The sequence below is a fragment of the Haliotis rubra genome, unplaced genomic scaffold, assembly GCF_003918875.1.
Source record: "Haliotis rubra isolate DU_JTF1 unplaced genomic scaffold, ASM391887v1 Scf908, whole genome shotgun sequence".
Lineage (NCBI taxonomy): Eukaryota > Metazoa > Mollusca > Gastropoda > Lepetellida > Haliotidae > Haliotis > Haliotis rubra.
In genome coordinates, this window is record NW_025767644.1 from 320016 (window position 1) to 392104 (window position 72089).

The window sequence follows — 72089 nt, forward strand, 5'->3', positions numbered from 1 at the left end:
ATCTCTATTTAGACGATTCAGTGAGTGAGATGGCCTTCCTGACATGGCCTTCACACATAGTACAAACCTAGGTAGGCAAAGCCATACCTATGTCGTCATGATAAGCGATCCCCTTAAACAACAACACTACCCTTGCAATACCTTTTTGTTTATGATGATGTTTCAATTAAATGAAATGGACGGCCCCTTAAGAGTAACTCATTTGAACATTGTGTAGGTCGAGACTATTTAGCTGTCTCTTCGACAACACCTAATAAAACTATATTTACAATGTATCAATCAATTATATTCTAATCAATCTAATCTTGTAAACAGAAGTGTACTTAATCCTCTTTACCATTAACTTTAGAAAATGTACTCGTCCCTTTTCCACCTATTTGAATAATAGAAGCATATATTCCTGTCACTGGATCCAGAACGATGTCCACATAACAAGAATGCTTGATACCAGTTCCTTCTTCACAGCAGAATCAAGGACCATTCTAATGTCAATAAACTATCTCAACATAACCAGCTTGTAATATTTCCAGATTCTCTCGAATGTCTTCAGGCAATTACAATGCTTCGTGTAAGCATCAAATTTTATCAAAAAACGACTGACTTACATAAAAAGCATGTTACTTGTCAATGTGACATGGTCTTCTGTTGGTTACCCAGCCATGATGGAATCACTGGTAATACAAGGCATGATGCTGATACAATGGTTGAACCACTTCGACATCATCGTCCATTGGTTATCCAACAATGTTGGACATGGGCAGACGAAACAGAGGGTCGAGTGCAACAACCTCGTCCTTGAAAACCCCAAACCCAAAGAAAGTACAAACGATACAAAGAAATAACAGTGTTATTAGTCACTTGTATGTGTTGAAGGAAAACATTAATAATGACTTATCATAGAGGGAAACAAAAAGTGAGTGAGTTTCGATTTTTGTCACATCGTCAGTACTTCAGCCATATCGTGGCTAAAACACGTTATACATTGACACTTAAGATTCTGAAAAACATTGAAGCACGGGGTGCTATGTCAACAGGTACTTTATGGGATTTATCATGCCAGAAATCCGCTTGATTGGAAGCAGATAGTAACACTTAGTGTCATAGGAAATTAACTACAAACAGGAAAAGGGTATAAATGCACATTAAAATATCGTTTATGGTGATGTACCGTTTCTTCTCACATCTTCCTTCACAAGAATCTTTTTTGTTATAAGTTTTACCATTTGTGAAAACAACGTGGTGTTTTTTGGTTGTTTTAACATGCCGTTATTGCCCATAACACATGACAGATATTCGCGCCTTGATATTTGTCTAAACCAGATAAACGCTACCATGGTGTTGGAATCAAGAGTACTCTTTCGCCAAAGCCACTTTTGCCATAAGGCACCCTCGAGCTCCCTCCTTAAAACGGTGTAAGGTGGCTGTTGTAAATGGTACTAAGATTGTTTGGAAACAATGTGTCTCCTTAACATTCCTGCTTGTTTTAATTAACCAGTAAACATAAACGACTTCTCACTTGTAATTTGCAATAAATTAGTAATTATAAGATTCCTACGTTTTTGGTTTTTTGATCTGCGTCTTTACTATTAATTGCAAAAATCATTATATATACGAGGCATATCAGTAAAAGCATCGTTGGTTGATATATTGTCGAAATACTTCATGAGCACTATATGAACCAATGCTGGTGTTTTTAAGTGACTGAAGTGGATTTAAACCCGCTCTGAAAAGTATTCTTACTGTATCACGGTATACCTTTAAGAAACTGAAGTTGGATTTCACTCCTTTACTTACTCAAATGACGACGACCGTGTGTTTATGGCAGTGCTTGGGTCCCTATCATTACTATGAGAGCATTTACGGTCACCGCACAACGGGAGCCATTGGTATGTCTCGTTTGTCTTAGCAATTGACAAAACCCCCTCCTATCACAAAACGGTTAGGTCAAAATGCCTTTCATTTACAATAAGATGTTTATGAACAAAGCATCTCTTGCAGACACCTTGATCTGTTCACGTTCTAACAATTATTTTATGGATTCAGGGACAGCACATCTCATGTCATCTATGATACTTGACGGAATCAAGCAAAGAAACAACTCGTTTGTTGAACCCTGAACAAACAACTTTTGAGACAGAGTGATGTGACGCTCTTTGAAATGCAAGAGCATGGGGAAATCGTATTAATGTTCCTCGAAACATAAGCAAAAGTCGGTCTGCTTGTCGTACAAAGCGACTGGGTGGTCTTGCTTATCCTTTTATTGATATCATATAAATAAATCGTGTCCCGGCGTGTTACAACGGCGGTCTGTCTGGACTGGATAATCCTGTGATTGACATCATGAGCATTGATGTAGGGAGTTTGGAAACGATGGCAAACATCAACCTAGTCATCCCACCAGTAGCCTTTTACGACAAGCACAGTCGCATGTTAAACCAAGTAAAGTTTGCTTAAGGTTACATATGGAAGCAACAACGAAATTTAATAGGATTGCTTTATATCAGTATTAAAATGTCCAACGCTCAGAAACCTTACTTGGCGATGCCCGTTATTCGTCACAATGCAGAGAAGATTCGGTCCTCCTGCCAGTATGTCATCAAAGGGCTGGAATGCCAAACTTTTGCACATGGGTAATCGTGTTCTTAAAGAATCACTATTTCACTCTCCAGACAATCTCTCAGCCTACTTTCATCTGAACCTGCCAATTAGGGGTATCGGATTTTAAATGATCTTTGAAAAGGTTAACAACACACGCACGTAAACTGAGTCAGAAATACTGCACGTGCATGGTTAGTTCTTCCTTAAAGAAAACATAAAATAATGCTTTGATATTCCTTGCAAAGTAAGCGAGCGTAGTCTATGTTCCTACTGCATTGACCTCAACAATAGGCAATTTGAGAAGTATTACCGCGTAATTATTGAGAGACAGAGATGGGCGGCGAGACATATCTTTTCTGAGAAACTGGAAAATGAGGTTGTTTGATGTCTCTTAATGCCTCATTACCATGAGACTCTTGACCTTTCAGCCAATCAGATGACAGATTGTTACCGCTTTCAATTGCCGACATTGATACTTGACACACAGAATACTGGAAGCAAATCTCACATATGGTTGATGTAAAGTTGTGTGAATATTGTTTGACTATTTCACCACACGTTCGTCTTACCGAGTCACTTTCTCAGTTCGATACTTAAAAGCAACGTACGTCATTATTTAGCATTGTCAGAATTTCTAACTGTGATATAGATATGCTTCTGTCACAGACAAAACTCAGTGTCTGTTTTATTGACACCTATGTGTCTGCCTGCCTGTCTGCTAATCACAATATGCAATACACAACTTCGATCACTGACCACATGCAATTTGAACTTGACACATATCAGGCAATACACCATAAACAAAACGCATTGATTTATGGTTCGTGCACCCGAGTTCTGTCTCTGTCACATTATGTAGTTACACAGGCAGGTGTGATACTTGTACACATGACATGTTATGATGTCTGTTGAGTGCAAAATGTTATACACAAAAAATGAGCATGTATTTACAAAACCCAACATCTCTATACACACACAAAGAGCCGTGAGTGTATCGGCAAATGAACCAGCCAATGAAAGGCTTCGTTACACTGAGGTGCACGCCCACCCGCTCTGACTGGGTTAGGTATCCTGGGTGCTTCGTTTCGAGGGTAGTAAACCCAAGTACAAAATATTGCACTTTTGATTTGCGATTGTACGCTTTTAATTTTTTTTATATGCTTTTTCATACTCAGCCATGTATATTATATGTCATGAATAAATGTTAATTGTGTTTTAATAATGTTTACTTTTTTGGTTGCATCTAAGCTTAAATGCTAATTTGTCTATATGGTTGATTAAACTTTACACGATGTAAAGTTGTATGATATGGATTACTTAAATAATTGTTTGGTTTAATCATCCCAGACGCGAATATACTGACTTCGTTCTCTTTCCATGTTATATAGTTGTTTACTTTGCTTGACTTGGTGGTGTAGTTCACTTAGTTTTACTTGATGTAAATTTGTCTTTATGGTTTAGCCAGCTTTATGTAATGTAAAGTTGTAGGTATAGTTTACTTAAGTTTACTTGATGTAAAATTGCATGTGTGGATTACTCAACTATTTTTATGTAAAGTTGTTTGGTTAACATTACTTATTGTCGGTCCAGACGATGAGTGGCTTACCTGGCTAGTGTGGAGTTATACCTGGCTTATGAGTGTAATGTCAAGTAACAAACAACGAAAAACCTAATATTACCTGGTGTAAAGTTGCACTTGTGGCTTACATAACCTTACTTGGCATAAAGTTGCAAATATGGTTTACTTAACTTTACTTTATGCAAAGTTGCACGTATGGTTTATTTAACCAACACAAAGCGACCAATACCTATTCTCAGTAGAGAATTGATCCACGCTGTGTGGGCACGATGACAGGCGATCAACCAAGTCGCCAGTTCCATTTTGTCACCTTTTAAGATCAGCATAGGTAAGACATTTTATTCCGGAATCATCAGAGCCTTCTGTACTGGGGGACAGGCAGATTTAGCCTTGTAGTTCAAACGTTCGCAAGAACCATTCAAGATTTCTTTTTGTGTACGCTTATAGCAAGTGCCATCCTTGACAATCAAGTTTATACTGTATCAAACTTATTATTTTGACATTTATCCTGGACAATTCTCTCCATTGCTTCATTTAATATCGTTCACATGCGACGACTCTGAACAAACTCCAATGATTGATACTGTTATATTCAACAGACGCTTTGGCCATTACTATTAATAGTCATAAAGACAACAGTACCGGAAGTGTCCATGTAAAATCAATGCGCGTGAGTTTCCTGTATCAGTTCGCCGTGGGAATGAAAGAGTGTGGAACTAAAGTAATAGTGTTTATTCCATGAAAAGTGAACGATGAACTGAAGATACATAATATACAATTAGCAACAATCTGCGCTGCCGGTCTACTCCCATTTGTGAGAACTCCCAATTGTGAGACTCCCAGTTATGAGACAGTGGAGTAGGTAATTAACAAAGAAAACACACCATACTCCCCTGTCTAATAGAATGGATTAACCCTAGCTGATTACTGATTTGCTATGTAACTGAAAATCCTGTGGAAGTCTTAATGAAACTTTATAAGATAAATTGGTTGACATACTCAGGTAAATGTCTAAAAATTAAACACTTTGTGTAGGTAACTTCGTGATCATTTGAAAGAGAAATTAATATACCTACTCAGATTTACATCCGTCTCCGAAACTACAAGATATAGTTTCAGAAATAACTCTAAAATACATGTTTACAGTCGAACTGCCTCTTATGCCAAACCCTTTTTACCCGACACTATACCATTTTGAACGGATACCATTTTGAACGGAAACTTTATTTACTCCTTGTGTAAACCAGAAAATAGTTGAATCCGTCCACGATTATATCAAGACACAACGCTTCAAATTTTCTAAGGAAAATACTTAAATTAACTCAACAACCTTCTCATGATTGATTTATATTTCTACAATGGCTTGTTAGACACAGACAACTGTAACTCTCTAATTATGACTACTTAGAGAATAGTTGTATTTGATGTAATCTGTATATATTTATATGTACTTACACTGCTTGGCAACGGTATAAGAAACTATACTGAAACGTCGCATCATAAGAAATAAAGAAGTTGTTATCCATAAAGTATTATACTTTTCTAATAATAAAATATGTTTAAACCAAAATGACTTTCAAACTTCATAACAGTCATTAAAAATGTGTTATCATAATTACATTTTCTTTAGAATAAATAAAATATTTAATGAACTATTTTTTCTGTGTAAATAGAATCTTTGATAATCTTTTTATTAATCTAGTCATCAGTGACTCCTGTGGGTACTCTTCAACAACTGGGCTGATCCCACTTTCATTGTAGGGATGTGGAAACACCACCTACACCTGTGGAAACACAACGGGGAGTTCTCACAAATGGGAGGACACCGCGCTGCCGATTACACTCGACTTCAAAGTCAAGTTTTATGATCTTGCAACAGTAGCCCTACAGATTGGCTGAGTACTCACAAGATCAATCATAGGATCGTCTTTACCAGATTTGATTACAGGGTGTCTGGAATTGCATCCTAGAAGAACAGCTTTCTCCTCCAACGCCACTAGATATCCCTAACCTATGTTAGAAAGTCAACTTTTTCTGGTAGTCTATATAGACATTTACTTTTATTTTGAGACATCAGGACAAACATGTTATACGCTTTAACATTCTCTATCAAATTCTAAAGAGATCTGCTACAGACATTATACAATCGAGTTGTTTCTAATGGCTTTTCTTGGGTCTTTCAGACAATGAACCGACCACTGTCATTTTATCTGAATAGGTTCAGAGTTGCCACATTAACACGATATGGATCAATATCTTCTTTTGCATTTGATACTGCTTCTGTGCGGTAGATGTCTACTTCGTAGCATATTTTATGGCATCATAACTGATTGTCTATGAATGAACGTAAACGGCTACACGATCGGATCACTGGTTCTTATGAAAATCCATGAAAGTGTGCCTGGTATCTGATTGTGTGACACCAAACTTCCAAAATGGTAACTATAAAAGTCTGCATCAATCTCCTGTTTAAAACGTTGCACGTGGGTCGCTGTTTTCTTTTCATACTCTGATGAAGACTCTGTCCTTCGTATGACCCGAACCCAAGCAGAAAACTACTTTTACTTCAACAAAACAGGGTCGTGCAGTTGAAACTTCATACATGTAATTTTAGTTGACAGATATGAAAACAACAATCCAGTTTGATTCGACTGCGGGAATGCCACACCACTGAAAGCTCACAATGAACACGCCAAATAAACTCTTGTATGAAATTTCAAAAGAACAAATGCTGGCCTACTCCAAAGCACTCTAAACCCTTCTGGGCATTTCCAAGATGAACAGTTTCAGTTCAGTTTGGAAGATGATACAACTGCTTTTACTACCAGAATTGTAAGACAGCACAATTATCTAAACATGAAACATCCGTGGCCTTAAGCTCATTTCACTCTGTAACAATGAGCCATCAAACTTATTCTTCACTTGAGCTTTAGAAGATCCCAGCTTTGTTGTTTTACTACACGGGGATGTAACAGCTCCAGAACTGATGCTCACTTATGCCAAGATGGTTTACCTTGTATCTTATATGCTTGTACTTCTGTTCCTGGACACCGTAACGGGCCGTGCGTCACAATGCACCGGGTAATCTCTAAACCATTTAGGAGATAAACGTACTGCGTTTGGAAATTAGATGAATGTTAGACCGAATTGATAGTTAGACCGAACTTTCATTTGAAGCCGAACGCGTAGAGTGAGGTTTTAAATGATTAATTTAGAGACTATCAATTCAGTCTAACATTCATCTAATTTCCAAACACATTATGTTTATCTCCATTCTACCATAACCGACATGATGGAGTATGAGGGGCATAAATTTGGTGTTTTGCCTGACCGTTCATGTGAATGTCCCATTCTAAACGGAAACAAATATACCATTTACCAGGTAGGCAAATGTTTACTAACGTTTTGCTGCAAATTTTGTATAGATAGGGATGTATTTTTACAAGGCTTTCTGATTTATAAGTTACATATTGTTTGTTTATGTTTGGGGCTGTGTATTGTAATTGAGTTTGAATATATATAGCCCAGCTAACATCACGTAACTGGGCCAGTAATGGCCCAGTAAAGTCAGAAAATCAGGCATTCCGGAACTGGGCCTGTAGTATTTTGCACATTGGCGTTGAATTGGACCAGTACAGGCAAAGTGGTACGGCCCAGTACACAGCCGTAACGGTTACAAATTGGCCCTTTACAGTTTGGCCGGCACTGGCCCGGTTACGTCTAATACAGTTTCTACTATTTAAAACAAGCTGATACCAAACCAAACTCTGAAAAAGAAAAGTAAACACAAGTTTATCCATATCAGTTTAATTCATGAAAATACTGAAGACATGATGGATCATTCTTTTATTGATTCAGAGTTCCTTGTCCTTCTGGGTGAGCTTGTTCAACAGAAGTTTCAAATTTCAATTCACCTGATACAGTCTCTTTTTGAAGTATTTTCACATTTTCATGTACTATTCAATCTTTCGATGTTTTGTCCAGTATAATACTATAATCTGGGCCATATGTTGAATTTATGTTTTTGAATAAGGCATGTCAACAGGTTTTCCGTAATCTAACAACATGACATTCCAAGCTGAATGTTTCAAAATGCCTTTGTCCCAGCGAAATTCATACTGCATGTTATTGTTCAAAATTTAACTCAACACTTAACCTTACTTGAAAAGGTAGTCTGTATAAGTGATTCACTACAAATACCGTTACCTTTTAGTGTCACATTAAGTCAATTTACGTTCAGAAATGTGGAAAATGTCACACTCTACCTTTTGACCATATCTCTGCACTGTCTGTACTGGGCCTGTACTGGGCAGGTACAGTATTGCGGTGCAGTATTTACGGTAACCACCCGTATGTGGCCCAGTACAGTTTTGTCTGTAACGGGCCACTAACGGAAAACGGGCATTGGTCCAGTACTGGCTCTATACTGTCGCACATTATGCCAGTACCAACGGTACAGGCCAGAACGATGCCAGTACTAGCCCAGTTACGTGATGTTAGCTGGGAGAAGTAAATCTGATAGTGAGTTTCCCTAATAATTGTGGAGGAAAAATCATATAATTGTATTTTTCGAGTTTGATTAAATGTTTCTAAGCATTTACATCACGTCTGTCGTGTTAATATTAGCCATGTTGGTGGTCAAGCTGAAGTAGTGCGGCAGTGTTGTATACGTTCGCAGTGAAGCGCCGTGAAATCAGACGCATTTCCAAAATTGATACCGTCTGATTTTGTTGATTGACCAATCAAATTCGAGCATTTCACGTAGCCATGGTAAAATCACAATGCACCAGCGTAATCCCCAAACCATTTATCAACACCGTGAAGTTCCCAATGGTTCCACGAGAGAATAATCGCGTGTACAAAATCATGTCAAGAAGAAACAATGAAAGTAATTACTTTTAACTTTTTTACTCTTTTTGCCAGAGCTTCTGTCATCCTTTCAGCCTAATCGCTAGCTGGACTTCGCCGTATATGTCATGTCATGGCTTAGCCCATGGACACAGGGGAAATCCAAGACTTACGAAACAGTCGCTATCCAAGAACCTGAAGGATAACAAATGACATTATGATACATCACAGAAACGCCTGTGTACAGCAGTGTTTATTTGGACCCGTTTATTGCACAATGACTGATGAGCTTATAATCTTTCGAAGATCCTTCTTGAGCGGTATGTTCATCAGATATACTGACATACACCTATCTCTTACATGCTGACGTATCTGTCCATCCATCCATTTCATTCCGACTACTCAGAAACTTGACACTGGAAATAAAATGGGGTACAAACCTTGGACTAGATTAGTTTCAAACGTGCATTTAAATAAGGTCAGGCATGTAGATTTCCTGTATAATAAGGGAACTGCTAGTCTGTTACAAGGTGAGCACCGTTTCAACTGGACAATGTTCTGTTTCGCAAGTAAGTTTTAAGTAGAGAAATTAAGTTTGTTTGTTTTATTTGTTAAGACCCCACTCAGCAATATTCAGGCAATATGACGGAGGTCGGTAGTCTGGACCAGACAATCCAATGATTGATATAATGACATCTGTCTACGCGATTGGGATACGATAAACATGCATGGACCAAGTCAGAGGGCCTGGCCAACCATGACCACCTTGCTACATGGGTTGTTGAAGGCCAGTTCTAAATCGGACCTTTACGGGTCTTTGCAATTAATGTAGTACTAGCAATGCTATCATAACGGTTGTGTTATTTTGGGCAATGCCAGGGGACAAGAAAAGAAAACTGTTCCATTCAAGGAGCAAGACTTGGGATGACAGCTGTCTGGTAGAGAATGGTACACATATATGTCCTATGAGTTAATGATGGTTCACTGGAGGTCTGAGTGGGTTAACAGAAAAAAAATATTAACTAAGAGATTGTTTCTTTACATAACGTTTTATCTTACCAGCCTTTTAAAACAACACATGTATTTCCACAAAGTTAAACCTTATTTTCACCCCCGTTTTTATCTCTTCTTTTGATTATAGTTACGCACTTACAATTCATAACCTTTGCCCGTGAAACTGTGACAGCGACAAGTCACATTCTAATGTCTCCTCTGTATGTGATTCAGGTAGTTCATTTTTGTTCATTGTGTGACGATTCAGCCTGGTTATAAATACGTTCATGGTACACAACAATCATCATCAGTGGAAGTCATCCCATCATCCCCATTACTAGCAGTCACTGTACAATGAAACTTGGTCAAGCCCGCCACAGACAGGTCACACACCTCGTATATCCGATCCCTAATTCAGCCAGCTCTTGTAACAGTTCGGTGCCTGGGAATCTACACATACTTCCAGCCAAGCCTCCACAACTATAGACGCTGAGTGGGCCACATTAACCATACATATTACCATATATCTGCATTACCAGTTAAATGCCAATTTGACGAAAACAATATTACTTCTTCGATAACCAGGATAGCAGCAATCCAATATTTATGACGCTGACACATTCTGGCGGACACCTGTCTGCCCCGGCTCTTTAAACATGACATCGTAGTTGTAGAAACTATATACTAGGACTAGGATTGGATTTCGTAAGAGCAGGCGCCAAGCCGCAACTATATGTACGAATCGTAAAGTAAATGTAAATGAAACCATCAGTTTTACACGTCTTCCAATGGCATCTAGCCTTTGATCTGAGCAACTGCGCCTGGTATTACCTTTACCAATTTTAGAACTGATATAACTCAAATAGTTAACTGCTTTGAAGTGATAATATCCATGAATGTAGTTTCAAATAAATAGAGCAAATATGAGAAAGTTGACCAAAATGTTACAAACAAACTACCAAGAACTACAGTTTCTCATACTTCCTTTGATTTCATTAGTATTAACCCATAAACCTATAAACCTTCTACCTTGTTACCACAACCGACGACGAGGTCAGCCTATAGCTGTGTTATAGATATGACTGTCAACAAGCAATGGCTTTGGTAGTGTTTCAAGGAACCTTTGAATGACACTATATCATTGTCTTAGCGAACGAACAAGTGAGCCTTTTTGTAAAGTGTTTCATTTACATCACTGCATTAAACCAAACCCAGTACAGCGGGCACTGGCATAGCAGGCATGGACATGGTGCCGACAACATAAGAAACAGAATCAGAGCGGATCGGCATTCAACCCACGATTTTAGGTTGTGTACACTCTTACGAGACACAACTTTGCTTATCCAGTTAAAGGCTTGACATGAGCACTGATGCCTATTCACTCTATGAATTGCTTATTTTCATCAGTCTGTGTTTTTGAAGAGAGTAAATTTGATGATGTTTGACTGTAAATAGTCGACCAATGACCAGGAAAACGATATTCATTTGCCAAATCATGACATAGCCTCAATTTCACTGTCTAACAATGACCTATTGAGCTGATACTTCACAGATCCCCAGATTTGTTGTACATGTATCCGTGATGTAAAAGCTCTGACATTAATGCTCACTTAAACCAAGATGGTTTACCTTGTGTCTTATATGCTTGTACTTCTATTATTAACCGCGGGTTCGGGTCGTGTGTCACAATACACCAGCGGAATCCCAAAACCATTTATCAACAACGTAAAGGTCCCGATAGTTGCAAAAAAGAGAAGCTGCATGTACAAAAACCTTTGATGCGGAAACAATGAAGATGAATATGTTCAGTATTTTTAGGCTTTTTGTGACAGATTTTGTCAGCCTCTCAGACTAATGACTATCTGGACTTCGCCATATACGTCATGTCATGGCCGACAGGGCGTGTCATGTTAGAGTCCATGGACAACAGGGAAATCCCAAACTTAGGTCAGAGTGGCTTATGTATAACAAGTGGGATTATGTTATTTGGCCCATTTATTTCAATATGATTGATCCCCTTTAAATCAGAATAAGAATTGAAGCTTTGGGTCGTGTTTTTCACCAAATGTCTGAGTTTTTATATCCCAAAATGTGCTAAGCTCGAACTATCAGGTAAGAGCTTCCACAATTCCATACTTTTGTGTCTCATTACGCGAGGCGTTCGTGGGTGGCCAATGAATAATCAAGTCCATACCATCAACGGAACAGCTAGTTTATTTGCATAAGTAGCCAAGTTGGATGCCATCATCGAACCAGACCACCAGCTCTACTCGCACAACAAGCTCACATTGTCGGTAAGCTGCAATCCGCACGTATTCACATATTTAGAGACAAACATATTCATGATAGTAAATACAAGCATACCTCATAGGAACCGTGTGTTACCGACATGTGAGAGTATTCTACCCTACTGTCGGGAAGAGTAACAAACACATGTAAAAGCAAATCAACTGTTCACTTAAAAAACAGATACAAAATAGGGAACTGCATGGGAAATCAATTTGTGTCAAATTTGGAACATCTTCCATTTGTCTACGTAATTTTACCAAGTTTTACTGGGGTTTTGAAAATTGTAACTCTAATTAATAGACTGGAGCGAAAATTGTACGATGTTCTTTAAAATACAACCACACATGTTAAGACATCAGAGAAACGTTAACGTTGTCCACGCAAAAATTTTCTTCCACTTTCTTCATCACAAATGAACATAACTACAGATGGTCAAAAACCAGACCAATCAGTTTGGTATGCTTCCAGCCAAATGTATCTGGCGTCAGATTCCACACTAAAGCATTGACCAACGTCTGTCTTCCAATAATGACTTCTCCTTGAAACATATATACCACTAATGTTGCACACAATATACATAGTCTCTGTTTCTCTGATCTATTGTACCAGGAGAAGCCAAAAAATGTTCACTCAAAGACTCCGGCGTCATGATTCACTTTCATGATTGCTGCGGTAACAAGTGTGTTTGAAATCGCATGAGTAAAGTCATTGAAAATATTGTTCTGAAAAGAAATGCTGAACAAAAGAAGGCTTCAGAAAGAAACGCAATTCAAGGTGTTTTAGCGTCCTGTGGTAAAGCCCCTGGTTCTTAATTGGGAAACATTTTTATACCTCGCCAATATCTCCCATGGTATACCATATATTGCAGTACTCTAAATTATGGCCTCTTCGTATAAATGCTATTAACGTTGTAATGCCATTAGTATTAATGTAGGAAGTGTAAAAAAACCCTTGCAACGTAAATCTCCAGGCATCTTTTGAACAGTTCACTTGAAGTACACTCTCGCCTAAATCTCTCTTTACATATACCTTACACATACCTTATAAACACACTACACCTGTTCCAGTAGAGTAACAGAGTTAACTGACTATGTACGTCCACTTTCCACATTTGTTCAACTGGACTAGTCTTTTTAGCCATTCGAAATCAACGTCCTGTTTGTAAATAGTATGGCGACTGTCATGCAGCTTTCACGTGACTTCAAGATCTGCAGAACACGTGAAGGGTCCACTGGGCGTCAACAAATATAGTTTCAAATATATAAATGTTATAAAATCAACATGTTAAAGTGTTGCGGTACAATCATCATTATATCGGTTTCTGAGACAGAAAGTGGGACGTGCTTTTTTCAAAACAATTGAGATCGTCTTGCCTTGACGCAAAAGTAAAATGAGATATAGATCATTCTAAGTGATCCAAAGGGAGCCAAAGAACTAACACGTTACAGAGCAAAGGTGTTAAAGCCAATAGTGGCGCAAAGTCCGAAACACGAAATTCCAGCATGTCAGGGGCCGTGAATTTACTGTCTAGTACCTTTGACCTTCGAAACCTTCTTGTCAACACGAACGACCAAAATTAAAGATCCACAGAATGTGCGGCTATTTAGCAGTTTCCACGTGATCCGTGGGACACACCTTTTATCCAACATATGTTACGGCCATAAGATGCAATAAATGCAATAAAGCTAAAGCTACAGCTAGTATATTAGTTTTTATATAGAAAGCAAAACGGATATATGATATAACGTCTTTTGATGTTTAAAACGCATTGTCATCTGTTATTAAAACATTGCGTGTGATGTCCACAGTGCAATCATGCTTGCAAGATATTGATCAGTACATTATCTGGTTTATGCTATACACAATCACAATACGTCACGAAAGTGCCCCTTTTTTCATGGAGTATTTCCTCAAGGAAAGTCTGAAGATTAGACGGTATTATGGGGCAGCTTTCAGAGCATAATAGCTTTAGTCGTCTCTCTTTACACACAACATTAATTATATATTGTTTCAAAGGATCTGAGATTATACGCGCACTTAAACATGCACGCTAAGGTCAGATACATACAGTAGATGTGTGTCCACATCCTTCAAACACCAGAGACGTATCTCTTGTAACTGGATTAACGTCTTCATATATATATACAAAAGAAGCCCCTGGAGGTCGAAATCTCCAGATTTGACCATAACTTCATTGCCAACCGCCATCATGCGGAAGGTGGAATGCTGAGCTAATGGGGCCGTTTGTTATTGAAACATGAAACATTATTAACAATGCTTTATTTAGCAATTTAGCTTCATCACATTTTCCTACTACATACAATTGCAAAAGGGAGTTTTCAACAATCAGATTACAGACCAACTGAAATCACAACCTTATGAAAAATAACTTTCTAAGGAACATAAATGTACATGGATAATACTTATTCCAAAGAAAAGCCCATGTGAAAACCCATTACCAAATTTTAAGAATTGTATTCATTGTATTCATTTCAGCATAATAATATTAGTAATAATAATGTCCATTTATATGTAGCGCCAAACTCCACATAAGGTATGCTCATAACGCTGACAGTGAAGAGCACAGCACACCTCTACCCAAGATATGTGCATTAAAAAATACTGTTTCAATTTCCTCATCAATGTATTTTCAGATTTTCAGAAAAAAACTACAAATAAAACTGGAAGTGGCACTATATTCATGAACAATCTCTGTAGTTTGCTTTGGACTTCTTGCTTAAATGTCATTGAGCCTTCTCGAATCAAGAGGGCATTGCTCTCAGCTATTACCTTAAAGGTATTGAATTTTGATATAATGTGACATCAACCATTGGTTACGTTTATTCCTAACATATATATCTCTTACCCTTCTAGTACAGATGTTGAGCGTTGGGTAACCTAGTGGTTTAAGCGTTCATTTTGAAGATCATGGTTCGATTCCCCACATTGCCACAATGCATAAAGCCAATTCCCGTGTCCCACGCTCTGATATAGCTGGAATATTGGTAAATTGGCGTAATACCATACTCTCTGACTCACTCGCCTTGGCAATATAATTTAGTTTAGTTTTGCATACTAGTGTGTCAATATGAAACTATGAGATTATGAATCTCACTGCAAACATCCTTGCCAGTTAATTATGATTTGTGAATAACAGTGTTTACAATACGCAAGCTTCATTTTAATCTCACAAGAGTTGAGAACCATGTCTCATGTGCAGCTGTGTTTCAATATCCAATGTGCTTAATTGAACGGCTGCACCAATGTTAACACGTACAGGACAAGCAGAAATATTTTAAGATTGCTACTTTAACTATACTCAACCAAATTAAAAGCTCGACACTTCTTAAATCGAATCCCACAATGGAAATATCATGTGCATAAACAGAGGAGACTGAAAGCCAACTTCACATAAAGAACAGAAGACGTTATTAACAAGTGTGACTTCCTAGGACATCAGCGACGGCATACACATCGTCACCTAATGGACAAGAGAATCTGCCTGAACACTCCAGCAAAAACCGTCGTCGCCATTGGTTACCTGTGCAAGTTCTTACACGGCCTAGAGTTAATTCATCTGCTTTTGCACTCGTCTTGCAAGCTGATTCCAAATGTGATCGATCGGGTTCAACTCTATCAAACTGGAAGGTCACATCATGACATCAACACTGGCGAATAATATGAGTGTCAAGTTTCTAATTTTGTTGAGTATATTACTTTTCATTTCAAATCTTAAGTGATGGAATTAACAAACGTGGAAATATTAGTTCAAGGAACATGGACATCAGAAATCAACTTTCTATTGTATCACTGAAGTACCAAACTTTAGATGTGTTTTTTAACTTGTCACTTGTTATGGGTGACCCTTTAAAAACGTAGTTGGGAGGATTTACTCTCGATTAGACCAACATCCAAAGATGAAAGGTTATATTCTGTAAGATCATTAATAAATGCAGTGATGTGGTGTGATCATGAGTTGCTTGAGATAAAATAATTCCTTTTAGATAGCATAATAATCGCAGAAACTACGTTTAGAAAATCAGAAATTGATACTACATGTACATCTCTTATGAAACATCCAGCACGAATGCCTGTCCGAAATGACGGTTGTTTCTCGAAGAGCCAATACGAATGCAAAAGGAACTTAAAGACCAGGGACTGTTTGTGACCTGGAATCCCCTCAAGAATCTTCTGGTAAAGAGTCTTTGGAAACAGCGGCTACAATGTGTTCCAGTTGACTGTGTAATAACGTACGTTCGGGTTCGTAAGGGTAATTTACTTGGTGCCTGGAATATGAGATGCTATTCTGTAACTGGGATGGAAGAATAGAAGTGGGGGAGTAAGTGAGTTCAGGCCCCGATTTCTCGAAACAAACTTAAGTCTTTACTCAAATTACAAACTGATTTTGAGACTTTGACTCAGCTGAGTTTCTAACTCAGTTGCGTTTCTCAAATCAAACTCAGTCAAAACTCAACTGAGTTTGTAACTCAGAATTTGAGATCGATCTGAGTTTATCTTTTATACGTGGTGTAAGTGGCCATAGAGCGGAAATCAACTTCCTTTTCTAATGTAAACACGGTAGAAGTCGTCTGCTAGCGAATGGCTACCAGCGGGATTGAACCAAAACGTAGGCCGAACTGACTTAGTTGATGAGGTGAAAAAGAGGGAGGAACGGTTGTTCGGCAAATTTAGGGGTGTGTGGAGCGAAGAAGGGGACCTCGATTAAGGAAGAGGCATGGGAGGAGACAATGGCGACACTAAAAGCGTAAGTTACTTTTCGTTGAATGCACCCGTAATTTTCATGAAACAAATATGATAAATATAACCAGAAAAACGTAATTGTTCGTAGCTGTACCTGACACCTGTGCAAAAACTAAAGGTGAAAAACTAGGTCAGCAAAGTGCCGAATTAGAGTTACCTGCCCATAGATTATCACTACAAGCTTTTGGCACACGTTAATATTGTGTCACGTTATTCAGGGATTAGCAGTTTTGTGCTTATTCCTAATGGTTTTTTTGTCTGGTAAATACTGACGTACTTTCAAAGGAAGTACCAAATTCATAAGCATGAAATATTTCTTACGAATCAATATATACTGTGGTATCGGTGAGTGGGTGTGACCATGCAGTACCCTGCCAACATGTATATACATGTATATCCGTCAAATCACGTTTGTTTTTACAACAGGAAATCGAGTCAATTAAAGCGGACGGGAGAGGAAGGGGAAAAAACAGTATGCGAACTTGAAGCAAAGAGGTATATCATTATATATATACACCTGGAACTTAATTAAGCACCCCCTGATATATTTCATGATAGTAGAGCAACTGTTAACCATCGTTAAACATGAATGATATCTCTGTATTACAACACATCTCTAGTAGTCTAAAAATGTGTTTCAGTTCCTTTGCACTCGTCACAACGCATCCCTTGTGCACGTGAAGCATACAACCCACACTTTTCCCAAAAATCAGTTTCTCTGATATGCAATTTATGGGTATAAAAGCAGACAAATTTGTAACTGTCTCCATTAATAAATACTGAAATGTCGAGGAGATGACTTTCTGAAGCACTCAGCTAGGTGGCAAATTGTAGGCATACATGCAACAGGCATGTCCTTCAAAGCTATTGGACGACAACTGGGCTTCAGTCACTCGGTCATCAGCCGACTTGTCCGAAACATCAGATGACAGGAGATGTGAGAGATCGTTCAAGGCCTGGACAACCCAGGAAGACAACGGCCCGTGATGATCGCAGCCTGGCACGTCTGGTAAGGCGAGAACCCTTTGCCACAAGTTCGGGTTTGAAGCGCCTGTGGTTACCCTACAGACAATTATCCACCAGAACCGTCAGAAATCGCCTTGGGGCACTTGGTATGAGGTTCAGAAGAGTCATCAAACGTCCTGCTCTGTCTGATCTCCTTAAGAGACGACGTCTGGAGTGGTGTATGGCCCGTCGGCAGTGGAACCTGAGGACATGGAGGAGGGTCCACTGGTCAGATGAGAGCAGGTTCCTTCTCCATGTTACAGATGGTCGAATGGGAGTGTGGGGGCATAAAAACACTGCTTACGTGCCCAGGAATATCCACCCTACTGTTCCTCATGGTGGTGGATCGGTTATGATCTGGGTTTGTCTTTCACACTACTGTAAACTTCAAATGGTGACTGTCCGAGGACATCTTAATGGTCAGCAGTACATCCGGGATATTCTCCATCCAGTTGTCGTTCCTCACTTTGACAACCATCCGTTGGCTACTCACCCGATATTCATGGACGACAACGCCAGGCCGCATCGTTCACGTGCTGTGACCGCACATCTCCAGAATGAGGCTATCATGGCATTACCTTGGCCAGCAATGAGCCTCGATTTGAATCCTTTGGAGCACATCTGGGACTTTTATATATTTTCTTTATGAAGTTGCTTAGATATATAAATAAACATTTTGAAGCCTATTTAATGATTATAATGACATTAATGTCACAAATTAATTCTATAAGAAATATTTTATATAAATGTAATGTAAACCGAAATGATTAAAATGTAATATCTTTATCAATACTTTGCAAAATATTTACAGCAAAAGAAAAGAATGATGCCATCCGTCGGCCCAAATCAGCTTCCCCAGCAATGCCAGAAACTGCCATCCTGGAGACTATGGGGGGAAGGGCAACTTTGAATGGTCTAGCAGGAGGCATAGACACTGAAGGTATAACTTATTTCAACTGGTTTTGCGCTATGAAAATGGTATTTGCTGCATTTTGATATGTAGTTGTAACAACACATAAACACAGAACTCAAAATATAGCAATAATTTGTATTTCGTAATTGCATTGATTTACATAACATATTCATAAAGAGTGTATGAAAATACCAAAAAAACATGACTAAATCTACATATAACATGAATAAACATTGTTCCTAATTTCACATTATTCAACATTTTAAACACTTCAATATTCCCTCAGATATGACTAGATGTGACCAGGCACTTTTACTATTGGAACAAAACACTTTCTTGACCTAAGTGTTTATCAAACTTTAGCAGCACAAATAACTTTGTATAATACCAAGGTGTTATTTTGAAACACAAAACATTATTAACAATGCTTTATTTAGCAATTTAGCTTCATCACATTTTCCTACTACATACAATTGCAAAAGGGAGTTTTCAACAATCAGATTACAGACCAACTGAAATCACAACCTCAGTCATGAAAAATAACTTTCTAAGGAACATAAATGTACATGGATAATTTTTATTCCAAAGACAAACCCATGTCAAAACGCATTATCAAATTTTAAGAATTTTAAGAAGGTTATATGTTTATGCAATTATATAAGTTGTATTCATTTCAGCATAATAATACTAGTAATAATAATGTCCATTTATATGTAGCGCCAAACTCCACATAAGGCATGCTCATAACGCTGACAATGAATAGCACAGCACACCTCTACCCAAGATAAGTGCATTAAAAAATACTGTTTCACTTTCCTCATCAATGTATTTTCAGATTTTGATGGAATTCCTTGTGTGCTGGAGGAAGAACCAAGTGTGTCCATGAACTTCACTGTTACAAACGAGCATGGTTTGTCCAGACTTTTCTTATACTTTATCCATTAAAGTATACAATGAAATGTGTGACACATTTTCTTCGTACCATTACATTTTAATGTACTAAAAGATAATTGTCTCTTTAAACATGACATTCTGACCAATCAGACATTGCAATAATAAGAAAATGGGGCTATTCATCTCCCAATAACTACTGTAACCAGATGACTATTTACATACAGATAACTATTTACATAAAAAATATATATTTGACCTATTGTCTCATTTCTAAATTGATACTGTGACTTATATGATTATAATCTGGCATAACAGATATGTTATTCTATAGCAATTCTTTACAATAATAACTGCTGACAATTATTTATATTACAGTTCTTCAAAGTGCAATACATTTGCTTGTCATGGAGGATGGAATACTACAGATCCCAACTATCACTGCTGGTACTCCAAAATCAACCACTCTTACCACTACTCCTACTGCTACTCCTACTGCAACTGCAACTACAGCTACAGCTACAAGTGCAACATCAAATGCCACTTACAATTCCAATGTTCCGCCGAAAAGAAACTAAAGCTGCAACAGCAGGAGATACTAACCTTACAGGCAGAGGAATCCAAATTTAAATTTGAAATTGTTAAATTACAAGACGAAGCAGAACGTTTCAGGGCAAAGGTAGCATTGATTAAAGTAGAACAGGAAAAGCTGAAAATAGAAATGGAAATACTCAGGAAACAGAACCGTATTAGTGAAGAATAATCGTTATGAGTGCCAAAAATGAAACATACAACTTTATGGATGACATTTTCTCTTTACTGCACAGAACGATGTTTTGATGTAGATTCTTACACTGTCATCTTGCTAAAATTGACTAGCTTTTAGCCTCATGACGGTGTAATAATTCACATCGAAACATCACTCCATGCAGTAAACAAGAAGTTGTAATCCATGAAGTTGTATGTTTCATATGTGACTCATCACGTTCTAACATGCTGATCAAACAATTATTATGGGTGCTAATATTCAGACACATAATTGTTAATCAAGGGATATACAGTACAACCAAAAATTTTGAGATTTGAAGATTGTAATTTTTTAAATTTCACTCATTACTCACGTATTAAATGTGAATATTAGCAGAACATAACTCCAGATTCAAAGACAGGTGAACAGTTAGTATTTTGTCAAGTCACCATGGGCAGCAATGCAGGCTTCAATGCGGCAGGGCATACTACTGATCAAAGAAGTTAGAAAGTCGTGGTCCATGCTGTACCAATATCGGACCACCTCTTCTTTCATTGCAGCAATATTTTTTCTTATTGACACTTTCCTTCATACGTCCCCAAACATTTTCTATTCGATTTAGGTCAGGGCTATAGCTTGGCCAATCTAATAATGTCATATTTTGGGTCCGAAACCAGGCCTGTGAATGCTTTGAACGATGTTTTGGGTCGTTGTCCTGCTGGAAAATCCAAAAATTTCCATAGAACACGTGGGCAGATTGAAGTAAATGTCCCTCGAGAATATTTTTGTACCGCTCACCGTTCATATTCCCTTCAAATACACAGGGGGCGTTGCCCCTAACACAGATATGCCACCCCACACGTTAAATTTGGGACTGTACTTTGGGCGCTGCCGCAAAGGTTTTTCAGTTTGTTTGGTCCAGAATTTCAGTGTATTAGGAAACAGCCACACAGAACTTTCATCTGAGAAAATCACATTGTCCCAGTTAAAATTTCTATGCTGTAAGCACCAGTTCAACCTTCGCTCCTTTTGTTCAGGTTTCATGATCGGTGATGGAATTCCTCGACTTTTCTGCCAACCCATTGCATGCAGCTCAGTTCTAATTGTCTCCTTACAGACAGCCACAGTTCCTCTATCAATCATATCCAGCCTTAAGTTTTCTAAACTCCTTCCTTTGTTTTTAGAAACAAGAATACCAAGCCGCCTCCTATCACCGACAGTCAATTTTCTGGGCCTACCTGCGCCTCCCTGGTGCTCAATGCCATATCACTTTGCAATATTTTTCAAAACACGATAAACAGTGGACAAAGGGATGCCTGTTCTACTTGAAATCACTTTAGCTGATCTGATGTCCTTGTTATAATACTCTAAAATCAACTTCCTCTTCTCTAAATCATCCATACTGAGGATCACTGAAAATGTCGTCTGCTAGCAAGTAAACAAATGGGGATAACTCTTCACAAACTAATGAAAAAGGATTAACGGAGTTGTCTCTCTTGAATGAAACCAATCACTTGATAGCTGGTCAAGGTTGTTTATACTAGAAATCCAATTAAACATATTCCTAAAATTCTCGATAATTTCTGGTCATACTATAATCTGTGGGTTTTTTCTAAATAGATATGACAAGATTGAGAGTAGCCCCCCTTTATTTGACCTCGAAGTTAATACCACGATGAGCTTTGCTACGAAAGGAAGGTAAAAGCAATCGAATACACTCACCTGCAATTTGAAAGAACTGTTTTTGGTCATGTCGGCATCTTGTCCACTTGGCATACGTACGAAATGCCGAAGATGTTCAATAATAATAGTGCATATATATAGCGCGTACATATCCACGCTCGTAAGCATGCTCTTGGCGCTACATAAAAATACATACATAATATATACAGAGATAAGAAAACGACAATGAATAGGTGCATAATGTATAAACAATTAAGTCTATTAATGATAATATTGAGCAAAGAGGTCAGTTTTGAGATTTGATTTAAGAGAATCCAGAGATTCAGAGTCTTTGAGGTCAAAGGGGATGAGACAAGAGCATACATCCCTGACTGACCGAAACACAGATGAGGTGGAGATGGTCGCATACATATCGGCGATTAATGAATAAAAAGACCCAGTGGCCAAGGAACGCAGAGTGACTAGAACTTGCGTTAACACAGGTAATGGGTTGCTTCGGTTTGAGCACCGTTCGAGTTTACCGCAAACAAGTGAAACGATAAGTAAAATACTCTCAGCACGGAAACGGAACCGTAGAAAGAGCACCTCTTGTGACATAACCTCGAGAGGGTTCTGTCTGTCAACTAATGATTTACGTTTCACTCTACGGCGACTACGTCTATTTCTCAGCGCCATTTTGTGATCAACAAAATACTTAAGTCACCTGCCTACCAAAGTCAAATTGTCAACTCAGTTTGAGTCCAAAATCGAACTCAGTTTTTTTCGAGAAATGCATTTTGCTGAGATTTCTCAAATTTGACTAAAAACTCAGACTAAAGTTTGTTTCGAAAAATCGGAGCCAGGTTTACCCCACTTTTAGAAATATACCAGATACCCATGTGGGGGATCGAACCCAGCGGAATAAGGGAACTGTAAGGAATAAAAAGTTACTCAATTATTTGTACATTATTTGTACAACCTCTGATGATTTCATTTTAATGTGACGGTATCTCAACTGGACATACACACATCCCTATGTAAACGCAAAAGATATATGTTCCAGTGTAAAAACCTTCGGCTTCACTGCAGGTTCTCTTGACCTGTGAAAAGTCGGATTAGAATTGGTCTTCAGTAGCCCATGCCTGTCGGGAACGGGTGGTCAGGCTCGTTGACTTCGTTGACACATGTCATCCTATCCCACTTGGATAGATCGATGCTCATAATGTTGGTCATTGGATTGTTTGGTCCAGATTCGATTATTTCCACACAACCGCCATATTACTGAAACACTACTGAGTCCTGTTTTAAACAATAAACATACAAACAAACATTGACTTTTACAACGTCAAGAATAGGTTATATTTTAAGTTATCATTACTCCTGAAGATTGATTATGACAGGTTGTGTATCAACATCTATTTTTTCACAGCACAATGACTTTGATTTTCACATGTCGTGGGCGGTAAATTACCAGTTTATATTCGTGACACAAGTCTTATATTCTGCTGCATTGATATTCCTGTGTGTGGAAGTCTAAGAAATCTAAGAAGCGAGTGCAAAAATAGAGCACATCAGTGGTTATTTATATCCGCTAAAAGACTCGCCTTTGTGAGCTTAACAGTACATTTTTAAACAACATCTTATTCCAAATATCTACTTTGTGATAAATATGTAATAATAGGTTCATTTTAATTTATTGTGTTTTGCTTGAACTAATACGTAAAGTTTACATTTGCTCTAACAGTATTTTTGCCTGTTTTGCACATTAATAAGCTTACGATCCACGAGAGAGCATTATATTTTTTTACTTGTCTAATGTATATGCAATGCATTTTCTCTCTGAGGACAGGCTGTTAGTGTAGCTCTGATATCTTCCTTTGGTCTTAAGCCGTTTCTATCAATATCCAAGCCATTCTACTTGCGTGGGGAAACGATCCGGGGCCTTCGGCGTGACCAGCAAACACGTTCACCACTCAATAGTCAAACAGCCTCGAATATTACTTGAAGATCTGACTTCTAAAGCCGTGGCTTTTAGCCCATTATTGGCAGAGTTTATGCAGATACTGCTTGTTCTCTTCTTTAATATGGCTGCAAAATTGTAAAAAAATAAAACATACATCGGCTACAAACATGCAGCAGTGAGATTAAACGACTGTGATTACATCATGGGAACATATCAAAGAACCAGTCTTAAATAGTGATTATACCTTCTCGGTGCGCGTTTCCTGCCCCACTGGTGGCATCTCTCAAACACACATGAAATTGCAAATCAATTGTTCACTCGGAAAAGAACACGGGCGCATATGGTACAAGTAAATAGCACTACATCGGACATTGACCACATCAGAGATGCATTAAGAAATATACAAGAAAAATTATAAGCAATTAGAGCATTAATTATCCTGCTCGATGACAGATGTCACCTACATATAGAACATAACTGCCCAATATCATTAAAAGCGTCCGCTAATTTGATTCCCATAAAGCTGTAAAAAAAGTTGTTCATAGATTTCTGAAAGGCGAGGGCTTTTTGGCTAAGTTCCTGCTTTCTAGTGACGTAAGGCGCTAAAGGTTCTTATTAAGTGTATTTCCTCAAAAGCATGTGGACTCATCTTCACAGGAAATAGACAGCCTTGTTGCCATCACCCTGCATTTTGTCCTAACATGCCGGAGAATTGATAATTTCCTGCTTTTTAAAGAAACTGAATGCTGTTGATGATCGAGCAATAGCTTGAATATACATTAATTTCACGTTGACAACCTTGTCAGAAGCTGGTTTCCTCTATCTGATGAAATAACACGAAGAAGTGGGTCACTCCGTCAACATTGATGAATAGTCATCTAGTACGAATTAGTACGAAATGTTGGGTCGTAAACACCTGCTCAAAAACTATGAATGTACAGATTGTATATGTCACAGAATATGCACCGTATTTGCTAATATAAAACTCCAGAAACATCGATATAATGTACGGCGAAGTACATTTATAATGAAAACGCATATAACGAACTGTATTTGTCCGCGCCACTTCCTATATATTTTAGTCAAAACTGGTATAACGAACCTCGATTATAATAAACTAAAATTACAGATCACTTGAGTTCGTTACAACCGTACTATAGCAGTCTTCAAATTCATTCAAACATTTAAAAAAAAATTGCTCTGAAAATTACATGCATTACATGGATGGAACATAGAACATGACACCAGGTGTTTGCATACAAGTACCATAACAAAGAACAAACCTCATACGACCTGGCTCAATGGCATGCATATCTCCCCAGTCACCCGGCCTCACCACCCTATGTTTACTGTTACAACCAGCACAGATGCACGCTGTCTGAGCCAGACAGACAGACAGACAGATTATTTATTAAAGTCTCACCCCTGTTATACATATATACAAACTAATTAAACATATATTTACATAAGGGCCATTCCATACAGGAATTATGAGAGACTAAAATTCTTAAAACATTGCAAGTACATGCATTATGAGTAACAATAATTAAAAGTTATATAATACGGATTTTCTCCTTTTTAAAATAACGTGGCAGGTTTTGGCAGCTATAAAACAGATATTGCTATTGGACAGGATAAAAGCAGATTTTGTATATCAGTAAGATTACTAAAATTCTGACATAGGCTATCACAAGTATTTAAAAGACTAAAACGTTCATCACTATAAACCGGACAATTAATTAAAACATGAACTTCGTCTTCAACACAGTGTTTACAATAAAAACATGTTCTGTCGTTAAGTGGATTGGTACATTCAGTCGGGTACCGTACCATGACATATGAACACGTATCAATCAACTCGTCACCTACGACATGTATGCATGCATATGGCGTCTTTTCCCTACAGGAAATATAAATATGTGAACTATTAGTGATGTTTAACGCAATACCAATACAGATTCATCATGGTTGCCTTCAAAATGTAAAATATGCTGAATTTCTTCAGGGTATTTAAATATTCCTCGAACTCCTCTGTTTTCTCATTCCAATCAGTATGTGAATCTTCAGCATCACTTCCAGACACGCTGTTAATATGAAACGCCAAAAGCAGTCATCGTCATCACAATGTACGGATACAAGATAAGCCAAAAGTAAATAAAAACTGTATATATATAACGTATTAAATTCACTACGTGCCTTCATGATGTTGACAGTACTCGATTAATGTAGTGCTTGTGACAGGGTTTTCAGGGTATGGACAACCTCGACACGACGGACTGATCTCTTACTGCAAGTATGACGCACACAATAAGGGTCAGTTCTCAGTTAATTCCCTTGGAGATTTGTAAACAGCAAAGTCCTATTAACTGGGATGATAGTCGATAATCCTCGCGTCATGTTACTATACTGTATTTTCACTTAACTCGTTACTTCTAAGAGAGTCTTTGGGGGCACATCGATTTCCTGAATGCTGAAACCTGCATCAAATGGCTGGTCTAAAGCTGTAAGGATCGGTGTGATCTTACTCTCATTGTGATGGTCACAGTGTACAGCCGACAGTGAAAGCCTTTGTGATCTCTTAACCAAGAAAAACAGCCCCAGTTATCATCGTCTGTCATACGTGAATAACACTGTGACCTTGCCCACAGCTCACAGATCAGGCTAACTTACATGTGCAAGGTTGTACTTTAGTTTTGGCTGGGAGATTGTGTCGACAAGTACAATCCTTGGTCTTAAAACCTGTCTTTCCACACATTGCGGCGTTATACAATGAATTAAATTTAGTGATTTAATTCACACACAAACTCTTTCCCACTATTAAACAAACTAGATATATTTCTTATAAAGTTCCAAACTTCATTAAAACCTTATGATAAATTAATCACAGAACTATTATGGGGAAAATATTTTTCAAAATGAGTAATGTCTACGTTTTCTTTCAATATTTTCGTCACTGGGAAAAGATTTTAAACTACAAAATGTTTAGAAATTATTTCCCAAATAACAAGACGGACATTTTTTGTAGCTAAATTGTATAATAACTGAAATAGTATGGGATTTTCCTCATAGCAACACCGATATCTACATTTCATGATAATATTCCAAGAGGAAACTGAGTGTCATATTTGCTTATCAATGTGAGGATACGCCCTTATACTCTCAAACGCGCTTTCGATTAAAGCAAATTTCTGGGATATCTTCATGGGACCCACGGGAGAAAAACAATAACAAAAGCAACAATCAGTCGAGGGACATTCAGTGGCCTTCTATACCACGTAGAAGGGGTATCTTTATGGTTTGTAATCATTCCTCTGTCTGTATGTAATCTTATCACGCTGATGGGAGGACGTCACACCACTAGTTAATATATTCCATGTGGGAGTTTGATGTCGAGTCTTCAACTCGTAGTCTAAATAACGTACTTTATGTACCCCTCTGACAAGTGTAAAGTGGCACTGCTCCCACTTCAGAAAGTCTACCCCAACAAAAGTACTAGAATCTGTGCTTTACTAAGAACATATGTTATAATGGATCACTTTCTAAATAGCATTGTGTAGACATAGCTTTCGGACGTAGGAGCCGTGCCAATTTACCCCTGTCAGACGGGTACATAAAGTATGTGACCTTGACTACCAGATGTCTGAGTGGAATAAGTGGCTGACTTTCTGTGCTGGCAATTAGGCGATTACAGTGTGGCCTCTTATCCTAGATGTGACTCAACCCAACAAAATTATTGGAATATCTACTTTACTGAGAAAGAGTAATCCCAAATATAGCATATGTTAGAATATGTGATAGTTTTGAAAATATCTTTCATATTACATATCTTAATGTATATTATCAACTGTGTTCTCATTTGCAGAATGAAAAGAAACTCCAGGTCCTTTTTGCGAAAATAAGTAATTGCCAAGTTCGGTTAATGGAACCGATAGCAAAAGGTAACAGCTTTATGTGTATTAAATCGGACCTGTTACATTCTACACACCGAATATTAAATCTACATTCATACAACAATCACAGATTAAATAATTACCCCAGATAGGCACAAACGTCAAATGAGAATTACTGATTGGCAGCAATGGTGAATTCTCGCTAGAGCGACTTTTGAAGTCGATATTCTCCTCAAAGCGGTGTAGTCAGTGACAGTCAGCTGATTTCACGAATCACTGTTATAATAGCAGTTGTCATGTTCAAACCCAATAATTGCAACATCACTAATCCTGTGAAACTTGTACTTTCGGTTGACAGATGCATCTTGTTGTCACTGTATTTTAACGCGAATTGAATATTAGCATTCACTATCTTACTATCTACATGTAAAAATTGCAACAATTTATGTCCACATGTCAACATTACAGTTATTGATTGTAAGGTCAACCCAAATGACCAATACTCTAAAACACATGACAGGAAGTAACCTACTCATTAACTAAATACTGCTCCTTCCTTCAGACAAAGAGGCTGACGTCACCATATAGAACTTAGTCTCCAACAGCATTAGAACTCTTATTTCACTCCAAAAGTACATATACAATGTCGCAAATAAAATGTTTCAATATTTTCCGTCAGGGAATGAAGACATTGCTGTCCTTCATACACCTCTATTTTCAGTGTGTCACAGGTTCCACACCCGTTCCACACCCACACACGAGTGGCCAGATGTTGCATCAGGCGTGACTCATGGAAAAAAGAACTTCTGCACAGTAGTGCCCACCTGCCTACCATAAACCAATCGGGAGGCTTTGCCGAGGCCTTGCTTTTTATTACTTTGATCAATTAACTTCTGAGAAAGTCATAAGAGGCTCTTTGAAATCTTAATAACAAGAGCATCCTTGATTGTTCCTCAAAAGTTCACAAATGTAAACACCAAAGACTAATTATGTTTCAGTGCGGTACTAAGGCACTGAATTTTGTAAACCATGATAAAACAAATTTCTTGACAATCTTTGAAATCTTTCTCGTAAAAAGTGTTTACGAATACAAACATTACTCAAATCAAATACATTAATTTGCTTGACATTTAAAGCAATTATTAGTCAACTGGAAGGAATGTGGTTTTAACATAGCAACGATGTGATTTTCAGTCCTTCGTGAACAGTTTCAACGTTTGGACAGTGAAGCGAGCACGGATAATATGTGTCTCTGAAGAAATACATCACAGCATATCATGTTTAGTTTTCTTGACTCCTGTGTGCATATCTTTGATTTGTCCAGGATCACTCAACCATAGCTTTCTGTGCGCCAAATGTGTGAACCCTATGGACAATTATTGATAGGTACCTTTTAGCTTAAACGTCAACATATATATCATACTTATCTTCAGATTATTGTTGTAAAAAACAAACAATGAAGTGCTTGGTTTAACAAAATACTTGCATTTTAATCATCTATTTCTCTTTGTCAATGAAGAATTTCAATATTGCATTAATATTTTGCAAGTGTTCTAGCTTGATCATTGCAGTCGTAATGTTTTGGAGAGACTAAATTGGTTTGTCTGTGAGAACTTGAGAACACATCAATATGAGTGTGAAATCGATACATCACCTCGACTCTGTCTCCCAATGCAATATCGTCATGTCACCATTCATTTTAGAAGGTTTATTAAATCTTTACAACCATGCCAAAGGCCGTGTGATGGATTAATGTTCCACAAGCAATTTCATCACTCGAGGATATGGTCAATTTCATTCAGAAGTTTCGAAATAGCTGTCAGGAACTTATAAATTGCGTTGTATACGTGTTGTGTATCACTGGAAAATCTCCTGCAGACTGTTATTAGGAACAACCTATCACGATTAATAGGCTCAATCAGTGCTTGTGCAGAACGAATGGCATTCTTCTTGGAACTTATGCATCGTCCCAGGAACATTTCAACACAAAAGACTTTTGTCTGATGGGCAATATACGTTTTATGTTTCAACTGTATTAGTTTGTATATATTGTAATGCAAAACACGACGCCATTCAAGCTATGCAAAGGCCACCAGTAAATAACTGAATTCGAACTAGTCAGTGATTGATATCATGTTCAACGTCCTCGGGCGGGAAATGACCACGCGTAATTAACCAAGATAACGATCCTGGACCATTTTGCCCCATTGTATTACAAGCCCTGGATGCTGTAGACCTGTTGTATCCCGTAATCGAAACCATGAAACTTCTGTATTGAGACCAACTATTTTTCTCAATCAGTACTGACAGCTCTAGAACCTGACGAGCAAATGTTATTGGAACGGAAAACATACCATTTATAGTTCTCGCCTGTTCCGTGAACAATCTTTATTTTGTTCCTTTTAAATCTACACAAAATGTTGTTCTCTATCTTTTCTGGAAAGGTTTATATTATTTTCTTCATGTTAGTGTTTATGTGCTCATCTGCCTCAATATATCTTTCAAAACGTTTATAGTGAATATGTTGGGTACGTTTCAACCAATGACGTCTCGTTCAATTCCCTGGTTTGACTTTTACAATATTACACATGTGTTTTATTTGCAGGTGAACTGCTTACTTACATTTCCATGTGTTTTCTGATAGGACAGACTGGTCGAGCAACATACACTCACCTTTTGAGCAATCTTTCGCCATGTCTGTAATAAGAAGCATCGTGACGTCGAGACTAATTTGCGTGCATATCCCATACCTATTTAGATGATTCAGCGGTGAATGCGGTCTCACCCCCACTTTTAGCAATATTCTAGTAATATAATGACACTGTGTTCCAGACATGACCTTCACACATACAAATCTGGGGTTGTTAGACAATGCCTACATTGTGATAAGCGATCCCCTTTAACCACAAGGCTACTCTTGCAATATACTTTTGTTTACAATGATTTGTCAATTAAAAGAAATGACCGGCCCCTTAAGAGTGACTCATGTGAACAGTGTGTACGTCGAGGCTGTTTAGCCTTCTTTTCAACAACACCTTATGAACTTTATAATGTATCCCTCGATCAGATTCTAATCAATCTAATCTTGCTCACATGTGTGTTCTTAATCCTCTTCACGAGTAACTTTCAAATATTTTTGAAATTTCACATTTTTTAATAATAGAAGCATATATTCCTGTAACTGACAATGTCAACCTAACAAAAACCCTGATACCAGTCCTTCTTCACATCAGAATCAAGGACCATTCTAAAATCAAAAAGCATCTCAACATAACCAATTTGTAATATTTTCAGATTCTCTCGCATGTTTTAAGGCAATAATAATATTTCTTGCAGGCATTAACATTCACCAAAAACGATTGAATTGCAGCCTTCTGTTGGCTATCACCGTATGGTGAAATCACTGGTAATACAAAGTATGGAGCTGATTCTAAGGTTGAAGCACTACGACATGTGTGTTTATTGGTTATCAAGCACAGTTTTGTTAGACAGTTTTATGTTTTGAATGAATACTTGTTGTGAAGCATAGCTGAACACACGTTTTCCAGGACAATGAATGAGAGAAAGACATTAATAATGACGTATCATAGACGGAAACAAAAAGCGAGTAAGTTTGAAACAAGTTATACATTGATACTTAAGAAAAACATTGAAGCAAGAGGACAATGTCCACATGACCGTTATGGGGTGTCTCGTGACAGAAACCCGTTTGATTTCAAGCAGATGGCAACACTTAGTGTCATAGGAAATTAAGTACAAACATATAAAAGCCTAAAAATGTACATGAAAATATTGTTAATGATGATGCAGCTTTAAGATGCATTGATTTTGTACTCACACCTTCCTTCGCAATAGAAGGAATCACCAAAATGCACCATACCAATGAACATGTGGGTATCATGCCAAATCGAACATGCACGAATTGTCACCACCATTAGTGGGTATAAGACTGCACAAAAATTAGGTCTATTACTCCTTGTTCAACAATGCCACGCTTAACTCCAATTGAAAGAAACCAGGCTATCAGACGTTGGAAGCTGCAGTGTCTGCCCAAAATGGTGCCCGTCATTTCGACGTAAACATAACCACTATTTACCGTCTCCAGCATCGATACAACGGTACAAAGACCACAGATGACCTTCCTCGGAGCGGTCACCACCCCTCGACAAGATCGGCACATTACCAATCAACACCAGCGAGATCCGTTCTTGCCAACCCCTTTACCTTTAGAAAACTTAATGATGTCGTCAGTCTTGGTAGCCAATGAAATGTCTTCACTCAGTTTTTTGTCTATCTGACCCTGTTTGCATTTCTTGTGTTTAGTATTAAAAATTGCATACATATCTGCTTTATACTTGACTTGCATTACTTTTGCGTGTGAGTACATAAAGCCAGTAGCGAAAAGTCTGATCCTCTTAGTCATTTGACTGAACTTTTTAGTCATTTCACGAAATGACTGATTTCACAATCTGACTGAAACATAGACACGAGTTATATCAGTAAAAGGACGCACCACAAATATCGGGACCGCCTCCGTGGTGTAGTGGTTAGAGCGTCCGCCCGGAGAGCGGAAGGTCGCGGGTTCGATCCCCGACCGCGTCATACCAAAAGACGTTAAAATATGGTACTTGTTGGTTCCTGCCTGGCGCTCGGCATTAATGGGTACAACAAGGACTGGTCGGCTCGGAGTCAGTATAATGTGTCTGAGTGGGGTATTCATGCTTCACTGCGGCATGGTATCTCAGTGGGCTAGCACTATAGAACCAGCTTAAGTCTGGGCTCGTACAAGCAGCCGCACATACACATACACACGCATGCACGTCGTCATATGAGCGAAATATTCTCAAGCACGACGTAAAACCCAATTTCACCTCAACTTACAAATATCGGCTTTTTATAGGTTGTCATGTACTACATGAGCGGTATTTTAAGGAGTGAGTGATTTAAAGCCGCTTTGAATAGTATTATTGCTGTATCACGATGTACCTTTAATGAATTGAAGTTGGACTTCATCATACAGCTGTAATACTGTTGAAACAAGTATATGCTCATGACATGGTCAATTTGTACAATTGACTCTGCTTTTAGCGCATGTTTCTTATGAATGTGCAAAGGGGTTTTGTCGCTTCTGTTCCCTACATTTAGTCAATCAGATGAGGACGACCTAGCGTGTGGTAGTGTTTGGGTCCCTTTCATAACCATAAGATTATTTAAGGTCTCCGCACAACGGGAAGTCTTTGGTATATCTCGATTGTCCTCGCAATTGACAAAGCTCCCTCCTATCACAGAATGCGTTACATTATGGCTAGGTCAAAAAAACCTGCATGAACAATAAGTGTTTTTTTTAACAGAGCATCTCCTGTAGACTCCTTGATCTGTTCAAGTTCTAACAGATATTTTATGGGCTTCAGGGACTGCAAATGTCTTGATAGCTGGCACATTATGTCAGCTATGACATGACGGAATCAAGGAAAGAAACAACTCAACATAATAGGGTAAAACTAGAACTTATTTCTACTGCTGAGAGCCACCGTGGGGCCTCGTTTGTTGGACCCTGAACAAGCAACTGACCCTGAGTCATATAACGCTCTTTTAAGTAACCCATGCTTGTCGTAATAGGCGACAAACGGGATCAGGTGGTCAGGCTCGCTGACGTGGTTGACACGTCATCGGTTCCCAATTGCGCGGATCGATGATAATGCTGTTGATCACTGGATTGTCTGGTCCAGACTCGATTATTTACAGACCACCGCCATATAGCTGGAATATTGCTGAGTGCGGCTTAAAACTAAACTCACTCACTCACTCACTCAGATTAATATTCGTAGAGAGAGCATTTGTTTCTCGAACCATAAGAGGAAGTAGGTCTGCTTGTCGTACAAAGTCTTGCTTTGGGTGGTCTTGCTCTATAGTTTTATTGATATCGTGTAATAGTGTGCCGACGATGTCTGTTGAGTGAGTGTCGGCATGAGCACTGGGGTAAGTAGTTTGGAAACGATGGAAGAAACTTCAACCTTGTCATCGAACCTGACATGCGATCCCACCAGTAGATTTTTACAAGCACAGTTGTTAAGTCAAGTACGGTTTTCTTAAGCTTACAGATGGAAGCAACAACGAAATTCCACAGGATTGGTTTATGGCAGTATTAAAATGTTCACACGCTCGGAAACCTTTCTTGGCGATGCCCGTTATTCGACACAATGCAGAGAAGATTCGGTCCTCCTTCCAATATGTGATCAAAGGGTTGGAATGTCAAAGGTTTGCACATGGGTAATCGTGTTCTTAAAAGAATCACTATTTCACTCTCCAGACAATCTCTCAGCCTACTTCCACCTGAACCTGCCAATTAGGGGTATCGGATTTTAAATGATCTTTGAAAAGGTTAACAACACACGCACGTAAACTGAGTCAGAAATACTGCACATGCATGGTTAAAGAAAACATAAAATAATTTTTTAATATCCCTTGCAAAGTAAGCGAGAGTGGTCTATGTTCCTACTGCATTGACCTCAACAATAGGCAATTTGAGAAGTATTACCGTGTAATTATTGAGAGACAGAGATGGGCGGTGAGACATACCTTTTCTGACAAACTGGAAAATGAGGCTGTTTGATGTCTATTAAAGCCTCATTAGCACGAGACTCTTGACCTTTCAGCCAATCAGCCAACCACTTTTGATTGTCGATATTGATACTTGACACACAGAGTACAGGAAGCAAATCTCACATATGGTTGGGTTGTATGTATACTTACTTAACTTAACCTGATGTAACGTTGTATGTCACATTAAGTGAACATTGATGTAAACATTTTTATTATGTGTAAAGTTAATGATGTTTGTTCAGACTCGAATATTTTACAGACTTACGTAACTCTTATAATTTACTTCGGTCTATTTGATGTAAAGCTGCATATATGGCTTACTTAATTTTACTCGATGTAAAGTTGCACGCATGGCTTACTTGACTTTATTGATGTAAAGTTGCGCGCATGGCTTACTTGACTTTATTGATGTAAAGTTGCACGCAAGGTTTACTTGACTTTATTGATGAAAAGTTGCACGCAAGGCTTACTTGACTTTATTGATGGAAAGTTGCACGCATGGCTTACTTGACTTTATTGATGTAAAGTTGCACGCATGGCTTACTTGACTTTATTGATGTAAAGTTGCACGCAAGGCTTACTTGACTTTATTGATGTAAAGTTGCACGCATGGCTTACTTGACTTTATTGATGTAAAGTTGCACGCAAGGCTTACTTGACTTTATTGGTGTAAAGTTGCACGCAAGGCTCAATTACCTTTACTTGATGTTTAATAAACAGACACAGATGGGCTGAAACCCATTCTCACAACAGAATCGGCCCATGCAGTCCGGGCACGATGACAAACAATCAACCAAGCCAATTTTGTCACCTGATAAGACACACAGGTTTGATAAAGACCGTCTATGCCGGAATCCTCACAGCCTGCTGTGCTTGGCGAAAGGCGGCTGTAGCCTGGTAGTTCAAACGGTTCAAGATCGCTTTGATTTTGTATACACATTCGTCTGCCATCCTCGACAATCCGGTTTAAGTCGCCATATTATTTTGATATTTATCTCTGACCAATTCTCTCCACAGCTTTATTTAATACGGTTCACATGAGTCCGAGCGCAATCCGATGATTGAACTTGGAGAAACAATCTGCGCCGCTGACATGCAACCACATCGCCAATCCTGACCACTAGATCCAGTGTGCCGCCTCATACGAGCCATGTTTGATGTGGTGTGATTCGCTACTCACCAATCACAGGACTGTCTAGTCCAGATGTGATCAAGTATTTCAGAGCGTCTGGTATGGTATCCAAGGATGACGTCTTTCAACGCCACTGGAGATCCCCACGGAAACCTATGTTAGAATGTCCTTATCAACCCACGCTTGTACAAAGTTACTGACCCCTGAAGATCCTGGTTAGAATTGATCTTCAGTAACCCATGTTTGTCATACTAACGTGGTCGAGTGGTCAGGCTCGCTGACTTAGTTGACATTTGTCATGGTATCCCAACTGCGTAGATCGATACTCATGCTGTTGATCACTGGATTGTTTGGTCGATTATTTACAGACCGCTCCCATACAGCTGGAACATGGCTGAGTGCGGCGTAAAACTAAACTCACTCACTCGTACAAAGTTACTGTAGGAATCGGGTAGACAGGACAGACTATTACTGCGTGCAGCGTCGAAACAACCAACGAACATAAACACGGAGAGGGATCATGGTACCAATTAGTTACTGCAAATATTTCATGTAAAGATCATAATGAGTTGAAGTCTGGCGAGTAGAAGCCTTTTCAATTTTCACTGCGGCAGAGTATTCTTTGTCATTATGTGCATTGGCAAGAATACTTCCCCGGCACCATTCCTGATGTTCTACAGCCTGTACAGTACATGATCGTACAGTTGCCTCCCAAATTTGTGTATGTTCAACCTGTGTTACATTAGCCATATTGGTATAAATACTCTCCTTGGGTTACTTCTTGAAACGCGTTCACCACCATTTTCAGGATGCCGGTAATGCTGATCATTGTGACTGACTGACTGACTGAGTTTACGCCGCTTTTCTTTAAGCCCAGAAATGGGCTTCACACATTGTACCCATGTGGGGATTCGAACCCGGGTCTTCGGCGTGACGAGCCAACGCTTTAACCATTAGGCTACTCCACCGCCCCTGATCATTGTGATTCAACATCATGTAATTTAAAACAGAAAACGTGTTTCCACGTGGTGTCATATGGTTTGTCGGGATCGTAAACAGATAGACGATGCATGGTGTTCTTTTATGCTGAAAAGCAATGATGACACCAGGTGTTCATGAAAAGGGAAAGTACAGTTCGCAATCACAGAATTAGCCTGAAAGAACGGGATGTATTTATAGTTTAACAAGAATGGAGTTTTCCTGAAATCCATCAAATGTTTCAAAATCAAGCAGCTTGATAGCAATTCGTACTTCCATGTGCGGTGGGGTAACCTTGTGGTCCGCTCGGTTCGATTCCACACATGGGTACAGTGTGTGCAGCCAATTTTTGGTGTACCCTGCCGTGATAAAGGCGTATATATAATTTGTTTTAAGATCAAAATATTGCAGGATATTTTGATTGGGCAGTAAAGTATTATATGTTTTAGGTTCAAGATACATTTTATGTTAGTAATGGACAGTAATATAATGCTTACGTCGAGAGCATAGCTGGCTTTCTGACAGGTTCGTCGACGCCTACAGCTAATGTCTGGTCTATTAAGAAAGCAGCTGGAGTCTGGGTTTGTTATAATGAAACACACATATCTAAAAATATGGCATGACACTTACATAAAGAACAGATAAAAGAACAGATATCCAATATTCTAAACGTTAGCTGGCGGAAGTATCTTGTCATATTTTGATTAACTGAAAAGTGATGACTCAACAGTATATATATTACAACAGAGAAGGCGAGAAAACCAATTAAGCGTGGTATACACTCTTGTGCCCGAAATCAAAACTAAGTAAAATAGACAGTGAATCTTCTTTGATGACGCATTCAGCATTGTATATTTCAGGTATATCATGAAGACATGTAAAATCTACTTGAGGCAATCTAATGGCTGGAACTAAGTTCCATACACGGAATCTACAATGCACCCAAGTATCCAGGCCATAGACTGACTGCTAATAGACATGTTATTACTTTAAAAATGTTATTGAGAAAATTAAATACCCACGCTCAGCACGTTGTCAACATGCAACAATGAACTACGAAGAAATTGATACAGGTCCTCGGCACGATTTTGTTTTGTAGAAAACGCATCAAAGTGAAAAACACTTGCCGCTTGGGCAGCCAAAACTACAAATACAATCAGTGTATATATATGACACTCACACTGATGTAAAAATACCACTAGATGCTACTGTTGACACCCGAACAACACTCTGGGTATTAAGTAGATAGGATCCACCACTGCCGCAAAACCAGAGCTCTTGGCTGCTCCCAGGTAGCTACAGTAAGTAACCCGATGCAACGTGAAGGAAAAGCAAGTTCCATGGGATAGTCAACTTCTTTATTGCAATGTGTGAGACGTTTCGGTTTAAGTAACATGCTTAAATACGGTGTTAGTACCTGCACCGAAACGTCGCACTCATTTCAATAAAGATGTTGACTATCCATAGAACATGGTGTTCCTTCATCTGTCCAACTTCTAAAATGCCTCTCAAACAACTGATGCATCTTCACATGTAATCCGGGCAGGCATGACAGGAGTAGGCAGACCAAGACAGGAATAGGCAGACCAAGACAGGAATAGGCAGACCAAGAACACATTCGCCGAATATATACCGGTACGGGCGTACGTTGCATCGTTGAAACGAGCCTGACATCCCAGTCAGGTTAATCTCTGACAACCATATTGCTGAATGAGGCGTTAATCAATCAGCCCTCCCCGCCTCAGTTTCCTTTTGTTTTGGATTCTGATGACACGAAGCAAAACTTGCCCTGTACTTAGTTGATTGGAGCAAACGGTGTCTCGTCTCCAATACTACTGGAAAAGCCTGATGAAATTACTTCGTATCACCGATCTCAGTGCTCTGGTTAGCTTTGTCTCAACCTTGATCGCTTATATAAGTATTCTGAATCTATTATTAGCATCCCGGGTTGAAAGAGGCCACAGTCTTGAAATTAGATATCTATCGAACTCTCGTTCATATGAGGCATTTTGATTGATTGTTGATTGCTTGAAGCTCATGAGGTCAGAAAATATGTAATACGTTAGTGAGTATTTTTTCGCGGGTCGTGATTCATAGGTATATACATGTATAGCTTGTTCAGCATGACCTGATCAAGTGAATACTAATGCATTGCGTGACCGTGTCACAACTGGTTCGGTCTATTATTGTGAAGGGGTGCACCTTTGTCAGTTGATTGTCAACAGGTCCGAACAGCCGAGACAACTCAGACCAGGTCGCCGTTTGACATGTCTGCGTCGAAAGATCGTCAGCAAAGTCCTAACTTTCTTTCCAAAAGAAGCTACAGATGGTTTAATGTTTCCGATTCGGGCTGTAACGAATCTATGTATACATGTTTTGCACGAACGCAACATTAATAACATCCCTCTCTCCCCTATTTAATGAAGTTAACTCGACCAGCCGTTTGTGCCATTTGACCTCCCGGGTCATGCATATGTAGAGTAGTTCAGGTCAAGCTGAACAAGCTGTAGAAACAGACTGGAGATATTATGCTGAAGAGTTTGTACATACTTCCAAGGTTACAGATCAGATATACGATAAAACACATAGCTTTTATAACCAGCTCAGTGTGTCATCCAGATTGATTACCCTCATTTTGTTAACATTACTGGTGGTCAGTGCCTTCACTCTCTGTCTCTATCTGTCTGTGCGTGCGTGCGTGCGTGCGTGCGTGCGTGCGTGCGTGCGTGCTTGCGTGTGTGTGTGTGTAACCTCTTCAAGTCTTCAGTTGGAAACATAACTAATATTATTGATCACTGCCACAAAAAGCAAATTCTGTAATTTTCGCAAACGTTTAAAGGGAACCGATGGGTTAATCTGCATTATTGTTAAACGGTCGTGATTTCACGAAACCACCAAGAGACATAAGGATAGAGACAAAATAGCCTGAAATTGAGATTTACAGTCATGACCGAGTCCAATTGCTTGAAAAGTTTAAACCCCAGCTTAAATATGTATGGCCTGGAGGTGTGAAAGCCAAGAGGATTCTTTTCAATTTCACGTACTCTAAATTCAATCAAAATGTATTCTTGAGTACATACAGCCTCGATCAGCTACACACTAAGATCAATTAAATTTGCGGCCGTCCTGAGCCTCAAGTGGTGTGACATCATTTCAAGATTGTGTGCACTTGATGACACCCTTGATAATGTCACTTCATCCAAACGGAGTTTAGGATGTTTATCGATAAAATTAGGTCCTCCGAGGATCTTCTTCACACTTCAGACTGATCGAATGCCTGACAATAACACTGGTCACAGGCGTTTTTATTCATTTTATAGTATGCATGCTTATAGTTATGATTAAAAACATATATGGTATACCCTAAGCTGAACTGATATGGAAATTAATGTATAAATGTCTAATCTTTTCACAAATCACCTAACTCAACACCCCTTGGAGAATATCCAAATATTGGTCCCCCAGGAGTGCAGCAAATCCGCACTCTGCTCATGATTGCTTATCATCTTACCCCGACGGCTTTGATTAATATTGTTACGAATTTAAACCAACATCCTAAAGGACAAAACAGCCTCGCAATAATATCATATGTTAGAACATTATAAGTCGTGGTATACATTCATGGAGCTGGTTTATTTATGACTGTGTCAAAAAAACAACGGCTGGTCTGGTTTGGGTTTTGTTTACGCCGCAGCAATATTCCAGCTGATCAGTTCAGTGATCAGTGACATTGAGTCAACCAAGTCAGTGATCCTGGCCACCCGATCCCGTTAGTCGCCTCTTACGACAAGCATGGGTTACTGAAGACCAAGTCTAACCCGGATCTTCACGGGTAACCAACGGCTGGACCTGCCTGAGGTTTGACACACGAGAACGTGACTTTGATTCAAAAGATCAACACGACGCTAAGACATTAGTCTCATACCTACCTACAGATGGAAATACATATGTATAAACTAGAAGGAAAACACAATTGTAATTTGCATCATCATCATTTACTGACATCAGAACTAGGAACGATTACCAAGCATGAGCTAAAATGTTTTGTGGGGATTTGGGGGTAAATGCATCCGAAACGTCAATGGGCGGATCCGTTTCGGCTGGTGTAGTACTTCCCTTTGTACTGGCATTGTATTACCTTATGTCCATGCGGGAAGATCTCCTGGGCCGAGGACAGCAATATTTAAGAGGTTCGGGACAGAAGCTGGCGTCACATATTGTCTGTGCTCAGCAACATCAACTTTCAAATTTTCATGGAGCTCAAGTTGAAGTAATGATAAAGAATGCACCTGCATAACATGGTGCCTGAATGAGTCCGTCATCAATAAACGAATGTTCACATTCAGGGTTTCTTGTGACTTGGAAATGTATTTGTCGTTTCTATTATTGTATATTTTGTTAATATTTGGATGAAAGGAACGTATGGCTTGATGCTAAAGCGAAAAAACATTGCACTATAATAGCGCTGTGATTCTTCCAGGAGATCTTTACTCGTAAGTTCAGTTACCGTGATGCGTTTTTGCTGTTCTTTCATGCACGCTAAAACAGCGGGTACATGGGTTGACGGCGCTTTACGAAGTGTTTCCTAGCCATATATAAAACAATCAGTTGCAAATGCGTTGCCCTTTTATACATGCCATCAGCCATGTCTGGACGAGATTCCATGCTGCTTTGATTTAAATGGGACACTCCTAAGTAGCGTTTGTTTGAAAGATTGATCGTATTAGCAAGGTCCCTTGAAGTTTCATGTGGATTCAAGTCATTGAGCCTGACCACCGGAACCCAAAGTTAACAGGTTGCTGAAGATCACTCACGACTTGAAGATCAATGATGACTCGGAATCCAAACGCGGTTTGGCGTCTCGGAACAACATGCAGGAGCACGGATGACCCAGTCCTCCTGGGTATAAAGTGCAAAGTTGCGTCTCTTGGTCCCACCAAAGACATGGTTGTAAGCTCAAACGGGGATAGATATGTCAGCATTAAATCCGTGCTAGTAGGTTTCATCAAACTGGTAACCGTCTGAAACCTGCATTTAAGCGTTCCTCCCACATTAATCTGACCATGATGCTGTTGAAAGCCGTGTTTAACCCACTCACTCACTCGAAGATAGCAAACAAATTCTTATCAATCTGAACATCGCGACTCCTTAAGAGGTCCTGATACAATGTGTATATTTTACAGTCGATTCTCTCAATTTTATGAACGAAACGACATTCTTGGGGCATGTCAGGATTTTATTCGCTGAAACCAACTGACGTGTTATGGAGAGAGACCTTAAGTTAAGAATGTCTAACGTCGCAGCCATGAGATTATGGCACCGATATAGCAACGTGAATGCATGGTGGTGTATAGTTGATTGTACTAGTTATGCTACGTGTAACCCAAATGGATAGCTCACTCCGACACATTATACTCCGAGCCCAACAGTCTTTGTTTTATACCCTTGCATGCAGCAAAAAGTACCACCTTTAAACGTAATTTGGTATGACAAGACCAGAGGATTGCACCATCTCTCCATGATGACCCTCCTTCCATTATACCACGGCAGTATCTGTGGAGGGACAATTAATGGTCAACACCAAATTACTCACTGGTTCATTGTTTTCTCTGGTCAAAATTGAGTACATACTTACTTCCACGCTGTGTTTAAATACCGAACAATGCTTAGAAAATTTAGAAAATTTATCATGCTAACCTAATGGTAAATACGGCGATGAGCTGATCGAAATGTCAATAAATCGGTCGTATTATAGGACATTAGGGATAATGGCGGTGACCCATGTGTGGGAGGTTCGTAGTCTGTCGACTGTGCGGTGGTGTAGCCTAGTGGTCAAAAGCGTTTGCTCGTCACGCCGAAGACCCTGGTTCGATTCCCCACATAGGTACAATGTTTTGAAGCCCATTTCTGGTGTCCCCTGCCTGGATATTGCTGGAATATTGCTGTAAGCGGCGTAAAACAATACTCACTCACTCACTTGACGATTAGCAACAGCTTCGACACCATGATTGTGACTCTCTGTCACCACGCTGCTGTAATTTATATCGTCGTCTCCAATATCAACGCGGTCGGTGGAAACCATGTTCCGTTTTGACAGTGTATTCATGAAAATACATTAAGCATCCTTTACTGTATGCCGTAAATATTAGCATTTCCATTTCGTTACAGAAACAACGGGAAAACAGTTTCGCTGCAAGCAAATAAGAAGCTTTTAATGCAAAAAAAAGTGTTTTTTTCAAGATAATTCCGAAGAGATTGTACGTACGCTTCAGTGATTATTTAAGATGTTTTGGACGGGATGCAAGCTGAAGCCTTAACTGCAATATTATTTGAAACATATGTCTGACAGATCCATCAAATTGAGCGAAAACAGATCGATAGAAGAAGAGACCACGTGTTGCTGTAAATATTCTAACAGAAACCGCAACTGAAAAATTATACGAATTAGTCCTTTTCTCTGGCGTTTGTCTTTCGACAGTAGGCAACCCTGTGAGATTTCCTTGAGCAACGACACAAAGGTCTGTGGTTCTACCCTACGCCTAAATTTGCCTCAGTTTTATTTATATTAGCTTAACGTTCAGCTGGACGTCGACCAGGCACCATCATGCCTAACAATGTGGCTCACTATGTATTGCATTGCCAAAACTATGTTTCTCAACGTCGTGTAAATTTGTCCAGTTGTCAAATCACCTGTAAACCTTGAAAAATTATTCAATCAAGTGCGGAGTAAATCGGGACTAGTTCGAAGACATGACCCGTTTGTTGGTTCCTCTTCTCGTCAATCCATAACCAGTGAATGAATTCAACAGGTGGCAATAATAGTCCACAGCGCGGCGCTACTGCATGCAGCACGTGCAAACTATAAGTGAGGGAGTGAGCAAAATTTTACGACGCTTTTAGCAATATTCCAGCACTATCACGGTGGGGAACACCAGACATGGGCTTCACACACTGTACCCATGTGTGGAATCGAACCCGGGATTTCAGCGTAACGACCGGACGCTTTAACCACTAGGCTACCCCTCCCCTTAAATTATAGGATGTGTCTTTGTGTCATGTTTTATTGCACAGTCAACACTTATTTCTGTTGTTTTTATATAAACATTCCATTTCATGATTCATTACTTTTCTTGAAGAATGCATAGCTTGTACTTAGTTTGAAATTTATGGACCGATGGCTGTTGATGCATGCCATTTATGCTAAATTTATGTTTCAGAGTAAATCCTGAAGTAGATCAGGTCGCTGATGTCGTGAATTGTGTTTAATAGGTCCACTTAACATTTGTAAAACGTTCAAAATCGCTGCCTGTGAGATATAAATGCTATTGTGCCCCTTGTCTGACATTTAGCCTTGACGTTGACGTTATATAAATATCAAAACAATCATTACAGTTAATATGCTATTTTATGTTGTCATGTAAATGTGCGATCCTTTAAACCAGCTCTGACTCGACCATGCGTCATTCTGAAGTGAAGTGAAGTGAAATTGGGTTTAACGTCGTGCTTGAGAATATTTCGCTCATATGACGACGTGCATGCGTGTGTATGTGTATGTGCGGCTGCTTGTACTAGCCCAGACGGAAGCTGGTTTTATAGTGCTAGCCCACTGAGATACCATGCTGCAGTGGAGCATGAATACCCCACTCAGACACATTATACTGACTCCGAGCCGACCAGTCCTTGATGTACCCATTAATGCCGAGCGCCAGGCAGGGACCAACAAGTACCATATTTTAACGTCTTTTGGTATGACGCGGTCGGGGATCGAACCCGCGACCTTCCGCTCTCCGGGCGGACGCTCTAACCACTACACCACGGAGGCGGTCGCGTCATTCTGAAGCAGCAGAGGATCGACCTTGTGGTATTCGAGGAAAGGTAAGGAGTGAGTGGGTGAGTTTAGTTTTACGCCGCACTCAGCAATATTCCAGCTATATGGCGGCGGTCTGAAAACAATCGGGTCAGGACCAGACATTCCAATGATTAACAGCAAGAGCATCGATCTACGCAATTGGGATACGATGACATGTGTCAACCAGGTCAGCGAGACTGCGCAGACTGGAGATGTTAGGAGACTAGGTAATGTTTTTAACTGTTTCAAAGTAGTCGCTGTCACCAATATATCTTTTGCTGCCGACATTTTTTTTATATACCTACCCTTAATCGTTGAGGATTTTCAAGAACGGTGGTTCGAATCTCACATTCGTCCTGGTTACAGCGAGTAAATTGTCGTAAAGACCTTGATCAGCATCTATGAAGGGGCGTAGGAACGGTTTTCAGAACGGGGGGCTAATTTATGAAAAGTATTGAAAATCAAAATGAAATTGTAGTTATTGTAACTATGGTAGTTATAGTAACGTAGATATGGTTTCATCTTGAATGGTTTCGTCTTGAATGGTTTCGTCTTATATGTGTTCCTCGCGTGTTGTTCTGCCTATGAATCTATGACTGTGAGTTTCTTCTCGGGTAGGGCAACACGAGGTAATTTGGCCAAGCAAAGTAAGCTTAAGTTTCATATCTATCGCTGACTTTAATAATGGCCAAATAACCAACAACCGTTCACTGATTCACACACCTCAATTAGAGATAAAAAAACCCCTATAAAATCACATCATATGATTGACATATTGACATTTATGCATAATGGCTGACCATTACAAGAGAGCCTTTCCAATAATCGACATTCCAGCAATATCAGGGCGGTGGGGTATCCTAGTAGCTAAAGCGTTCGTTGATCACGCCGAAGACCCCGTTTTGATTCCCCACATGGGTACAATATGTGAAGGCCATTTCTGGTGTCCCCCCGCCGTGATATTGCTGGAATATTCCTGAAAGCGGCGTAAAACTAAACTCACTCACTCACTCCAGTATATCCAAGATGTTACTTTTAATCTATCAAGTGGCAATATTTTGGTCTTAAAGATATATACTAAACGGTGGTATTTGAAATAACGTGTCCGTTAACACATACATTTTAAGCCGACAAGAGTTATGTCCCTTCGAATACCGAGCGGTAATCTTAGTGTGTGACAACATTCTTTGCAGCAGAAATAGAAGGAAAACGGTTCCGGAAAAACACACAAAATGAATGTAAAAATGTATAGGTAATGAACACGTTAAACAACCATGTGCCACGTAGTAATGGTAGGGATGCCACAGCCCAAACCCCTTGGTAAATGTCCATGCAACTTACAACACAACCATGGAACTTTAGAGTAGTGAGTGAGTGAGTTTAGTTTTACGCCGCTTTTAGCAAGTGTGTGCGTGTGTGCGTGTGTGTGTGTGTGTGTGTGTGTGTGCGTGCGTGCGTGCGTGCGTGCGTGTGTGTGTGTGTGTGTAAGCCACATTACCTTCAGATAATACACAGGACAGAGAGAGTCTTCATACTATTTTGTGTATTGGAGTGAGTGATTGAGTTAAAAGTCACTTCGGCAGTATTTCAGCCATATCTTGACTTCTGAGAGTTGTATATTGAAAATAAGGTGGATGTATATTTACAATACTTCAACCCCCATTCAAGGGTACAGCCACAAACAATCTTAGTTATACATTTTTCTACTAATATTGTAAAATCTGTTATCACATACAAAGCACATCAATTAAAATGTGTGTAGTAACTGACTGTTAGTAACTCAATTTTTTTTAAAAATCAAAAACTAAAAACGAACTTACAGTAAACAGATGCTTCCTCGATGAAACTTTGAAATAGTTATCCCCTGTGATGGATGATTTATTGGAACGGCTTTAATATATTTCCCATCAAAAGTTTAGACTCACTCTAAACACTCACTATATGTTATGTATGTGTGTGTGTGTGTGTGAGAGAGAGAGAGAGAGAGAGAGAGAGAGAGAGAGAGAGAGAGAGAGAGAGAGAGAGTGTGTGTGTATCTCAATATATATATATATTGTTATATCGAAGATTGATTTTTCCACAAACTTGGGGGAACCAACTGCAAACTATATGCAGATGAACTGCACGAGGATCATGCATCATATTGCTGAAATACATCTGCAAATGTCGTGCATGTGAACCGCTGCGTAAAATAGCATACTAAGTTTTGTTTAGAATTCGCCAATTTTCACTGATTTTTATCATTTACTGAACTCATGACAATAAACTTTTCAACGTTGCGAATTTGTTTTGCAATATATCAAACAGTACCTAGTTTAGAACAGTATGGAATCTTTTGCAAAATTTAGTTTAGAACAGCCAATCAAAAGTCTTCCAATTTATGTAAGGTGCAATAAGTAATAATACCCTGGAAGCCGAGGGTGGATGTGATTCTTGGTGTGTCAGAACCTTGATCGTACTCATTATCACTAAGGTAACCTGTGGCATTTTGCCTCATTCCTCTGGAACACATCATGTGACAGTTCAAGGCGGCCTTAAACTCAGTTCACTCACGTACTCGCGACGGCATACGCAGACATGTTATTGACATTGATATGTACAATATGTATCCCAAATTGATTGACAAAATTATTTCCTGCTCCAAGAAATACGAATGCGAATTATTCAAGTATTATTTATTCATATATCTTAAGTTACATCGTCGTTCAGTCTCTGATTTGAGGCTAATGCAATATTTTAGCTTTTCATTTCCTTTATATCTCACTGTTGCATCCATCAGTTTCACAAAAACAGAAACGGGCCGTAAAATTGTCGTTGGTCCACTGGTGACATCCGTTAGTTTCATTCATTCTGGGTAGGGATCCTAGAGGGTAACACGCTCTTATCACACCAACCCAACCTGGAATAACAGAGAGATATGAGTCAAAAAGCTTCTATATAACACTTTATTGCGAAAAATCAGTCAATCAGTCAGTCAATGAAATTAGAGGGCTTTTTAAAAAAAAAATTCATCACTTTATTTCTTTTTGATGGGTACATAATTGTTGCATTTGTGGTATATAAATATACAAATTATGAACACGAGTGGTAGATAATCCGTAGTCTAGAAGAATACATTGTAATTGTAATTTATGTGAAGAGGTTATGGCAAGATGACCAAAAGGTGAAGAATTTACCATAGTTACAGTGCGAAAAGGCAGTACATTTGTCAATTACCTTCACACCCTGTATGAAATTCTTTAATCCAACAAACTGCGGATGCGAATTAGAACATCTCTTTGCATATATATAGTATTTTGTTGCGATGATAATCAGGTTTAATACATCATTTCGTTTTTCTTTATATCCAAAGATGATATGTTTTGCCTCAAGAATTAATGTTGTGCCTGTATCTTGTTCAGTTCAGGCTTTCAGTTGTTGCCACAACGTTTCCACATGTGCACACTCACAAAATATGTGGGTAATTGATTCGATTGTAACATTACAAAATGTACAAGAAGCAGATTGTGTCAGTTTATAGTTAAATAATAAAAAAATTCATCACAGTGCTCGTGTTCATGAATTGGACCTGTCGTCATATAACTGAACTACTTTTGAAAGCGGCATCAAACCCAACTCACTCACTCACTCACTCACTCACTCTATGGAGTACATACCGTCTTCTGCAGGATCTTGTATTTGTGTTCCACATTTTATGTTTTCGCCACTGCACTCATGGGGCTGAAACAAAGAGCACATTAATTAATATTTACACAACTCACACCCTCAAAGATCGGGCTTAGAATTGAAAGCCCTTAGAAACAGATGGATTGGTCAGTGTCGCTGACGTGGTCGATGCATGTCATCGTGTCCCCAGTTGTGTTCCCGAAGGCAATGTCAATAACTGTTTTTGTCGAGTGAAAATTCAAATATTTATAGACCGATATTTTGCAGTTGGAATATTGCAGATTTTAACAAGAACAGCAAGATCAAACTTAGCTACATGAAATGAAACGTGTGAAGTCTGACCATCTATATATATAGTCTGTCAACCCAGCTTTTGGGACCCCTTTTTGTGAAATATCTGCCAAACAACACCAACTGACCACATGCCATTAACGTATACCTTCATGATCCCCTTTGACGTCATAGGAAAAAATAGTTTTAACTTTGTTGGTCACTTGGGGAAAAAGTTACTTAAGTAACTATCATTAAAATTTCTTTTTGTTTTGGTGTCAAGAGACTGGGTGTAGTCGCAGTAAACGTAACAGCTTACTGGTTAGGTCAGAGCGCAATGAACGTGTATGAACCCGGATCATAATTACAAGTTACTTGGAAGGACAGAGTTGTTACCCGCAGGTTACCCGTGACCGAGATTTACAATATGTAAATTATTAGTGAAATTCGGATTTCGTTAAACGAATATCCAGCACAAAAGTTTCGCTCTGTGAAGGAAGTGATCTCGTGAGACTTTGTGCCAATTATTTGAGAACAATATCCGAAAAAAGAAGTATTCTATTTGGATGAAACGTGGATTAATGCGAACCACATCCCTTCATATCAGTGGCAGCACGCTGACCCCAAAGAAAACAGGAAGATTCCTACAGGCAAGGGTGAGAGACTTATCATTGTACACGCAGGGTCTCATCTGGGTTTCCTACCAGGATGTGACTTGGAGGTCAGATCCAAATCTACTGATAGTCATGACTATCACACAGAGAGGAACTCAACGGTGTTCATAGAATACGTCACAGAGCAGCTACTTCCTGCTCCACCTGACAGTTGTTTGATGGTGATGGACAACGCACCATACCACAGTGTTAGAGATCCTACTACCTCTGCTTCCATAAAACATGAGACTTCTTGGTCGTACACTCATGGTATCGACTTTCCAGCTAAAGCTGCTAAAACTAAACTGTATGATATCATACTAGGTCACAAACCACCCCGTTTACTTGATTGACACCATGTTGAAAAGGAATGGTCATGAAATTCTACGTTTGTCGCCCAATCACTGTGACCTTAATCCAATTGAACTGATATGGGGCAATTTAAAGGATTCAGTTGCACGAAAAAATTGTTCATTCAAACTCAAAGACGTGGAACAAGTTGTCAACAAATCTAATAGCAATACTATCACCAGAATTATGGTAGCAATGTGTCAATCATGTGATCAAGGTGGAAGAAGAATACTGGGTTAAAGATGGTCTACAAAGAAAACGTGTCCAACCCATCAATCTAGACTCTAATGACGACACTGACACTTGTAGCTCTAATATTGAAGCGGGATTGTCTGACGGTGACTAACGTAAGTGTTATTATTCTTTAATGCTTTTGAGACGTTCCCTTGATACCACAGACATGTGAACCTGAAGCCCACGCTACTGTGACCCGAGGTCATGCACGTGACCTAACCCGTAAGATGTTACGTTTACTGCGACTACACCTCTTGACACCAAAACAAACAGAAATCTTAACAAGCATTGTCACTAAAGTGACACTATCCCCCGCCGCAAATTATCAAATCAAACTTAAAAAGTAATGAAAATGAAGATAGTAATTTAAGATGAAGTTAAATGTCAACAAAAACATGACCAGTCAAGCTCTCTTGATATCTTGCTCTTTTGTTGTTCGAACACACAATTATTTTCAAGACTCACTTTGACCTTGACGTGAATGTCATAGTGTATGAAATATGTAAAAATAGTAATAAAGAAATTGCTTGTTGAAAAACATTCAAGTGAAGTCTTGAAAGTCTATGAAGAAAATCCAATGAACCGTCCGAGATATCTTGCTGACAATCTTAACATGCAGTTTAATATGCTGAAATCTTCAAAGTGTCGCTGTGACCTTGAAAATTGTGTGAAGGTCACCAAAATCGACTGGGCCCTACGCCTTCCCTGGATAAAGCTTGGCGTTGAATATGAAAAAAACCCTAGTGAATGGTTCTTGAAGTATCTCGCTGACAAGCTTAACATGCAGGTTAACATGCTGAAATCTTCAAAGTGTTTCCGTGACCTTGAAAATTAAGTGAAGGTCACAAAAATGGACTGGGGTAAAACGTTAAAAACACCTCGTGACCTTGAAATGAAGGTCAAGGTCTTATACCGTGATGAACCTAGGTACCAAATATGAAAAGAATCTAGTCAACGGTTCTTAAGATATTCCAATTCGACGGACGTACGGACGGACGGAGCCTAATACTATATCTTATTACGTCAAAAGGGGATTATCAAGATATACGTTAATGGCATGTGGTCAGTTGGTGTTATTTGGAAGATATTTCACAACAGGGGTGTCCCAAAAGTAGGGTTGACAGACTATAGCTAGCTCATGCGTACCTCTTTTACCGATTCCAGGATAGATACAACTTACCCTTCATATATATGGCCTGTCGTACACGATGACTTAAATTAATGGGCTGGGTGGTTAGGCTCATGTACAGAGACTATGACGAGTTATCGTGGGACGCGCTCATTCTATCACCCTCCCGTTTGTGTGATATAGACGTGATTGTATACAGCCCGCAACGAAAAATAAACCGTTGTTTATAAATACAACAATAAAATCTTTGACAGCTCCTTCGAAGATGTGTCGTGACAATATAATGCAAGCTTTGTCCGACATCGGAAAAAGGGCGAACATATTTAAATTTATAATGAAAACTTGTTATAATAATAACACCAAATGTTAGAAATATGAGCATTCAGTAACAAATATTGTGTTTCTTAATATCCCAACGATATTGATGAAATATAATCACATCTTATTATTAAAGATCTTTCAAAGTGTAACTTAACTGTCCTTAATAACATGTGGTAGAAATCTTACCAATATCTCTCACTGTAAAACAGCATGTATATATTGGGGGAAATGGTCCTAGGTCTATAAATTCATTCATTTATTTATTCATTTATCCTCAAAATCACAATATCTTTCGAGCAGGTCGTAAAAAGGCGACCAGAGGGTTCGGTCGGTCAGGCATGCGTGTCATCGTATTCCACTTATGCTCATGATGCCAATCACTGTATTGTCTGGTCCAGCCTCGATTATTTACAGACCACCGTAATATATCCGGATAATTGCTGAATGCGGTGTAAAACAAGAAAAAAAACCCAGTTCTTATGGCTGAGTAGAATATGCTGTGATAGATTCCACTGTAAACCCAAACTTACTGAACCAGATATCATCATAGACAAAAACACGACATCAGCTGTATCGTCTTGTTGAGTAAAAAGCCAACAACATCGCAAGATTCACCGCATCCTCCGCCGAACATCCTTGTTCGCGAGGTTTACAGTGATTAGGGACATCTGGTTTCAACACGTTGCTACCTATCTGCGCTGTCACACAAGAGCTACTGATCGCTCAGGGCAAGGCAATCATCAACGTGAAATCAATATAAACAAGACGCTATATGTAGTGCGGAGGATAAATAACCTGATGTAGGGGGAGTCTTCAGTTAATATTTCCCAACATCGGTTTATAACCGGAATAGTGCATTTATGTATATTTTACTCACACAAACGTTATCCAGTTCATTTATGTCGAACGTCAGTGACTTAGTGAGTTGTACGTCGCTATTAGCAGTATTCTGGTCACATCACTCTCAGAGACGGCGAGGAAGCCAACTGGTTAAAATCGATTGTTCGTCGCGCCGAAGGCCATGGTTCGATTCCCCGCATGGGTACAATGTGTGAAGACCATTTCTGGTGTCCACTGCCATGATATTGCTGGAATATTGCTAAAAGCGGCATGAAACTAAACTCACTCACTCATTCCATAATCATTAGGAATCTGCCACTGTTCGATTACGACCATATACTGTGATTATGAATCACTGAAAAGTAATTCTGATACCACGTGTTCGCGAACTGCCTACCCGTGAAGGTCCGGGTTAGAACTGATCTTCAGTAATCCATGGTTGTGGTGTAAGAGGCAACTAACGGGATCGGGTGGTCAGGCTCGCTGACTTGGTTGACCCAGTTGCGCAGATCGATGCTCATGCTGTTGATCACTGGACTGTCTGGTCCAGACTCGATTACTTACAGACCGCCGCCATATAGCTGGAATATTGCTGAGTGCGGCGTAAAACTAAACTCACTCACTCACTCATTGGTATCCTGGCCAATCTGAGACATGTGTCACAAACACATGCAAGGACAAGGCTCTAGTGCACCAGTAAACAACAACGCCACGGTTGTTATCATTCGCATTCGGAAGAGGGGATAATGGATGCAAACGTATTTTGGTTAAATTTATAAATTTATATTAAACAATGGAGACAGTTCTATGGGTATACAATGTCTTTATTATAATGAATTCGATGTTACGCTGTAGATAACGACACCGTCATCACAGCCCTTGAGGCATGACGGTGGTGTGTAGTTTTCACCGAAACTTCGCATCATTGTAATGAATAAATTGTATATCCATATGACTATCACGAACATAAAGACCTTTCTGGGTTAGTTTCATCTTCTCTTTATTGTTTGATACAGCGTTTCAGAGCTTGTTCTGGTCCCATCATCAGGTAGAACTGATGGGGCCGGAACAAGCCCTAAAACGTTGTACTTAACAATAAAACGAAGATGAAACCCATAAAAGTCTCTATGTTCATCAAATGGCATCTTCTAAATATGCAAATCAAACATCATATGACAATCAGTTATTCTCCTATTTTCAATGTAACCTCTAAAACCGAACTTTCCTTTTTCCTATAGATGGGTGTTTTGTTGATTATATTTAAAGGCCGCCTTCGGCCATTGTCCAATCATTTAAAGACGGGAAATTATCGAGTCCAATGATCGACATGAACAACGGCCAACAGCTTCAGGGTACAATAACACGCCATCAAGCATATCACCGAGACTAGCTGTCCAATATGTTTAGTTACTTCTATTGACCAGCATTCTTTGCCGCGAGTATTTCTTAACCGGATTCTCCATGTCACTAGTAATTTACCGATCGAGTAACGACATTCAGAGAACTACCGTTTATAGCGAACAGGCTTATGACGAACGGAACAAGTTATGTTTTCTCGGCACTTAATGTAAATTTTAGTCAAAGTGCGTATAATGAGCTACTGCTGTAACGAACTATAATAATTGGTCCGGGGTAGTTCCTTATAGTCTTAGTTTACTGTATGTAATGCTGAACATCAGGTGCCTATTGAGTTATTGTATTGTTTGATGAGGTGTATGGTCACATTTGCTGAAATGGTCGATACTGAAACGAATGTGAATGTAGTACTGAGTTATATCCCAGATATGGAAATCTGAATCAGAGCAAGCTAGAGGTTAATATTAGGAGCATCGATCCAGGCAGTCAGGATACGATGATATTCCCGTCAAACAACTGAACCACTAAGTGGCCTCTCGTTGATAGAAGCCACAAAATCCCTTCCACATCAATAAGAAATTTCTGCTAAAGCCATAGTCGGTTGTTCAGTTCTGGCTTTATCAGAGGCGGTGGGGTAGCCTAGTGGTTAAGGCGTTCGCTCGTCACGCCGAAGACCCGGGTTCGATTCCCCACATGGGTACAATGTGTTAAGCCTATCTCTGGTGTTCCCCGCCGTGATATTGCTGGAATATGGCTAAAAGCGGCGTAAAACCAAACTCACTCACTCTGGCTTAGTCATGAGTCTGTGTTGGTTTAAGCAGTATGACACTCTTTGAAATCTTGGTAAAAAGAACATGCTCAATTGTACCTCAAAGGGAAATGTAAACACCAAAAGCTGGAGCTGTAGGAATATTGCTTGACAAGAAACTGAAGGTGTCTATTGGAAAGTTGAAATCATCCCTTTTATCATACAGCCTTAGACAATTTAACGCCACCCTCGGCTGTCTGTAAATCGAGTCTGGACCAGACAATCCGGTGATCAACATCATGAGCATCGATCTACACAAATGGGAACCGATCAACCAAGTCAGCGAGCCTGATCACACGAACACAATATGTGTCCCATAGTGTTACTCTATTCATGTGAAGCGCTAACAGCAATGTGGGTTGTGTTTATTCGCACACATAAATATCACCTGATAATGTAGCTGACATACTGAAGGGCATCTAATTACCTTAATTCTCTCTGGGTCGACCGTTGTTCCACAGACCTCGCTCCTTGCGTTGTCACACACATAGCACTGCAGACCGGAGGCTAGGACACAAGATATAATCAGACAAAATGATTGCATGTTGTTTCTCATAGTTTCTGTTACTTGAAATACAAATCGTATCATCTTCTGAGGTTTATATTAACATGAATAAATAAACGGTTTGGAAACATCGTAAACACATACATGGGCATAGCGGTTTCGTGATTCGATGTGTCTACTTCGATTTTTAAGAAGTATCAGAATCATCTAGTATCGGTTTTCTACTTTTCTGTCGTCATAAGTCGATGTTGCGACAAGTGCACATTTTAAGATCCATTAAAAGCAGGAAGGGTACAACAATAAGTGTATGAATCTATAAACCAATCAGTATGACATACATGACCAAAATACCCTCAACCAAACATACCGATCCTGTCTTCAGTATAAGGAAAAGGAAGATCAGTATAAGGAAAAGGAAGATCAGTATAAGGAAAAGGAAGAAACCCATTTCCATACCATTAAGAAATATCTAATGTAAGTGGAGTCAAGTATACAATGCCGAGTACACCATAACTATGTTTTTATGTATCACTATCAAATAGGTATAACCTTGTCCAATATCGCGCACGTAAACATACATCACTTGGGATGTTTTCACACTTTATCGATAGAATTTTTTTCTCTCAGGAAAACAGTGTTGTTCTTTACGAAGTTATTATTAGAGTGCTCAGCTGGACATTTATCAAGGATATTTTCACAACCATATCAATCTATTGGAACTTACAAGATAATAATATCTGGATTGTTTGCAAACATTTGCCAATAAATGTAACAAAAATGTATGCCAGTAAAAGAAACATTTGACTGGATCACCGCATTGACTATTTTGCGAACGTTATAAAAAGATCTGACTTACCAACAACAAGCGCGGCACAAAAAGATGCAGATTTTCCAAAGAATATCGTTCATGTTTACCCTTCGCCGGCTGCCGTACAAATGGCCTCTCTAATTCACCTCACGATTTCATCTGTAGTTCGTCAAGAACAAGTGACGATAATTATAGGTCAAAGTGAAATAACAGGAAATACTTCTACAAATTGGGTAGAACTGAATATCAGAAGTGTTCAGCTTGCCATCAAATTGCGACAATTTGAGCACGCGCTGGTTCTACAGTTTTCCGCCTACAGCTGGGGGCTAAATCAGCTCGACCCAACAACACTGCGACAAGAACATGTCGACGGAGGATAGTCGCTGTTGTCTGTGTCGATCACCCAACGTTTCAAGAAAAAAATTAAATATAAGGCAGACTCGGACTTGTCAGTAGTGCCCAGATTTCAAACAACGGTGACTGTAGGTGTATTTAAGGTCTCGCAACCTGTTGAACTTGTGACAGATACATGAAACACAAATACTTATCTTTCAAGCCTGTTCCAAACTGCTGAGGGTTTCTTATGTTATCTGAACTTTAGCAAATGACGTCTTAGTTTTTCAGTTTTTTTATTTTTAGCAGCGACATAATGTTAGTTCAGAACATGAGCTTTCTTTGAGAGTTTTGAGGGTAGGGTTTCCATTCAAGTACAGCGTGGATTACTTGATACGCGAGGACGAACGGAAACGATGCATGTTTGATATTCACGAGTGGAACATCCAGGCTTCCGGAGGATGATATGAACAAGATTGAACAAATTGTCCTTCCTTCAACATAGGGAGCCCGGTGAGGTCCTCTGCGAGGGTTCTGGGGCAGATTTAGACCCCAGCAACCGATTCTCGTCGGAAGAAGCTACATTATGTACGGTCATCTATGTTGTTTTGTTTCTCTCATCTTCAGCCCCCCAAAATAATGATGTTCACGAATTGTGTAACTGTTTTTGTCATTTTAAAGTGAGTGAGTGAGTGAGTATGGTTTTACGCTGCTTTAAGCAATGTCCCAGCAATATTACGGCGGGGGACACCAGAAATGGGCTTCACACATTGTACCCATGTGGGGTACCCACCCTGATGTTCGCCATGACGAGGGACGGCTTTAAGAAAAATGTTCTTACTCTTCTTCCAAATGTTAAGATCCCAAATATTCTTCACTCTGGTAGTGTGGTTGTGTGTGTGCGTGCGTGCGTGCGTGCGTGCGTGCGTGCGTGCGTGCGTGCGTGCGTGCGCGTCACATTACCTTCAGCAAGTACACATGAGAAGCAAGTCTCCTTGATGTTATTTGGGGTATTAGAGAGAGTGAGTGATTTACAAGTCACATCGGCAGTATTTCAGCCACTTCGTGACTATGAGAGTTGTATATTTTAGGTAGGGGAATTAATTTTACAGTACTTGAACCCCATTCAAGCGTACAGCCACAAACAATCTAAACCATCAGTTTTCTACCAATTTTATGTGCCAAGTTTGGTGAAGAAATAGTGAATGGTTTTACAATTCTGCTCCGGAAAAAAGCACTACCACCAATTTCAGTTGAAGTCGAACTTGTTATCCCCCGCAACGCGTTTTGCGGGGGTATTAAAATGGACCGTGCGTGCACATTTGTCTTTTCCGGAGCATAACTTTAAAACTGTTCAATGTTTCTTCACCAAACATGGCACATAAATAGGTCTGGTGGTGAACCGGTGCCTTTTGGTAGTTTTGGATTTCTGAATAAAATACACACACACACATTCTTTCAGGTACGTAAATCAGTGGAAGGGAATTGGCCATTTGTCCGTTATAGAACGATATCAGATTAGCGTTATACAAAGAACTGAAGTTGAAAGCATTGGCCCTTTTGCTTAGTTTTCTCAAATGCAAGGGCAGAGATATATGAAGAAAGTTTCCCACGATCCCTGCATACCTGTGTTTATATAAACTCAATGTGATTTTTTAAAGCTATTTAACAACCTAGTCATGCCTCAAATTATGCCCCCGTTTCCTGTTATTTAACCAAAAATGTCGCATGTAATGTCGCTACAGACGCCTGCTGCAAGTTGTGTTACAAGTAATGTACGGAGCTTTCACGTGGACTGGTAGCTTTTCGAAGACACGCTACGCAAGCTTTGTCTTTTACTTAATGACGAGTCGTTTTGCTTCGGAAACATACTTCTGATAAAATATAGACTATTTTATGTATGTAATGGTTGGAGTATGTTTTATGACATTCGGGCATTTATTTCCACCGATGGGTAGAAACTGAAATAGGGGCACCTTGTAATCATTTCACGTCGTAACACATAAGTTACATTTGGAATTACATTTTCACAGTAAAGTTCGGATTCTAGTACTTATTTTGGATTGAGTCCCATCCCGAGTTCGCACCATTGCTCTCAGACTTGGTCACCTAATCGCCAGCACACAAAGCCAGCGATCTTACCCACTCAGCCAACCTGGCTTCCACAGAAGTCAAACAGGAGGTAGGTAGTCTAGATCTCGTACTTGGTGTACCCTTCTGGCCAGTGTAAAAAGGCACGGCTCCCAAGGCCAAAGGCTATGAATGCCATGTAGATAAAGATAAATCACTATAATTACACCTTGCGGTCATCGTTCTCAGGGAGAGTTGGCAACATAGCAGACTCGATGAGCCCGCCTGGTTTATAGCGTTCTCTAGTCAAGTCGACAGCCCGGGTTCCATTCACTACAAGGGTACGATGTATGAATCCAACTTCTGGTGTCTCCCGTCGTGATGTTGTTGGAATGTTGTATAAAGCGGCATAAAAGCTTACTCACTGAGTGCTTAAATAACATTTGAAAACGAAGCTGTGGTGACCACTCATATAGACGACTCGGGGATATTAAAATCGATTTTAACCGTCGTGGTGTTTTTATACATCTTGGTGTACGTATTTAATATCAACAAGGACTTAAATCTGCGATTACTAATTTTCGACATTGTGAACTGTACTGATTACTACGCTAAAATAAGATCCATTGGAGATTCTGATTATTTAATGTTTTAAAAATCAAAATATCGTAATCAGATATCGTTATACTAAGATGATTAGTTACTTTTGTGAATGACCCGTGAAGATCCGGGATAGAACTGATCTTCAGTAACCCGTGCTTGTCGCAAGAGGCGGCTAACGGGATCGGGTGGTCAGGCTCGCCGAATTGGTTTACACATGTCATCGTATCCCAATGGCGCAGATCGATGTTCATGCTGTTGGTCACTCGGTTGTCCTGTCCAGACTCGATTATTTACAGACCGCCGCCATATAGCTGGACTAATACTGAGTGCGGCGTAAAACTAAGCTCACTCACTCGTTCACTTCTTTTGTGAATAAGTATATATATTCAGTTGTACACCAAAAATATGTCACATGTATTGGATATGTAGAGCATATGTTTTTTCTTTCTTTTAAAAGAACATGTTTCTTGACCTAATAAACATTCGCGACTTACAACCCTACTTTCAAAGGAAGTGTGCATTTATAGTGTAAGCCTTTGATTGGTCTTGTCAATCAGAGCTGCTGTTCTGTTGGGAGACGCAGCTGCTGGCGACACTCCAGTTGATTAGGGTCTCCAGTGTTACCTTCACTTGTAACTGGTCAACAGACACGTGTATGAAATGGGGCGGTGGGGTACTAAATGTTGTTCGAATCCCCACATGGGCACAATGTGTGACTTTCCGTGTATGAAATGGTGGTTAATGATGCTGATTTGAGTCCCGAATTTCTATCGACGGAAAACTACAACTATTTGATGTCACCATGCCACAGGACAACTTTAACGAGAGAAGTGTAATTAAAAGGGTTCTGTCCGTCCCGTTAAATTCGAAATCGTCAAGAGCAGAACTCGAATAACTATAACGGCGACATTTACAAATTTTATACTGCTATCATTTCCTGGCAGTGTTCCCTCGATAGCTTTCATATTTTGATGAACTTTTTTCCATTGACACAAATTTGAACTTGAGTCTAACACCGAGTTGACCACCTCCGTGGTGTAGTGGTTAGAGCATCCGCCCGGAGAGCGAAAGGGCGCGGGTTCGATCCCCGGCGGCGTCATACCAAGAGACGTTAAAATATGGTACTTGTTGGTCCCTGCCTGGCGCTCGGCATTAATGGGTACAACAAGGACTGGTCGGCTCGGAGTCGGTGTAATGTGTCTGAGTTCGGTCTTTTATCGACACTGATGACCGACCTCGAGCTCACATCGCCCTATTTTATTATACCCGTGTAGATCCGGGTTAGAATTGGTCTTCAGCAACCCATGCTTGTGGTAAGAAGCTTACTTGGTTGACACATCTCCTCGTATCCTAGTATTGTAGATCGATGCTCATGATGTTGATCACTGGATCGTCAGGCCCAGAACCGATTATTCACGGACCGCCGCCATATAAAGTCTCTTACTCACTGTTTACTGGAGCACGTTATTGTCATCTTGACGGCGATCGTGCCCACAAGGCTACACACTTCTGTCGTCATGCAGCCAACATTTCAGCATTCCTACCTGAGACCCATCTTCTTGAGTTACTTTCTTCGATGGTGCCCAAAGCCCCAAGCACCCAGTGCAGCAGGCTAACTGTGGAAGAAAAACATCTTCTTTTCTGGCGAGGAGAGGGACAGGGCTGGTAAGGTTGAGGCGGGTGGTAGCTGTCAAGAGAGGCTGGTTTTGCAGGGCCTGCTTGAAGGACATGAATCGTGTAATGTTTGTCTTGGGGTTTCACGAAAAATAGGAAGGTTACTCTCCAAAGTAAATTCATCGCACATGTTAGGTTCTCGTGCAAAACGTGTTCATCAGACAGATTCTAAACTGGTGCCTCAATGTTATCAATATCTTTTTTAAGCTCATTTTGCTTTTCCACACCCTTTCTTAATGTAAGGATATATTTTGCAACTTTTAAAATGTTCAGTATTTACTTTGAACATATGTACAACCATCACATCATTTTTGTGATTTGCCTTCTAAGTGTATCCAATCCTGCTGGAGATTCATGCAGGAAGCTGAAGTACTATAAGTCCCCATGAACCCCCGTAAGGTGGCCTAGATTTGGTTGTTGGTGGTCCATAGCCCGTGTTTCAATGTTAATATATGTCATATCGAGTTGCATTTTTAGAATTGGATATTAGTTTTTAGACTTGCTTTCTGTGATACTTTGGTATCATATATACTAACCTTGTTCTCGTCACTACTTGGCTGAAATATTGCCTGTGTGACAATAAATGTTTAACTCATTCACTCACTCACTCCAAGTATATCCTATATCATTATATAAACCGTAAATTGGTCTAAAGTGGCGACTAATAGGACAGGGAGCTTAAATGAGTGAGTCAGTGAGCTAAGATTTAACGTCGCATCGGTATTGTTTCAGCGATACAGCAACGACACCAACTTTAAACATATACACAAATCTATAATAAAACAACGTTACATTCCAAAGCAATGTTTACTTTACACATTTTAAGATCACAATATTATTTTATTTACAACTTAGATCACGCGCTGTAACAAGTATTATTTAAAACATAAAAGGGCTATAGGGGTATACACACCGGAGGTTAGTCCCACCTCTTTTAAACAGGTACTCGTGGGTAAACCGACTGTGGCCAGTACGACCGCGTCGCAAAATTATTTCGTCATGTCTTGACTGACAACCCAAGTAGGTATTACCGATTGTTGGTTTAAATTCCAGGGGCGTAGCTACCATTATAGAAAACAGCCCGGGCTTACACGTGATTGTTGATAAAAAAAGTTGGGCAAGCATTCAATGCTATTTAAATATAAAGCTTTGCAACCTATCAGGCTTACACGAAAAATTTGCTTTCTACGCGCCTGAATTCGTTAAGTTTCTTTATTCTTTCCCGTTTGCATAGTTTGCTTGAAATCACTGTACGGGATAAGCAGCACAGGCCCTCGTGTCTTTGCGAAGATTAAAGAGAAAAAATATATTTTGAGATGACCACCGACTTGAAATGCTAAACAGTACATAACATATTGTACTGTGAAGCATTTCGAGTCGGGGGTCATCTCAAAGTTTATATATGTTTCTTAACATCATTAATCCTCGCAAAGTCACGAGGGCCTGTTATAAGCAGTGGCGATAAAGGTTTGTCAAGAGCCGCTGCAGCTGAAGCATCGGCTATGCCTACATGATTTGGTTACCAACAAAAGATGCCACATTTGCCAGTGAAAAGATCGTTGTAAAGTTCTAAGATTTAGAGTATGATCGATTGACTCGAAGTGACATTTTGAAATGCCTGGAGCCGGGATAATGAATCTGACATGATTTTTTAGAATCAAGGTTTTCTTGTTTGACAGAGGTCAAAGCTGTAAATATATCTTTACCCTCAGCAAGTAAAGATTAATCTATTGTCTGAGATTCCTGAGGAGTCTTAGTTCCAATGACGATTGCGCAGACCCAAGCTCATAATGTTAATCATTGGATTGTATGGTCCAAATTTGCACGTTACAGATCGACGTCAAAGAGACAGAAAATTGCTAAAGTGTGTGTGGCGTTAAAAAACAAATCCTAATGACAACATGTGAGCGAGCGTCATGCTCAGTATCAACTCACTAACATGTTAACTATGTACCGTGTGTGAGCTTGAACGAGGAAGCCTTGAAGAGAAGGAACTGTCTGTATGTATGTATTGAATGTATATTGTGTGTTGGTATGTACTGAAAAATCCATTTTCTCCAAGATAACGTTATTGTTTACATAAAGCACATTTATTTTTTCACATAGGTATGCGAACATTGATTATTCTTGTCTGACAATGTTTCACATTTCACCAGATTCTTTCTGTTCGTAACTGCGGTAGTAAAAAGTTGTAAAATTGAATGATTCTTTGTAAATTAAAAAATGCAGTTGCCAAGGTAACGTGTCAGGTACGGATTAACAATCACACCTCCGGTATCTTTATACCCATGAAGATCCAGGTTAGAGTCCGTCTTCGGTGACCCAAGCTTGTCGCAAGATGTGGTGGTCAGACTCGCTGAATTGGTTGACACATGTCATCGTCTCCACATTGTGTAGATTTATGCTCATGTTGTTGAACACTCGAATATCTGGTCTAGACTCGATTATTTACAGACTGTGGCCATATAACTGGAATATTGCTGAGTGCGGCGTTAAACAACAATCAACCAACCGGTATATTTACCACGTGAGTAATAAAGGTGCTTAACATATGTCCTTGAAGAGTAATCACTTTTCTACTAGTCTTTACGGGTGTGACTACCCTTTTCTACCACGCAGCAGTTTACATGCAGATAGAATTATGATCCGTTTGGTCGAATAACGACCTCCAAGTATGGGAACCATACCTTAAGCACAATTACGGATAATCATTTGAAACGAGCCGCCGTAACTCGAGAACCGTTGTACACGGTACCAAGCTGTTGTGCTCAGGAAGCAAATCTTAACCTTGAATTCATAATACGCGGTAATACAAAGAAAATTTGAGTCTGACAGGCACAGATCGATGCATTCCTCTATTGTTTCAATGTTGTAGACAGCCTTGATGTTCACAGCTAATGTGCTGTTAAAGAGCGTCATGCTTGATCCATATCCAGATCCACCGCAATCTAAAAAGAGAAGCGAAACGTTCGAAAAGAGTATTAACAGCCCTTTACCTTATCAATATTCACCCTCTTGGGCTAGATACCCGTGAAGTTCCAGACTTAGAAGTGGTCTTCGGCAATCAAAGAGGGGGGCAGGTGGATAAGGCTCGCTGATTTGGTTCATTCATGTCCTAACTGCGTAGTTTGATTTTCACCAATTTCCCTCTTGGCTTGTGAGACCATTTTTCAATAAAGGACAGTCTAAGCGGTACCCGTAGGACGATTGAGTCTTTGTAACGTTCAAAGGGAATTGAAGGACGATCGAGTTATTGTAACGTTCAAAGGGAATTGCATGCATACACTATTCACTAATTTTTAAACAAAATCAAGGGTAAACACATCTGCCCTACCTCAGGATATTAATACATTAATGTCCCCGTTGAAAATGCACTTACATACCCACATCTACGTACCCCGAAGGGCAAATATCACCACAACTGAAAATGTAAGTGGATGTAAGTGTTCACGGCTTTTGAAAGCTTTGGATGAACATATGGGACCCATCCAACTAATTCCCTGTGGTTATCGTGACCTGGTTGACTATACATCATATCGTGCCCCGACGGCGTGGTTCCGTAACAATACTGTCAACGACGAGTTGATTGCTCAGATGGGGGACTCTATTATTAACCTTAAACATGGAATAAGGAACAAATATCAGACATAGAAAATCGAGTCTGTGGTACGAGGACACAGGAGCCTTATAACACAAAGCAACACCTAAGTCTTGTGTTAGCGTATTGTAATTAAATTACACACTGAATACATATGCCATGGGTGGTCATAAACAACAAAATAAAAGGATATTCATGTGAGATAAATACTTACCCTGGACACAACTGCTGCCAAGTTTGACGTACATGATGTCACACACACAATATCCGTTATTGCAGACAACGTTTGTCCCAGAACAGGTGGTGCTGCAGGTGCCAAAGTTTGGTGGTGTTGCTATAAAATATGATGATCAATATACCCGAAATACAAAGACATTCTATTTGAATAGACATTATATACTCTCCCAAAAAGAAACGCATATAGGAATTTCAACTGTATTTTTATGTTAATTTTGAAACATCTTGTAGTCTTTATGAGTCAATGAAATATAGCAATATTGCACACTGGGGAAATCAGTCTTTAGCACCAACTTGAGGAAAGTCAGTTTGAGTGTCACATGGAGACGTGTGGTGGCAATGAAGTCAATACCTCGTGTGACCACCGTGGGCATCCAGAACTGCACGGCATCGCCTCGGCATCGAACGAATTAGTCTCAGAATCTCGTGTTGCCCAATCGCAGCCCACTCTGCCTGTAGTGCCTGTGCTGAAGTGTCTGGGGCTGAGGGTTACGGCGTCGCACCCGTCTGTCCAGGACATCCCACAGATGTTCGATCGGGTTTAAGTCCGGTGATCTTGATGGCCAGGGGAGCACATTGATGTTGTGGTTCTGGAGGACGTCTCTAGTGTGACGTGCTGTGTGGGGCCTGGCATTGTCCTGTTGAAACAACTTCCTCTGGCGATCAATGATTGGAAGGAGGTGTGGGCGTAGGATTTCGTCAAAGTACCGTTGAGCTGTCAGGTTGCCCTGGATCATCACCAAATCACTTCTCCTACGGCAGGTGATCGCTCACCACATCATAACACTGTCCCGGTCGAATCTGTCCACATGGGAAACGCAGGCGTCGGCTAAATGTTCACTTCGACGTCTGTACATCCTGCATTCTTCCATCGCGTCGTTCCAATAGAAATCGTGATTCATCACTGAACCAGATTCTACGCCAATTCGGTAGGTTCCAGGCCTGAACGTTGGTGCACCATTGAACTAGATGTCGACGATGTTGTTGTCGAAGCACAGGGACAAAATAAGGTCTTCTGGCACGTAAAACAGCCTCTCTCAACCTGTTCCCGACGGTCTGTGCAGAAAGCCTCCTCAATCCGGGTATTTGTCGAGCGGTACTGGTCGCCGTAGCTGTTCGATGACGCAGGTGATGTACCCGGATGTAGCGATCCTGCGCTTCAGTGGTCGCTCGAAGTCGCCCACTACGAGGGGCATCTGCTACCGAATTCTGCCGGCAATATCTCTCCCAGAGCCCTGAAATGGTGCTTAGGTGAACATTCATGCTTCGGGCAACTGCACGTTGAGACTGGCCAGCTTCAAGCAAACCAATGGCGATATGACGGTTGGCTTCACTTAGACGTGGCATTTTGCGTTCGTCAACAATATTCCAAATCCAGACAGCGATCAACCTTTTATACCCATCATTGAGACTATCTGATCCCCAACTTTCACGAGCATTGCATGTGAATTGTGTATGCTGTGACACTACACGCCGAAATTGAAAATACGGGTATTTTACGGATGGGTTTTGTTGTGATGTTTCAAAACATAAACACCATAGGACTCATAAACAGAGCAAAACCTTTTGTAAAATGAATCACGTTTTAATTCATTGCATCATGAAATTGCTATTTTCATGATGCGTTTCTTTTTTGGAAGAGTATATATTTTGGCTATTTCGTTTATTTTATTTCCAAAGGGGTAACCGAATTTTGAACGGTTCCACAACGTTCATTTTTCGAAAGCGGAAAACAAATAACAGAAATAAAATTATTCGTTCCCTTATTTCTAAATTTTCCAGTGAATGAGTGAGTGACTTTAGTTTTAAGTCGCTTTTAGTAATATTGCACCAGTTTTACACCAGAATTGAGCTTCATGAAATGTAGCCATGTTTGGAATCGAACCAGGACGAGCGAACGCTTAACTCACTAGGCTTCCCTGACAGCGCTAATATTTCTAAACTCTATTGGCTTGATGATATTTCTCAGACTACACTTCTTAAGGATATCAGACGCAGTAATTTTGTTCTTGTGCGAATATACGAATATGATCAAAGTATTGTTAATATAAATACAGATGTCTACCTGTACATGCAGGCAGGCCGCAGTTGAAGACAGACGTTTCTGAAAGAGTCTCTGAACAGAAAGATCCACCGTAAGCTGGAGATGGATTCGTGCAGGTTCGACTACGGGTTTTGGAAACAGTATGAGATGTTCGACAGGTTTGTGTACAGGAGCCACTCCAAGAGCTCCAGCTGCTGACTCCACCGTTTACTAGAGGTGAAGAATATATTATTTTAGTGCTTCCGCGAAACTGTTTTATAACTTTCTGGTAAATCACTTTAATGAAAAAATATTAACTGTAACGTAACACATGTTATATTTGGGATAACACGTTCTTAGCAAAGTACATATTTTAGTACTTTTGTTGGGTTGTGTCCCATCCGGGATTCGAACCCACACCCTTAGGGTCAGGCACCTAATCGCCAGCACACAAAGTCAGCCGCCTATCCCGCTCAGCAACCGCGACTTCCACAAGTCTAATACGCTATGCCACGATTCAGTCTAATGGCATAGATGTGCTGACGCAAACACGCACACACTGCAACTGTAGTTCTTATATAGGATTGTGTTTACATGTTTTGGTTTAAACATAGTTATTTCAAAAGGAACCGTTTTGGTAAACAAATAGTATGTTGCTTATCTGAATACAGCTCCGGAATACAGATAAATTATAGATATAACAATCGTGAGGAGAAAAGCATTATATTAACAAACAATACAAAATAGCTTTCTGGAAACTGTAATCAATCAAAAAACTGTAATATAGTCACTTTTAACATTAGAACCATTAGTGTCGAAAATACGTAATAGTTAGTGCAATTTCGTTTTACTATTACAACACAAATCTGCCTGACAATTTTACAATGAAAGAATGGATAGATTCTAATAATTCAAGATTACCCTTAGTAGATCCATTAGAGTGGCCGTATAGTATTGATTTGATGTCATATCTTTTAGTATAGAAGTCCATTTTATGTCTTATGTCAGTGTAATTTACGCACGAAAAGAAATAGTGAATTGGATCTTCGTAACAATAGCCACAAGAACAACAGGGATTTGAAGATATAAATCGTTGATATTTATGTGCGTTGAAATCGCTGCAAACCGAGCCTGAGGCGTGAATGGATAATCTGTCAGAATTTTGATTGAGAGTTTAAATTGAAGTTACTGTAGTTTTGACTATTATTATTATTATTAATCTGTTTCTTAAAACTACCCAAAGTATCAGATTCTCTATAATCGGTAGACAAAGAATTCCACAATCTTACTGCATCTGGGACAAATGACTTGGTATAATTTGGACTTTTACTATCGATAGTTTGGAGCTTCAAACGGTCTCGGAAACTGTAGTTTGTAGTGTCAGATACCTTAGGGACGAGATCGCTTCAAATATTTTGGAGTTAAATTATTAACCATTTAATAGAAAAAATGTTAGTTTTTGGATGTGTCTTCGAGTACAAAATGGTTGGAAATTTGTCTCATCATAAATTACATACTTTTTATTGCCCACGTAAAACAGACAAGCAGTAGAAATGATGGTAAGATAAATTCGTTGTATATGTACTACCCATCAAAAGTTTAGATTCACTTAAAACACTCACTATATGTTATGTTTATTTATATATGGTTACATCGAAGATGAATTTCTCCATTAACTTGTGCATGTGAACAGCTGCGTTTTGGTATAAAGTTTTGTTAAGAATTCGCCAATTTTCACTGAGTTTCATCATTTATTGAACTCATGACAATAATAATCTTTTCAACGTTACGAATTTGTTTTACAATACATCAGTTCGTGTGGAAACAATACCTTCAAACTGTATGAAATATTTTGCAAAATCTAGTATAGAACAGTTGACTGAAATAATTATAAGTGGCTACATTTACACTGGTGAGTCTGAACTTTTGATGGATAGTATATATCACGGCCTGATGTACCCTGTACTCTGTATTGCTACCAAAGCGTACATTAACATGTATACCCCTCGTGATATGGGCAATAAACAGTGTATAAACGCTATCCTACATCATGTGACGAGTGGACCTTTCCCTATGACCTCAAATCCAGTGACGTTGAGCTTGACACCAAGCTAGTTATATTGCTTGGTACTCTGGGGAAAACAACGGATGTCTAATAGGCTCTATACTCTGGCATTTTAGGCGATTTGGGACTGTTCTGTTGGACAAACGGCGACGCAGAAGGGATTTTCAGAAGGGTTGTTTCTCTCTCCTAGTAGTGGTCACTCGTGGTCGACCTAAACGCTGACGCTCCTTAACGTCATTATTTGGATGAAGTTTTCAGCTGATACTCTTTTGCAATACCCTATGCAACATCTCCTACAATAGTCCTCAATGACATACCAGCATTCCGTATACCGTAAGAATGCACATATATGCAAATCAACAGAGACATCTATTGATTTTAAGTCATCCAACCGTTAGAACAGTTCACTGAAAGGTCAACTTTGAGATTCTAGGCACGCTTCAAAACAGTTATTTGATAGATATATAGATATATATAGATATATATATATAGATAGATAGATATATATATTCAAACAGTTATGGAAACTCCTACTTTCATCATGATTCTTGACATGCATCACCAGAGGATCATCATAACCATATTATATTATGTTTTTTTATAATCATTATTTTGAATATAACATGTTTAACAGGCTTCCTTTATATCACACAAAATTAAAGCTACTAAAATTAAATGTGACAAAATCTTTACCATCCGCCATTCCGGCCACGTCATTAGATCATTAGCATAAGTCTATGTATCACTTCACCACAGCCATATAGGGGGAATATTGCTGAGTGCGGCGTAAAACAACAAACCAACCAACCAATCACCTCACCTGGGCACTGTGAGAAACCACAGTATTGACTGGTGGTGCTTGTAAGAGGCTCTGAGCAGTCCGCTCCTCCGTGAGCTGGAGCAGGGTTGGTGCAGGTTCGGGTTCGAGTCCTGGTTCCTGTGGCCGAGGAGCCGCATGTCTGTGAACATACCAACGTGCCCCACGACCCCCAAGCGCTGACAGCTCCGTCAACTGGAAAACATTAGAAACGGCATAGTTTCATTGGACGGGAACCTCTCTGCAACGTTTTTGCAGAATCTTTGCACTAATTGGGGGCAAAAAGAATTTGGCTGTACATTTCATTTTACCAAAGGTCCGTAATAACTATCAGACTCGGTATTTTTAATTTTTTGCTTTACGCCGCACTCAGCACCTTTTCAGCTATATGGTGTCAGACTCAAAGTACTGCCTTACTGGATTAAACGTTCCACTGTTCGTGTAACCTTTTGGGTCCGGTGATTGCTTGCTTTTTAACCACTCGCAGATTTACAGAACCCACAAACAGCTTGTCGAGGTATAGCAGACAGATATATATTACAGTCTCACCTCAGATTGAAAAACTAGCTGATTCAACACAAAACAATCCGTTTTTCTAAAAGCTTGCCTAAATCATTTGGAGTTCCAAGAAGCCTTTAAATTGCAAGTAATATCATGTGTATAGAAACATAGTACATGGGAACGAAAAGAAAACGTACAAGAAAAAACAACATGTCAATGAATGACAATATAAACACAGGTTAAAAGTGTTAATTGATGTAAATAATGTTGTCCATTTCCATGTGTTGGGATTCAGACAATATCGGGCATGATAAAATATTTGAAAGTCTGTCTACAGCCCGAACATGTATATGTCACTAAAAACACCAAACAGTTTTCAAAACGATATTCCCTAAAGTGATTATAAGCAGCAAATGACTTTATGTGAGCTCTCCACTCCCCGTGCACAGAATATATATTCCGCTCACTGTTAGTGCTTTACTGTTTAAACAGACCCATGAAGATCCAGAAAACTCACTCACTCACTGTTTAAATGAGGTGTCTCCCCGATGTGATATTGCTGGAATGTTGCTAAAAGCGATGTAAAACCCAACTCACTCAGTCACCCATGCCCACAAAGACTCTGGGACTTCAAATGGACGACATGGCGGCGTAGCACTAGGGTACCTTCACCGCCTCTCGGAGGAAACATATTGTTTTGATCAGAAGGTAGTTGTTTTGGTTTGGGTTTTTTGTATATTGTTTACATTCATAGATATTCCAGTGTTTGAATCGTTTCCCAGCAACCATTTCTAGTCGGGCGACGCGTCTGAACATGCCGTTCAGTTACGATGACATGGTTGACTATTTTCGTTTCGGTTTTTTTTTGTTTTGTTTTTGTTTGTTGTTATTTGTTGTTGTTGTTGTTTGTGAGTGTCAGCTAAATATTCGAATACGGTGTTTGACATAAACATCTATGCAAACCCTTGTAGTACAATGGCATGCATGCCTGACCAGCAGATCTAGTTAGTTGCCTCTTACGACAACACAATCGCCTCTTCTAACCTCTCAGTAAGTGAAAAAACAAGTTTCCTTACAGGCTAAAATGGAAAAATGTGACGCTAAAGACTGATGTGAACGCGTGTTTTCTCACCATTTCCATAAGTTTGGTGCTAAGAAACAAATAATGCAAACTCAAAGACTGTTTGCATTGCCATTCAGGGCCTTCTTTACACTGAAATAAGTAAAAAAAAAGAGGGGTGATCAAAAGCCAGTTAATCAGTGAGCGTGGGGTTAAAACCTGCATCTGCAAATAGACAACCCATGTTAAATTTCCCCCTAACCCTGTAAAATAATAAGTGAATGCTTCGTTCAAAGCTATTTATTTCGGTAGCCATGTTGTATACCGTAAATTATGTCCCCGTGTATTTAGGTCCGTAACCGGTGTTACCAAAGATAGTTACTCATATCTTTACATCTCCCCTTTTAGCTATTACTAAACTATTTTTAACAAAATCCAATAAATAAAATAACATCTTACAACCAGATAGCCCTTTCACTCTTATACAAAAGAAAATATCTCATTCATTAATGAGCATAAAACATAATATGCACTCTTGCATCAACGCAATTAAACTAAAGTCATTGCTTCAATCAACTCGATTAACAGTCATAATCTCAAAGATCATATCTGCACGTCCACTGCTGGTGGTTTTTTCACAGTAGTTTGCTCCTCGATGTTCATGTCCGTCTCAGACATTAGTGGCGTTTCAGGGTTCAGTTTTGGGTGGAGTAGATTCACACTTCTTTGGACACGGAGGTGTCCCAGCTGCAACATTGAGTGGTTTTAAGTAAATTCCATTTCGTCTCAGTTCATTGCCTCCAGGCATGCCGATCTTAATATGATCTTGGCTGATCAAGCTTCTCCTTCACAGTAGCTGGAGACCATGTTCGGATTTGGGTAGGAATACAGATATATCCTGCCCAGGGTCAAGTTGTTTCTTCACTACACACTTCTTGTCGTACTGCTGTTTCATCTGATCTTGTCTATGTTGCAGCTGCTCTACGTTGTTGTCGTCAGTCTGTAGTCTCTGTAGTTTTCGCTGCAAGGTAATTGTGTTCTATACTTCCTGTTGCTCGGACTGCGCTGGAGATGGAAGTTTGCCAAATCAACTGGAGTTGTTCTGTAGGATAGCATCGCTAGATATTGATCTTCACCGGATGCATCTGCTTTCTTCAGAGTAGTGTTCTTCACAGTTTGCACCATGCGCTCTATGTGTCCGATGCTCTGTGCATACATTGGTGAGCTCGTCACATGTTTGACTCCCAACTGCGTGAACAAGGTTGCGGACTCCCTACTACTGAACTTTGGACCATTTTCAGTAATAAGGATTTCAGGGATACCATATTCAGCGAACACAGACTTCATGTGCTGAATTACCATTGTTGGTAATCTATGAATCTAGCTTTCTAAAGACAGGAAATTTGCTGTAATAGTCCGATATCAGCAGATATAGGTGATGCTTGTAGTCGAATACATCTGCGCC

At 39.5% G+C, this 72089-nt stretch overlaps 2 long non-coding RNA genes across 2 annotated transcripts; both read right to left on the minus strand.

Annotated features, from left to right (window-relative positions):
• Nucleotides 1-47360: 47360 nt before the first annotated feature.
• LOC124264078 lies at nt 47361-55786 on the minus strand. The gene is made up of 4 exons (XR_006895038.1): nt 55692-55786; nt 54758-54837; nt 48359-48422; nt 47361-47601 (listed from the first exon to the last, which is right to left on the minus strand). It is a non-coding gene; the product is annotated as an uncharacterized LOC124264078 (long non-coding RNA).
• A 6973-nt stretch (nt 55787-62759) lies between these two features.
• LOC124264082 lies at nt 62760-66371 on the minus strand. Its single transcript, XR_006895039.1, has 3 exons — nt 66224-66371; nt 64136-64255; nt 62760-63271 (listed from the first exon to the last, which is right to left on the minus strand). It is a non-coding gene; the product is annotated as an uncharacterized LOC124264082 (long non-coding RNA).
• Between the last annotated feature and the right edge of the window lie 5718 nt (nt 66372-72089).